The 72,089-nt window shown below is 41.1% G+C and overlaps 1 protein-coding gene across 1 annotated transcript; it reads left to right on the top strand.

Annotated features, from left to right (window-relative positions):
- The first annotated feature begins 19,744 nt into the window (after positions 1-19,744).
- LOC147607950 (uncharacterized) lies at positions 19,745-48,222 on the top strand. The gene is made up of 8 exons (XM_086789716.1): positions 19,745-19,940; positions 45,496-45,557; positions 45,665-45,777; positions 46,348-46,450; positions 46,567-46,794; positions 47,023-47,241; positions 47,347-47,607; positions 47,708-48,222. Exons 1-8 carry the CDS (start codon positions 19,835-19,837, stop codon positions 48,005-48,007), a joined length of 1,392 nt encoding a protein of 463 aa, XP_086645842.1. The 5' UTR covers positions 19,745-19,834; the 3' UTR covers positions 48,008-48,222.
- Positions 48,223-72,089: the final 23,867 nt, after the last annotated feature.

The following is a 72,089-nucleotide window of genomic DNA, read 5'->3' as shown; positions in this document are numbered from 1 at the left end:
ACAGATCAAGAGAGAATTATGGGGAATAGTCACTGCTCTAAAATGTGAAAAAGAATATCTTATTGGGGCATCTGTACTTGTGGAAACTGATTGCTTGCCACTTCTTGGGATGATAGCAAGTTGTACCACTCCAGATATTGCTATGCTTAGGTGGATTGCTTATATCAAGTCACTAAATCCTGAGTTTGAGCATATTGCGGGAAAAGATAATCCAGTTGCAGATATGCTATCAAGAGCCAGGTATGAAGATGAGAAAGAAATGATTAGTGACATTGATGATGTGGGTACAAAATTCTATACTACAGCATATGCAAAAGGGGATCATATTTGCCTATCAAATGCACTTGAGTCTTTTATTGAGGAAATATATGAAGGAGATTGGTTGCTTATTGGTCAATATTTGAGTACTCTAACAAGGCAAGAAAATTGGTCTGACTCAGAATTTAAGAGGATCCGCAGAAAAGCATATGGTTACTTTCTAAAGGATGGGTATCTCTGGAAGCATCCTAAGCAGAGGAATGCTATGCCACAGAGAGTCATATGTGATAAAGAGACTCAAGGAAAGCTTGTGAAAGAATTCCATGAGAGTCTCTGGGCTGGACATAGAAGCGTATGGGCCACCTTTACCAAAATAAAGGAAAAATATTGGTGGAGAGGAATGTACAAGGATATTTCTCAATATGTGGAAACATGCATAGTATGCCAAATGTACTCAAATGTGCGGCATCGTGATGGCTTGCAACCAACCTACCCACCTGCCATGTACTACAAATGGGTAGTGGATGTAGTTACAATGCCTTTGGGAATTTGTCAGATGCGGGATATAGCACTTGCAAGAGAAGATTTGACAAATCAGGTAGAAGGGCGTGCTCTTAGAACAAAGAGTACGGAAACAGTATGCAAATTTCTCTTGGAAGATGTGATCTGCCGATATGGTTGTGTTGGGAAAATAACAGCTGATAGGGGTGAGCTAGATGTTGAAGAAGCAAGGGAATTCTTCTCTAGAATTGGTATCAAACTGTCTCTAACATGTGCTTACAATCCTGAGGGCAATGGGAAAAGTGAGCGAGGACATCCTCCAATCATTAAAGCTCTGGCTAAGGCATGCAGAGAAAGGATGAGAGAGTGGCCAAAGCTGCTACCATATGCCTTGTGGGCTGACCGTACAACTCATAGCTCAGTGACAGGATACATGCCTGCAGAATTAATGTATGGTCAGAAGCCAGTGATGCCAGTTGAAGAAGTAATTCTAACTTGGAATGTATTGCCCTGGGTGGAAGGATTGAGCAGAGATGACCTCCTTGCATTGCGAATAAGACAGTTGGAGAGGAGGCCTGAAGATGTAGAGCTTGCTAAAGCTCGCTTGAAAGATGCAAGGCTGAAAAATAAAGAAAGATTTGATAGTAGACACAGACTCCGGCCAAAACCTATTGAAGAAGGTGATTGGGTTCTAATGTATGATAGTAGCCTTGACAACCAATGCACTGTTCAAAGAAAACTTGCAAAAAGATGGTTTGGCCCTTACATTGTCAAGCATGTGCATGGAAATGCCACGTATACTCTGTGTGAGCTTGATGGAACAGAAGTAAAGAATCTTGTGGCTGGCAAAAGAATCAAGATATTTAAAAGAAGGCATGATAGTGATCCTTTTGATTCACAAGAGATTCAGGATGAGAGGCTTGACAGTGGTAGTATGGATATGGTTGAAGAGGAAGAGGATGATCTTCCTGGAACTGCAAAAGATGAAGATGACATCCAGCTATATGTGGACCTTGATGATGATTTGGCACATACCAGAGGATGTGCAGGTTTAGAGGGGGTGGATGTCGTGCCATGGCACGTCTATGATGTGAAACCGTGCATGTGAGGCCATCAAATACAAATCCAGATGCATGAGTTAAGTGCCATGACGAGTCATTATATGATGCCATGTACATATGTTCATATTGTATATGAGGTTCAATAAGACAAGCTGAGGCTGAGTCAGATTTAGGAGTTTTTTGTATATGAGTATGGAGGATGATGTTTTTGCTGTTACTCAGAGCCCATGGGCAAGTTAGAAGCATCCAGTTATATATGATGGCATGAGGGCATACCAATGCACAAAGGAATGCATTTATGAAGGCATGGAGAAATACTTGAATGAGCAATTGGAGATTCTATAAATCACATGGGCCGATATGATGATTTATAAACTATGAAGGTGTCAAGAGAAATGGAGATTTAATGAACATCACAGTGCCGAAGAGTTCATTGAATGTTGGGGAAATGTGGAGATAGAAAACTGCACTTGGACTTCATGGATCATCATGTAGAGGTACATGTATCTTATGTATATCTAATGTGGAGATAGAAAACATGGGGCTTGTAAGCATGTTTTCATAGGTGTGAGAATGCTTTGGGAATCTTGTGTTTGTGCCAAAGCAGAGAATTCAAAGTGGGACTAGCGCTAAGGTTATGCCTTGCAACCTTAATGCTAAGGTTAGAAACAAAGCATACGTGACTAGCAACATACGTGGAAAAAGAAAATACATTTCTTTTATTTGGGAGTTTTCTAGATAGCATGGAGGAAAATGCGAGCGCAGCCATTTTTCATTGGAAACTCCCGCATGTATAGCTGAAAAAGATGGTAAGGGGCGCCGAGTTCTGCGCGGGAAAAAGAAAAAAGAACCGGAGGCAGACGGCGGCGAACCAGTATGAGGAAAAAATCTGCAGAGTTGAGGAACAGCGTCAAAATCTACCAGAGCTTTTAATCTCTTGAATACATAAACTGCTTGTGCTTTGTAGGTGTTAGAATTAGAGAGTAATTCTAGTACTACATAATGATATAATTATGGCAAAAACCATTTTCAAAAATCAAAACTGAGGCGGTGCTGCTCCCGCGTTTCTTCTTCGAATAATCAACGTTGAAGCGACTTTCGAGACAAGCATAAATAAAAGAAAAACAATGTGTAAATCCACCCATTCAGATAAGCTTTTTTTTTTACTTTATTGGACTTGGGAAAAGGGTAAGACCCATAAATCCTTAAAGGATTTGAAATTGAGAAAAGCTTGGTGAACAAGCTAATGGTTGTTTTTTTTTAGAACTTGAAGTTTTGTGGAAAAAGGTATCCTCTTAGCACATTTAAATCACGGGAAATTGGTCTATCTTCTGCTTGATTGAATTCCGGAAGCCATGAGCATGTTATGCCATCTTTTGCTTGTGAGATGTTAGAATATTAAGGCACGTTTTCAGGTGAAAAAGAGCATCATGATATAATGGTTTTGATGACACTGGATGTAAAGGATGTAACTGGTCACATGTATATTGGGAAAATTTGAAGGCCTTGTTATGCCTACATGTACTCCTTGGGAAATTTTGTGCGTGAGTTTCCTTGCTAGATTTGACATTCACTCTCACAGCTAGAAGTCTCGTACTTTCCTGGCTGTACCGCACACTTCACGACAACGTCCAAAAATTCGTGTTGTAATACCAGAGATTGTACTGCAATGTGCAATGGAGGGGTCAATTTGTGTAGTCACTTTTTAGCAGCAAGTGACTTAAGCATCTTGTTATAGATGGTCGTATATGGTACTCCCACTCGGGGGAGGTACGCCATTGGGTACGGAGTTACTCACAGACTAGTATGGAGCTACTAGTGTGATGATAGTGGGTACGTAGTTACTCACTACTAATACATAGCTGCTAATAAAATTAAGATCCTCGAGTGAAAGATACTCTAGATCAACATTTTAAATTACCGAACCACAATCCATGAGTATCGAGGTACTCATAAATATGTTAACGTTGCTCAAATCGAGGGACCGATTTGTTCGATGGTCTGGAATAAGCAAGGAGAGTGGAGTAACTTAAAAGTTACACATCACTAGTCCTAGTGAGTTGTCGAGGTCATCTGTAGTTTGATGATCCCCTCTACCTATCAGATAACATTCAATTTTGCAAGCCCTGGCATTTAATCCGTAGTGATTATGAGTTTGGTGTGAGATATGGTTATGAAGTTCTTACAAGAGTACTCGTTTATTTGCTTGTCATTGGTTATAGCTTGATAAATTGCCACCTGTGATGGGTAGGTAGCTTTGCTGCTATAATGAGGAGGCAGCAAATAATGTTCTCATAGTTATACTTCATACCAACACCAAACAGGGATAGGATGAAATTCCTAAGTTCATCATCACGAAGTACTGTGATGTTTGCATTTATATTGAATGTATGATGTAATGAGACATTGGGCTTGTGTAATTACCATCAATTATCTAGCAACCTATGGCTTCGCAGCAAGCTTAGTCATTATCTGTGGATTGATAATGTGGTTATTAGTAGTTTGGAATTTTTCTTGATAGATGGTACAACCCACCCAAATAATTCATAAGTGTGTAACCGCTTATGAAGGGTAATAATATGCAACAATGAAGCACTTTGTTACAAGTGCGAAACCACTAATCTGTTGCAAAGCAGTTTATCAATAGTACCACCATATGTGCGTAGACACTATACCACATCTTCGTTGCAAGATGTTTAAAAGTTTCTTGGAAGGACTCAAGAATATAACATATGATATTAAACACGGTCTATATTTATTCTTGGACCTATGACACTAGCGCGTAGTCCGCTTGAGAGTAGAGTTTTTGAGGACAAAAACCTTTCTTGAGGGAAAGGAGGGATATCCTCAAATATCACATAAACTCGAATAGTTGTGTGAGTCCAGACAATACTTGAAGGGATGTGTCTGGTAATAGCAACAAAGAGTTGTAAGTGATTGGATGTAACTCCAGACACCCGTAGTGGTGCAAGAATCTTTATCAAACATCTCCACATACTATATGGTCTGCCCGCATATATAGTATGGCATAAGAGATAGGAGGTTTGATTGTTATATTTCAAGGGAAATCTTCAAAAAGTTACATTTACTCTGAGTTAGAGTGGAGTTTAACCATCCGTAGATTAATGGTAGTTAGAAACTCAACAAGATTCTAGAGCATATGCTTGTGCAAAGATGTTACTCTAAGAGAGAAAGTATCTCTCAACTTTGGAACTAATCCTTGTGATGCATGATTAGATTGGCTCTAGTTTATTTCTCCTATGGCCGTAGAGCTTTCAAGGAGAAGTTTTAACAAGTTGGTGATGCAACATGGTAGCGTAGTCTACAAATATCTAGTAGCATAGTCTAAGAACTTGCGCTACTAGAGTGCTCTCCAGTACATTAGCTTCTGTGCTAATGACATGATACAAAATCAAGGCATGAAATTTGCCTTGGGGTTTTGGTTGAAATACCAAATCACGGCTTGCGTGAGTACTACTAGACATTTGCTTACCAATAACTTCCCCAGTTTGTTTTCGAGGACGAAAACTCTTTATCCTGTAATGGCACGTCGGATTGCCCGTAGCGGCGGTCGAGCTCGACCGGACACGTGGGAAAAATATGCTAATTACTCCATTGCCGGACGGGTACTTACTTTACAAGGGTAGAGTATGTGTACCAACTATTGGTGACTTTCGGGCCCAAATTCTTAAAGAAAGTCATGATAGTCCAAGTGCGGGTCATCCTCGGATTCAGAAGACCTATGCACTAGTAAAAAGACAGTTTTATTGGCCTAGTTTGTTTAGGGACGTCCAGACTTATGTGCTGAAATGCAGTAAGTGCCAGGTCAATAAACATGAACGTCTTAAGGTTGGAGGACTACTCCATCCGCTAGAGATTCCTCAAGGGAAATGGGAAAAATTTCCATGGATTTCATTACCGGTTTACCCAAGACGAGTCGAGGGAATGACTCGGTGTGGGTGGTAGTGGACAGGTTAACTAAAATGGCAAAGTTTATTGCCACGAAGAAAACTGTAAAAATGCCAGAGTTGGCAAAACTCTTTATTGAACATCTCTACAAGCTATATGGCCTGCCCGCAGATATAGTGTCGGATAGAGATAGAAAGTTCAACAGTCATTTTTGGAGGGAAGTCTTCAAAAAGTTGGATACTACTCTGAGTATGAGTACGGCAGATCATCCGGAGTCTGATGGTCAAACTCAAAGAGTTAACCAATTTCTAGAGGATATGTTGCATTCTTATGTTAGTAAGAAGCAATCTAATTGGGAAGAGTACTTGCCCTTATTGGAGTTTGCCTATACCAGCTCCAAACACTCAGCGACGACTGGATTTACACCATTCATGTTAATGTATGGATTCCAGCCGAGATCTCCGATGGCTATAGGCCTAGAAAAGGAGAAGATTCAATCGGTCAAGGATTTCCTTGAAGATATGAATGATATGCTCAGAGCCGCACGAGAGAGCATTCGTAGCACTCAGGATCGCGCTAAAACTTATGCGGATAAAGGACAAAGAAAGGTGACCTTTGCAGAAGGTGACTTTGTATTCCTCAAGGTTCCTGCGCAGTCAGAAACCATGAAAACAGGAAAGTGTGATAAACTTTCTCCGAGATATTGTGGTCCTTTTAAAATCCTTAAGAAGATTGGGGACGTAGCATATAAACTTGAGTTACCGGAGAGTTCTCAAGTTCATCCTATCTTCCATGTCAGTAAACTGAAGAAATCAGTTCACGGGTTAGAGAAAGCAGTTTCTCCAGAGATTTGGTGGACTTGATAGAGCCACCAAAGATACCACATGAACCTGAAAAGATTCTACAGTATCGTGACAGACAAACCCGACATAAAGTGTACCAGGAGGTACTTGTTAAATGGACAGATAGGGATGAGGAGGTGGCAACCTGGGAACGCCGTAGTGCAATTTCCAAAAGGTTTCCCCAGTTTGTTTTCGAGGACGAAAGCTCTTCTTAAGGGGGGTAATGTCACGTAGGCTATAATGCCTGTGAGTGATGACCGACGGCGGTAGACCGGATGGCCATGTCCGGGGTTCAGTGGGAGAGGACGCCCATGCGGAGTCATGGGCAGCCAGGTTAGTGTGGACGACAGGCCACACACTATATAGCCTGGGGGATGAGGGGCAATCCTTATTCTTCCTCTATGGCTGGGTGGTGAGCCAGAGGCCGTCCCCTCCTATGGTAACGCCCGTAGTAGCGGCGTTACGGGAATGTAACAGTTTGTCTATGTTTTGTCTTGATGTGAGTAATGATCATAGGTTTAGGGTTTGTCTATGTTTTGTCTTGATGTGAGTAATGATCATAGGTTTAGGGTTTGTTAATGTTTTGTCTTGATGTGTTTATGTTTACTTTCATAGGAGCAACAAGGTTGTGTAAATCAAAGCAGTAAGTTATTGTTTATTTCTTGTTGTTTTGATCTTTCTTTGTTGCTTATAATCTAACATATATATTTATTAATCATGCAGTCTAGCTTTATTAATTTAGATGTCTTCAAGGAGGAGGAATATCAGTAATATTCACACAGTGGAGGTATTTAATAAGATGCCTTCAAGGAGGAGGAATATCAGTAATATTCACACAGTGGAGGTATTTAATAAGAGCGATGATGAAGGTAATTGGATCCTTGATCAGTACATTAAGTTAAATTGGATTTTAATGCGACCAAGTACTCGTGGCAATTTCAAGGTCAAGCTCAAAGCTGTCATAGACCCCAAAAAGAAATGAAAAGGTAGAATCATAGAGTTCAGGAGACACACAAATGGTATGAGTACAATAACAGAGGCTTTAATTCAACATGTTTATATGCACAAAGAGATTCAAGTGCATCATGATAACTTCAGTGAAAGACATAAGCCTAACAGTAAGTTTATATCTCTGTGTTTTGTGTTCTTGTGCTTTGAGTCCATGGTTATTAGATAGAGTTTTAATATAAGCATGTTTGTTGCTTGTAGCTTTATATCCATCCACTCTGCATGAATGGCAGAATGTAGAATGTTTTAGTGGAAAGATAAATGTTTTACATGCAGAGATAGGTGCCTTGATCTATGACAACAAGAGTGCAAGCAAATTGGCATCTCAGAATGTTTACTTTTATGATTCAATGTATGATGTGGACAAACATAGTTTAGAGTATATTCCACTACCACCGTTGTCTAGCCAGGAATGGTATAATCCTAGCTTAGACATGTCAGAAGCATGTAGAGTAAAGATAAAAACTGATGTTCATGCTGCCATGAAACCATCCATAGGCTCTCGAGATGTGCATCTAAGTTGGTTTGTACCATTTGGTTTGTTTGCACATTTATTTGGATCCTGTGAAGTAGTTAAGAAAACTAAGATTACTTATCAATGCAAGTGCCCATCTGAGGATTGGACGACTCAGTTATTACTGGGTGAGTCTTGGCATCTCAATAGAACTCACCGCGATGATATGATTGAGTGCAAAATTAATGTGTCAGATGTTACCTTTAGGTAAGATTGCACTTATGTTGATTGTTGATGGTTTTTATTTATAAGTACTTCATTGCAAGACACTGATTGTTGATTGTTGATTGTTGAATGTTGATTGTTGATTGTTGATTTTATGTTTTTATATTGGTTGTTTTTTGTTTTTTATGACATGTATTTCATTGCAAGACAAGCTTTGTGCATTCTCTTCAAGTATAGGAGGTAGCGACTTTTACAAGGGGAGTGGCTCAGCTTGGACCAAGACATGCGAGATGGCACACATTCAGCACTCATTGATGTGGTTATTCTTTGGGAGGGTCGTGACCATTTTAGCGTTAATGTAGAGAGTCATTGGCCCCTTCGTTTTATGAGGCAAGAAATCCAACTTATGTCCAATAATCCCCCTTGTAATTTCTATTTTAAGTTGGATGGTAGGAAGGTTGGGAATCGAAGTGAACATTGCAAAACATGCAAGCAGTGTGTTGCTCCACACATCCTTGAGATTTTGGAGTCAATGTAATTCTTATTCTTATAAGTGAATATAAGATGTATACTTATCATTTATACTATCTCGAGGCTGTCATCTCGACCTTAGACCCAAACTCCACCTTGCTAGCTGCATTTTACGATGCAATCGACAACTTCACCTACTCTATCCCAAATTCCACCTTGAGTTGGATTCCTTCGGAGTTCCTCTTCAACATGAAGAGTGGATCCAACCACAAGAAGGCGGTGAACAGAGCTCTAGCTCGTGGTCTGACAAGATTTCCACACTACCGCTATCCCAACCTCCTATGAAGAGCACATCCCACTCGATCTCATTGAGCTACTTTTGCTATTTGCATCTTGAACTCTAATATTCAAGAGCCAGAGGATGATGACATCCAGGATCTCTCTCTAGTGGAATACATAGACACAGAGCCAAAGGGAGACCACTCTAGACCCTATCGTTGAGGCCGCAAAGCAGAGAGCTCTCACATGGCGCTTGCATCCATCCAGCCTGATGAAACCCAAAGTCACGACCCACCACTAGCTTCATTGAGTGCCATCACCATCGAAGGGATGGAGTACCTCCTCATGTAGGATGAGTTGGAGCTCTTGGACTTGAGGGAGGAGGAACTATATAGTATACTTCTGCGAGATGCCAGTGATGATTTCTTGGACTTTGATTACCAAGAAGCCCTACCATAGGTTGATGAGGTAAGGCAATATGATGAAAGTAGTGTAGATGATATCTCTACTATCATTGCCGTCCAGAAGCAAATTGAGGATGTAGCTCCTCAATATGAGATCTCAGATGAAGAGTTTGAGCGCTTTGCAGAATGAACTCTTTGGACCTCGACCACAACATGCGACACCTGTGGTCCAACCGGACGATGGCAGACCCATTCCAGGGAGCAGATCTAGAGGCACCCTTGTAGAAGAAGCTTGACGAAGTAGAAAAGGTATCTCCTTTTACCAGTTGCTCCCCAGATTTGATATTTAGGGCCTTTAGGGAATGTAGACTCCACATGTATGATCCTATGTCCATCAGAGAAGGCTGGGAAGTGCACTCTCTGAAGGCTCGCGTGGGAAGCCCTAAATTTATAAAAATCAAGGCTTCCCATACGAGCCTTCTTCTGACAGTGCAGTTCCCAGCCTCTGATGGGCATGGGATCATACATGTGGGGTCTATGTGAGGTCCCTATCCCCACCGCGCAATGAATTCAGGGGTTCTAGCACCAGAAGTAGCACTTCTTGCACGGGTTAGGGTCTTACACTCGGGGCCTCGCCTACGGATATCCAGACAAGAGACTAATCCATCGGTTCTTCCAAAATCGATCCCAGAAAAAACTTCCCTTGTCCGAAAAGCACGGGTGATTCCACCAGGATAACTTTTCTCTAACGTAGTCAAAAGCCTTAACTAACTGAACTTATCTGACCGAACCTGTAAGTCCCAAGTTAGATCAAGGAAAAGATCGCACTTGGATCATAGAGACCAATGCTTTTCTTCTCATTGAGAGGCACAGCCGTTGATTCTTTTCCATAGAACAATTTTTGTCCGGGATTTACTTCGTACCATAACAAAATTGAGTCTCAATTTAAGGATCCTTCAGTCCAACCTAACCCCATCCAGTCCCGTGGGTTAGCCAACTGCCCAACCACTGTAGTGATGGGATCCAATTAAGAATTTGGTTAGGTTTTGTCCCAAGTACCAGGGAAAAGAGTTCCTAGGCCCCCTAGCCAGATATTCATGCATACTTAAAACTAGTCACACCAGTTACACACCCAATATGAAATTGCCTTTTTCTCAGTATCAGCTATCTTTAAAACAATCATTTAATGAAACCATTGTATCACTGATCACAATCCTCAAAATCTCCGGTTGAATCCTTATTTCCAATCATTCCTTCATCGGTGTACCTATGGCATCATTGGCAACACCAGAACGCTCACCACCTGTTTACTCAGGGGCCTTTTCGATAGTTCTTAGCTCATAGTAACCGGTAATATATTCACATATCAATATGGAATCTTCGTTGAAGATCAGCAAGATCAACCAACGGATCCATATAAAAGAGCCATGGACTCATCCGTTGAGGACCAGCAAGGTCAACCAACCAGATCCATGCCGCCCGAATTCAAAAAACAACTCTTACTCCTTGTTCCAATATCTTCCCCGACATACATGTGGGTATCTTCGGCGACCCAGAGCCCGCCGAGCACCGTATGGTCAGCACCCTCTAGGATCCTTCGCACGTCACCTAGCACTTCACTCATAGGCCGCTTCCTTGGTCCCTCATCCACTGTACTGGAAGCTCACCATGGAAGCTCACCAGTTAAATCAAACCGAGGGCTGGTTAAGACCTCGGCCGACCTTGCTACGCGAGACGTCTTCCGTTGACTCTTCGTCAGTAGTTGCAACTTTAACAGATAGGTCTCCACGACCTCATTCACAAGACGGTCAAAATACTTCCCCAGCATTCTTGACATAAAATAGTCATTTAAAAACAGATTTCTCATACAAATACAGTTCCAACAATAATTCCATCTTTTCTCATCACTCCACATCCTTTCACATTAGTCCCCATCTTTTTTCATCTTTCCACAATTTTTTTTCTTCATCGATCCCTATCACATCACATCATTCCCACATCAAATCACATCCAATCGCATCATCCACACATCAATCCACATCATCCATACATCCATCCACATCATCCACACCAATCCACATCATCCATATATCCATCCACATCAATCCACATTATCCACACATCTATCCACATATTTCATACATCCATCCACATCAATCCACATTACCCACACATCAATCCACATCATCCATACATCCATTCACGTCAATCCACATTACCCACACATCAATCCATATCATCCATACATCCATCCACATCATCCACATCAATCCACATTATCCACTCATCCATCCACATCAATCCACATTACCCACACATCCATCCACATCTTCCATACATCCATCCACATCAATCCATACGTCAATCCACATCATCCATACATCCATCCACATCAATCCACATTATCCACACATCAAACCACATCATCCATACATCTATTCACGTCAATCCACGTTACCCACACATCAATCCATATTATCCATACATCCATCCACATCATCCACGTCCATCCACATTATCCACTCATCCATCCACATCAATCCACATTACCCACACATCCATCCACATCAGTCCACATTCATTTCATAAGTATTTCCATTCTCATCTGATCACATCTTTTTCTATCTCATCACTTAACATCTATCCAGTTTACATCGCATCTTATCACATCCATTTCACATTACATCTCATTCATTCACATCCCGATTCACATGCTAACACATTCATTCATGTCCCTTATCATTCATTCACATGCTAACACATTCATTCACTTGCTAACACATTCATTCACGTCACTTATCATTCATTCACATCCCGATTCACATGTTATCACATTCATTCACATCCTATATCGCATGTTATCACATTCATTCACATCCTATATCATTCATTTACATCCTGATTCACATGACATCACATCTCATCTATTCATTCACATTTATCTGATTCGCATCACATATCATCATATCTATTTACCTTTCATTCTCATCACTTCTATTCTCATCACATCCATCCATCCATTCTTTACCATCTACCTGATTCGCATCACGTATCATCACATCTATTTACCTCTCATTCTCATCACTTCTATTCTCATCACATCCATCCATCCATTCTTTCCCATCTATATGATTTGCATCCCATCTCATCACATCTATTTACCTCTCATTCTCATCACATCCATCCATTCATTCATCCCATTCTTTCCCATCTATCTGATTTGCATCCCATCTCATCCCATCTATTTACCTCTCATTCTCATCACTTCTATTCTCATCGCATCCATCCATCCATTCATTCCCATCTATCTGATTCGCATCCCATCTCATCACATCTGTTTACCTCTCATTCTCATCACTTCTATTCTCATCGCATCCATCCATCCATTCATTCCCATCTATCTAATTCGCATCCCATCTCATCACATCTATTTACCTCTCATTCTCATCACATCTATTTACCTCTCATTCTCATCACATCCATCCTCTATTCATTCTCATCTATCTGATTCATATCACATCTCATCACATCCATCCTCTATTCATTCTCATCTATCTAATTCATATCACATCTTATTGCATCTATTTATAGAATGTAAGAGAATTCTTAGAACAACTTCAGTTGGGAAAAAACACTTTTATAAAAATCTGTTTATGCATCTATTTATGCATAAATTCAATTTTAAGGAGAATAACACTTTCGAAATAAAAATAAATCTTTTATGCATCTTTCCATGCATAAATTCAATTTTAATAAGAATAACTCTTTTGAATTCCTCGCTTCACTCATAGGCCACTTCCTTGGTCCCTCATCCACCACACCGGGAAGCTCACCATTTAAATCGAACCAAGGCTGGTCAAGACCTCGGCCGACCTTGCTACGCGAGACATCCTCCGTTGACTCTCCGTCAACTGTTGCAACTTTATCAATTTGGTCTCCACGACCTCATTCACAAGATGGTCAAAATGCTTCCCCAGCATTCTTGACATAAAACAGTCATTTAAAAAAACAGGTCATAAATACAGTTTCTAACGAACTCTCATCTTTCCACATTGTTCCACATCAGTTCTCGTTATTCCACATTCTTCTACATCAATTCACATTGCTTAATCCACATCCAATCATATGTATTCCCATCGTCCTTCATCCATTCTCATCTAGTCACATCATATTACATCTCATCACATCTATCCTCATCACATCTCATCCATTCACATCTACCCATATCCATATCACATCACATCACATCCATTCACATTGCATCTCATCCATTCACATTGCATCTCATCCATTCACATCTATCCCGATTCACATCACATCCCATTCTTTCACATTTATCTCGATTCATATCACATCCATTTCACATCACATAACATCCATTTCACATCACGTCACATCCATTCACATCACATCTCATCCATTCACGTCTATTTACATCACATCACATTCACATCCATTCATATCTATTTACATCACATCACATTCACATCCATTCATATCTATTTACATCACATCACATGTCATCCATTCACATCTCATCGCATCCATTCACATCCATCTCATTCATTACATCCACATCACATCACATACATCCCATCCACATCTCATTCTCATCCATTTACATAACATCACTTCCTTTCATATATTATCACATCTCAATCTCATCTCATCACATTCACATCCATGTCCATTTACATCCCATCCACATCTCTTCACAACCACATCCACATCCATTTACATCACATCACATCCCATCCATATCTCATCACATCCACGTCTATTTGCATCACATCACATCCCATCCACATCTCTTCACATCCACACCCACATCCATTTACATCACATCACATCCCATCCACATCTCTTCACATCCACACCCACATCCATTTACATCACATCACATCCCATCCACATCCCATCCACATCTCTTCACATCCACATCCATTTACATCACATTCACATCTTATCACATCCACTCACATCTTATCACATCCTGTCACATTGCATTCACATCTTGTCACATCGTATTCTCATCTTATTCACGTCGTATTCTCATCTTATTCATGTCGTATTCTCATCTTATTCATGTCGTATTCACATTTAGTAACATTTTCTACTTTCGATACTGATGGGACTTTTTCTAAATTTATGCCAATTACGTGGCCTAGTTAAAGATACTTTTTCTCGATGGATATTTTCATATTCTTTCTCAAATTTCTCAAGTGAAATATATTCAATATTCTTCTTTTTTGAGTAATAGATTCATGGGATTTACAAAAATCAATTCTACCCATATTTTCCAATAATGCTCAAAATTCCACTTTTGATAAATACTCATAATTTGAATTATGCTAAAAATTTCTCTTTGTTCATTTAATTTCTTGGATCTCAAATATCATGGGAATTCCTCTTTTGCATTTAAATGATTGAATTCCAAATGTCATGGGAATTCCTCTTTTATCATAAAATAAATTTATCTAAAATTCCTCTTTTCTTTAATAAAAATATCCATTATTTCAAATATGCCAAGAATTCAACTTTTACCATTTAATAAAGATAAATTTATCTAAAATTTCTCTTTTCTTTAATAAAAATATCCATTATTTCAAATATGCCAAGAATTCAACTTTTACCATTTAAATGATTGAATTCCAAATGTCATGGAAAATCCTCTTTTATCATTTAAATTTTCTTATACATAAAATAAATTTATCTAAAATTTCTCTTTAAATAAAAATATTCATTATTTTAATATACCAAAATTTCTCTTTTTCCATTTAATTACATGGATCTCCATTATCATGGAAATTCCTCTTTTTGCATTAAAAAAAATACCAAAAGTTTATCTTTTATTTAATTTATTATTATGCATAAATACTAAAAATTAGTTTCCCATGAATTTGATGAAAAACATTCTTTTAGCATAGGATGTCCAATCCTAGAATATGGTAGGAAGTCCTCTTTTCACATTATGCATAAAAATGAGTTATGTATTAATTTCTAATTTTGCCATAGCTTCGTTGCTATTATTGATGATTTTTAACATTTCTAGAAAGGATAAGACTTTGTAATACAATTATGATAGAATACTATCCTTAGATTTAAATCCAATTTATGGGATTAAATCATAAGTTTACCATAATTTTATTAGCATAAAAGCATAAAAAAGCCATTTTCTTAACCTCTAGCTTAACAAGCTTAAAGATTGACTTTGAATTAAGAATTTATCAATGAGAAGCATTCATTTGCTAAAGAATTAGTCATAGGAATGACTATTCTTTTGGGGAGAGAGAGATATACATAAAAAGCATCTTAATTAAGCATAAAAACTAACGTATTTGTGATTAATCATTAGAATTCTTATAGAAAGCTTGATTTGCATTGAAAACAATTAATTTGAAACTTCTCAAGCTTGAGAGGCGTTGAGAAGTGAAATCTTTTGAGAATATTAGTGAAAACCATGAAATTACTTCTTACCTCTCTTGATTTAGCTTGCTTCTTTATCTTAAAAGGAAGCCCCCAACCAATCAATTGGTTTAGTATGTTGAGAAGAAAGCTCTAAGGATTGTTGAAGAGAGAGAGAAGCTCCAATCTCTCCAAAAGTAGAGGATTTTTAAGGAATAATAGAAAATATCATTATTGTCATGTAATACTAGCATGGTATAGTTCACATATTTTTTTACAAAAGACTAAGGATCTATTTATAGGTGAGGGAGGCCACTAACCAAGTCCACCCAAGTTCTAGAATTTTCCAGGTTCAGTTTGACTCAATTTGGACAAGATTTGGATCAGTTTGGCTCCCTTTTTTTATTTGGTTTGATCCAAGAGAGAGGAGAGATAAAAATATCACATTTTTTTAATTAAAAACTCATCCTTATACGTGAATTAGGCACGTACCTCAAGAGTCTCCCCCTCCTTACCAAGGTGTCAAAAATTTATCACATTTCTCCGAAACATCTTATTTTTTTAAGTAATATCTCTTAATTTTTAACTAATAAACCTTGTACTCAGTCAACTCTTCATCTTATGTGAGCATTTACTCATTTTTGGAAATTTTCTTTTATTCTTTGGATTTATCTCATCCCAACACTTGGATTAATCCTATTGGCCCCATAGGAACCTTAATTGGACCGTAATGCAGAAATTTCTAAAAATCTAGACCCTTAGGCTAAGGTCCCTTATATCATTTTTAATTGATTCCGAATGCACATTGGAAAGTTCATTTTGAACTTCTGTTTCAAGGGAAACAAAGACACTAGGAGGATTTTTATATCCAAAGATATCTCAATTTTGAATTATCTCTCTCTAGATATTTTCTCTCTCTAGGCCAAAACAAGGTAAAACAAGATCTTTCTTCTATTTCAGAGAGGAGAATAATTATAAGAACAGAAGGGGAGGTTCTTACACCTTTACACCTCAAAAGCTAGAGGGAGGAATCTTACATTATGTCTCTACACACGATATTGTGGCATATATGTTCACAAAGGCTCTCGCACGAGAGAAGTTCAAAGCTTTGGCCGTATTGTCATTCGGGTATTGATTAGCCACATGATCTTTGTACATGTTCATGTCATCACTACATGGGGGATTGATAGCCATCTATATGGTAGTGACGTGTGGGTGTAGGCTAATAATGGGCTGCCGAGGCTTTTTTTTCCTCTTTAGGAGTTTTTTCCCCTAGAGTGTATGTACACAATCTTATGAGTGTGTGTATGTGATGAGGCGGGTCACTACAGACTTGTGCGAAATCACTCCAACTACGTGTAATGAGAGAGGAATGTCTCGTGTTCACCTCCCAGCTCGTAGAGCAAGAATGAGGAGTCCCCCATCTCGCTGGGCTATATGTAGTGGCTTGCCTGCCCACACTAGCCCATATGCCTGTGGTACTCTGACCCGGGAGTCTCACCCTTGAACCCCAAACCTACTTGTTGCCCTCTCTTCAGCATACATACTTGAAGTTCGGTCGAGCAAACATACACGCTACATGCTATGTGACATTACCTCCCCCTTGAGAAGAGTTTTCATCTACAAAAACAAACTTTGGATAATTATTGGTAAGCGTACTCAAGCGTTCCTATGTGGATGCTTCATCCTCTCTATCCTTCCACTTAATAAATGCCTCTCGATACACGGTATGGCTAGTCTTCCATTCTCTAAATTTGAGAATCTTCTCAAGTTCATGTGGAAGAGACGGTGGTTCAACAAGTTCCACTAAAACATTAGGAGTAACTACGTTCTTCTTATGGTCAACGATTTTTCGGAGTCTATTGATATAAAAAATAGGATGTACTCAAGAGCTCTTCGGCAACCCAAGTTTGTATGCTATGCTACCAATTTTCTTAACGGACTGTAATATCTAGGAGAAAACTTTTGACACTTTCCCGTCTTGAGAGTCTTCGACTTCGTATGGCCTTTCAAGAAAACAAAGTTACCCTCTTCAAATGTCACTTCTCTGCGGCTCTTGTCAGCATACGTTTTTTGCATGACCTTGTGCACTACGAATATTATCTCTTGCTACTTTTAGCATATCTTACATATCTTCAAGGAAATCCTTGACAGACTAAATCTTCTCCTTTTGTAGCCCTACAACCACAGGAGATGTCATGGCTGGAAACCATACATTAATATGAATGGACTAAATCCAGTCATCACTGAATGTTTCAAACTATTATAAGCAAACTTCAAATGTGGTAGGTACAACTCTTAATTGGATTGCTCTTTACTGACATACGCTTGAAGCATGTCCTCTAACACTTGGTTGACTCTCTCAGTCTGAGCCATCAGACTGCGGATAATCAGCCATACTCATACTCAGAGTAGTGTCCAACTTTTTGAAGACTTCCCTGCAAAAGTGAATATTAATTTTTCTATCACTATCCAAAACTATATTTGTAAGCAGGCCACAATTCAATAAAAAACCTAGCTAGCTCAGGAGTTTTCACCTCCTTTTTAGTAGGTATAAATTTGACCATCTTGGTCAATCTGTCAACCACTAAAATCCATGGAAATACTCTCCCATTTGCCTTTAGGAATATCCAATGGATATAGCAAAACTTCAACCTTGAGACGCTCATGTTAATTGACCCGACACTTTTTGTATTTTAGCACAAAGGCCTGGATGTCCTTAAACAAACTTGGCCAATAAAACTATCTTTTAACTAGTGCATAGGTCTTATGTATCCCGAGCTGACCAACACTCGAGCTATCATGACTTTCAATAAGAATCTGGCGCTGAAAGTCACCAATAGTTGGTACACAAACTCTACCCTTGTAGAGTAGGTATTCATTTTTTTGGGGGTGTTGACATTCACTTGTTACACCTATACATGGGTAAACACTTGTGGGGGTAAAGAGAGTCAAAACCTAGGCTAAGAGCACCAACTCTTTGGCTTAAGGATATTCTCACATTTGATAGTGTTGCATAGCATGTGACGTGTGTTGGTGCAAATATCCAAGTCCCTAAATAATCCATTTGGTGTGACTTGTAAGAAATGGTATCAGTGAAACTATATCTTTGGAGATGCAAACCATGCAGCGGACAAGGATGTCATAGCACATAATCTGGTTAACATCCTAATGGGTAAGGTGCTATAAGGGTGACAAGTGGTCATATGAACCCCCTATGTGAGGAACCAACAAGTGACTCGCAAACCATGCTTTGTTATGTTGTGCTACTTGTTGAGATGATGCTAGTGCCTTCCTTGTTGAGATGATGCTAGCGCTATCCTTGAGAGCCTATGTTTGTTGAGGGTGTGGAGGCAATGTTAATATGTTAGTGTGTGAAAGACTACATCGTATGGCTCTCAAAGGGGATCGAACTTTCTCTCCAGTGACTCTGTGTGTATGTGGGCCAAAGGGTCCAGTGCTATGGTATGTCGATGGCATGCGTGATTCCTTTGTCTTTGTGGGGCTTGAGTGGCCTTTGTCATAGGTTAAGACAGTTTAAAGAAGTCTATAACAAAGGCATGAGAAACATCTTGCTATTCTAACTCCTTGTGTGTGAGTTGTCTGAGCACAATGTCTGAGCTTAAGGAGGTACACACCCAGGCATGTTTGATTCTCAGATAACATGTGAGAGAGGACTCAATCCATCTCAAAAAATGCGGATGCTCATGTACATGACTTTTAGCTGGAGCTACCGAGGGCGAGTATGGACAGAGTGGGACATGTTCTGGGCACCTAGATAAATGAGTGCCAAGCACCCAGATGGTTACGGACAATGTGTGATACAATTCATTGCATGTAGTCAATATGGTTAGAAATTATTCACTAAAATTCTTTGGAAAAAAACATTTACAATAAGAAAAAAGGAAAGCAAAATTACTTAAAATTAAGAGAGCGCAAAGGTGCAGAATGACCTAGACGGAACGAGTGAAAGAGAACACATAACGTGCACACAGAGCAAGCTCTGCATTCGTAGCCATGGCGAAGCGCGGCTTGATGGAGCAGGATCTCAGCAAACTGGACGTCACCAAGCTGAACCCTCTCTCCCCCGAGGTCATCTCCCGCCAGGCCACCATCAATATTGGTATCCCTTTTTCTCGTCTTGCTCTGTGCCTCTTGCTTTTGTGTTTTTAGGCTTTAATGAATTCCGAATGATCGATCATTATCGCCTCGTCTTTATCGGTTTTTATGTTTTTCTGTGGCCTGCACATATCATACTAAATGGGATCTGCTACTTTAGGGTTTGAATTTTGACGTCCTTGATTGTGCCCCTCACACTGGGGATAGGGATTCTAGAGTGTGCTCAAGGAGACTAGTCTGGAATAACGGGATCAGGGTTTTCTCACCTAGATTTAAAGCAATCGATTAGTTGGTGATTGACTGTGTCTTTTTACTTCTTTTCAATTAGGGTTATAAGAGATTGTATGCAGGGGCAGGTAGGGTTATCAGAGATTGTATGCAACCTGAACATCACAGACTATATGTTTCTCACTAGGGCACGGGAAAAAAAACGGATTTCTGAGAATGACTTTGTGTTCCGCCTTAAGGTTAATTATGGTTGGTCAATAGGGAACATTCAACAGATATTGGCGATTAGTCAGTGTGCCTTCGCAACGTACATGCACTGAAACAAAAAAGTATCATGAGAGAAAGTTGTGTGGAGCATTCTTGATTATGCCCTAACTAAACTCTGAGTAGAAGGTTAATCAATGCTAATTACAAGCACAATCCAAAAACAGAGTAGAAGAGGAGAGGCTCGTGTTTCAACCTAATCTACCACGTACATTGCTGATGATTATGTATAATGATTACAGTGCTGAAAACTTAGACTTGGACTGCTAACCTCCAGCGTCAATGCTAACATTGCATGAAGAAAAGGTTGACTTGCTATCCCAAGACTCGTGCAACTGTGTACTTCACAGTAGGGTTATGTTACCATTGATCCAACTCTTACCTCTTGTAACATAAGTGCTAACAATGGAAGACTAAGTTGATGATTTACGCTAAGCAAAACACGGATAAATGCTAGCCAAGATGGCGAACACACAATAGATGTATTTTTTTTGCAGTAAGTAGGACAGATATGCAAAAGGTACGTTTGGCTAACTATTACATGACAAGAGACACCATAGTTTGGTGGCAAGATTGGTCCATGGCATACACCATGTTAGGTGTTGCACACTATGAGTGGGACCAATTTGTCATGGATCTCAAAGGACGGTTTTATTGCTACATTATCTTGAGAGACTCGGAAGACGAGTTTCGTGGTTTGCACCAGAGTTTGCAACCTGTCGCTCAATTTGCCAACAAGGTCACTCTCGTGGCTCTACAATTGCGCAAATCTGATGTGGACAAGAAGGGGCAATTCCTTTATGGGCTCAAGTCTCGATACATAGATTCAATGGGATTTGAGGATACTTTTACTCGTGGACTTCAAGTCGGTGCTCTCGCTTACATAGAATGCTAAAATGAAGTCCTAGGTGGAAAGTCCAAGATCATCAGTCTCAAATGTTGAGATATCGAGCTCAACTAGTGGTGTGGACAATCGGTGGCGTGCTTGAGTAATAGCTTCTTCACTTCCATCACTGGCATGGTTGGTGAGATTATCAGTGATATGTCGCCAGTTGTATACAAGCTGTGTGAGAGCAACTTTGGTGTACTAGAGTTATGGTGTAGTTATAGTACTAGCTTACGTAGTGAGGTTCACACTATGGTTGACCTTTGTAATAGTAGGAGAATAGCTTCCGCACTTACGTCACTGGCATGGTTGGTGAGATTATGGGTGATATGTCGCCAGTGGTATACAAGCTGTGTGAGAGCCACTTTGGTGTACTAGAGTTATGACGTAGTTATAGCACCACCAGCTCATGTAGTTGGGTTCACACTATGGACTGACCTTTGTATGTTATAGTTGGAGAGTACTTTCCCGTATATTATGTACTCTTGTCTCTTTAGTTTATGATTGTAGAGAAGAGAAGACAATAGAAGAAAATTCAGCCATCCATCTCTCTCGTGTGCTTGTCTACTCGTGTGTGTGTGTGTGCGCGCGCTTGCAAGGAGCTCAAGCTCTCCCTCTCTCCCACTATCTTCTTATGGTATCATAGTGTCGATTTGTGTGAAGAGCTCAAGAGGCAAGCAAAGGAAGCGGTACTTGGGTAAGGGTAATGCCATCTTTGTCTCTCTTTGATTTTGGAGTAATATTTTTGGATAGTTGTGAGTTACATGCAAACAAGGAAGTCACTGTCTCAGATTGAGGCATTCTCTTGGGTGAAGCAAGAAGACCTTATTGTGCTTAGTTAACTTTGGTAACTTAGTTTGCGCGCGTTCGCGAGTGATTCGGGCGCATTTCGGATTGTGTTTTAGCACTGTAAGTTTTCCGCAAGCACTCTGTGAATGTTACATGCACTATTTGTGGACATGGATAATCTTATCATTAGTCTCAGATTAGGCAACGTTTTAGGAAAGATAGAGAGACAGATTTTGAGTTGATTTTGCAGTCCGGTTGGCTCCCAAAGTGTCCAAGACATACACCCATATATGGGACATCTTTTGGACACAAAATATGACTTTGGATGAAGTTTTGTGGGCTGAAAAGGCAAAATCGATTGGATTACGAATTTTTCTCTTCTCCTTATAAATAGCCAAGCTCTCATTTGTCCATATCATCTAATTTTCCTTTTGGATCAGGTCATAGGTAGTCAGTAGAAGCTCTAAAGTCAATCTTTTGGTTAGTCTGTCATGTGTACAGTGTGTATCTACCATGTGCTATACGCACATAAGACTAGCTTCGAGGTTTGGGGAAGCTTGGAGCTAGGCAGGTTGATTGGCGAGCTGAGTTAGGGATAGACTAATGGGCGGGCATGTTGGCATTATCATCTCCAGATTGGGCATATATGTGCATATTTCATGCTGTATCTGGCCAGATTTATGAGGCCATGCATTCATCTTATTTTAGATATTTTTTTGCTATTTTTGTCTATTTTTTAAACATTATTCTAGTATTTTTTGCATAGTCGGCCAGCCCAGTGTTTTTATACTGGCTGACCAGCTCTTGTCCAACCTATAAATAGGTGGCTTGGGTTAGCATCATTAGCACATCATTATTCAGCTATTGTTGTTGGTTGTATGTACCTACGGGCAGCCCTCGTGCTCTACTTCAGCAGATAACAAGTTTTCTACTTCAGTTCTGTTACACGTGTGTTTCTTTGCAAGATCTATTTGCTGTTTTTTCTGATTTACAGCCATTCTTTCATGGTATCTGAGCCCAGTGTTACAAAGGGACCTGCGCTTTCTACATCTACTGTTGTAGGCAAAGATCCACCGCATCTACATATACAAAGGAGCTGCGTTTTCTGCTGTGGACCTGCATTTTCCATTGAGGAGCTGCGTTTTCCACTGAGGAGTTCCGTTTTTTCTGCTGTGGACCTGCGTTTTCCATTGAGGAGCTGTGTTTTCTGTTGAGGAGCTGCGTTTTCCATAGAGGTGCTGCGTTTTCAGCCTGAGATCTGTGTTTTCAGATCTCAGCCCCATATTTTGGTGCTACAACAAGGTTTTAACCCAAGGGAGTCATTTCTTACCTCTCTTTTTTTGGTTTCCTACCCTCCCATCCCTTCTTCTCCTTCCTTTCTCTTTGCTGCACTCAGCTTTCGAGGAGTTTGCTGATTTTCTGATCAGCTCTGTTGAAGAGGAGCATTTTGTTGCGTTATCGGAGATATGGCTTTTAGTCATAGTCATTCTTCTCACCCGAGGATTCTCTTTTCTTCTCCCCGATCCCAAGCCCCAAATTCACAGGGTTCTTCTTCCAAGCTTCCTGTTTCTCTACCTTATTCCTAGATTCCTATTTCTTTTCCTTCCATATTCCCTGCCACCACCACTTCTCTTGTTTCTTCCCTCCCACAAACCCTTATCCCAACCCCTTTCCATGTGCCATCCTATTCACCCCCTCAAGTGAGTGATTCCATGAAGCTGACTGCTATCAACTACCATACTTGGTCGTTTTATACGCAATTGCTTCTTGAAGGAGCAGGTGTGTGGCCCTCTGTCACCACTCCTCACTTAGTGGATCCCGTGTTTCGTGGAGTTTTGGATGCACGGCCCCGTTTCATCATCATCCATTGTATGACACCATCTATCTAGGCACAATTCATATCTTCTCGGAGTGATGCCAGTCAGATGTGGAATGAGATTCGGAGGAGGTTCGGGAGAGTATCTCCGTGAAGATTGCTAAGTTGGAGGCTGATCTTGAGAAGATTACCATCAGTGACTCCAGATAATATCATTGATAAGATTGGGGAATTCACAAGGATCAAGAGGCAGCTTGAGGAGTATGGAAGCTCGATCAAGGACCCGATCCATAAACCGCTTGGTAAGCTGCCATCATCCTTTGACTCTTTCAAAGATCACATCTATTTCCGTGATTCTCTCCCCCTTTTGAGGAAGTCGTGAGTTATCTCCACGACAAGTGCATGCTTCGCGGAAAAGGCAAGTGAGAGTCTGCTTTTGTTGCCTCTAACAAGGGCAAGGACAAAGGCAAAGGTGAAAAAGGGAACTCCAACAACAAGTAGAAAGTCACCACAAAGTCATCCTCTGATGACGACGATTCTGACAGCAACAAGGGTTCCAGGATGAAGGAATCTTGTGAGTTTTGTGGCCGACTTGGTCATTCTGAGGCCAAATGTTTTGCCAGACAGGCTGCTTCTCGCAAAGCTAAAGCCAAAGCTAAAGCAAAACAGGAGTCCTCCTCCGATGGCTCAGACACTTCACCCACGACAGATGGTTTAGATACTTCGCCAATGACAGAGGAGGGTACGAAGCCTCATGCTAAGATGGCTTTTCTTGCTGTCTATGATCCCCTTGTTCTTTCATCTTCACAAGAGCAGGATGAGTCCATCCTGGTGGTCACAGAGGAGACTTCTAATTCAGAAGTCAGTGCCCTATCCGCAATAGAGGATTATTTATAGGAGTTTCTGATACAGACCTTAGCAGTTCCTATAAGTCCTTTGGATGAGTATCTCCCTTCCATTGTGTTGTTTCATGCTGATGCTATTATTGCAGATTTTCTCTCGTCTCTTTCAGAGGGGTTCTTCTACTGGGCAGGTGGATGATTTTGCCGAGATATCCTCACATATTCTCGGGCTTCCTACTTTGGCAGTTGCTTCTCCTTCTTATGTTTCAGAGGAGGCATCTTCCACTATCTTGGAGCCTGTCCCTACTTTGAACCTGACAACTTCTACTATCACTGATGATCAGTTTGTTCCAATGGTTGTTTCATTTCCTCCTCCTTCAGAGGAGAAGTCTACTTTGGTCCCGATACTTGTTGGAGATGCAAAGGAGGTACCATCTATGGTTCCATCTCTTGAGGGCTTCTCTCTTCAGATTGATCCTATTGTTTCGTCTTCGATATCTTCTCGATCTTCTTGTGGCTTCTTCCGAAGACCTTCTTGGTATTCAGATGTACCATATCTTCGCAAGCTTTGTGCCTTTTATGAGGAGGTTGTTCCTTCAGACTTTTTGGAGGTCTTTCTTCAGCGTGCTGGAGTCGGTCCGCCCATCTAGCGCTGAAGAGGAGGTGTTGGCATTATCATCTCAAGATTGGGCATATATGTGCATATTTCATGCTGTATCTGGCCAGATTTATGAGGCCATGCATTCATCTTATTTTAGATATTTTTCTGCTATTTTTGTCTATTTTTTAGACATTATTCTAGTATTTTTTGCATAGTCGGCGAGCCCAGTGTTTTTATACTGGCCGACCAGCTCTTGTCCAACCTATAAATAGGCGGCTTGGGTTAGCATCATTAGCACATCATTATTCAGCTATTGCTGTTGGTTGTATGCACCTACGGGCAGCCCTCGTGTTCTACTTCAACAGATAACAAGTTTTCTACTTCAGTTCTTTTGCACATGTGTTTCTTTGCAAGATCTATTTGCTATTTTTTTTCTGATTTACAGCCATTCTTTTAGGGCACCCAAGTATGGACGGGCGGGCGTCCAAGTGTGGACACCCGATGACCGGCCAAGAGCCTATAAAAGGGTGGCCAAGGTTAGTCATTAGTTCATAGAGTCACGCGTGTCTTTGGCAGAGCTCTATGGTCAGGAGCCCTGATCTAGTGCAGACGTGCACTTGCTTTATGCAGCCGAGGCCGGCAGCAGTCTCGAGGTCCGCGAGGGTAGCTTTGTGGCGGTATGGGACTTCACGAGGTAGAGATTGGTCTGTACGTCCATCTAGTTAGCTCAGCACGTGGCTCGGTGGGGACAACTAAGACTTGTGGGTTTGCCCACGGCTGTCAAGGTTGGGAGTGAGTCAGGCCTGCAGCCTCTTCACGTTTGTTTGGTTTGTTTGCAAGTTTCGAGTCTTGTACCAGGAGTGTTCTACGAGGAGATCCTATGGGGATTTGACAGTGGTATCACATCAAGCCTCGAGAATGAGCAAGTCGGTAGGAAGAGAAGATGAGGTCTAAGAAAAGATACGAGTTCGAGAAGATTGCTGTTTTTCTATGTATACTGCTGTTTTTTTTTAAATTCAGCATGTTGCTTTTGCATCGTAGGAACCCGTGATGAAGGTTGTGGTTTTGTATGGGTTGTTTGCTTTGCAAGAAGAAGGGCCTAGGTGTTTTCAACTCTATGAAGAGTTTAAGAGAAAAAAGAAAAAGCCAGTCGGTTGTGTTTTTGTAAGAGAGAGAGAGAGAGAGAGAGAGAGAGAGAGAGAGAGAGGTCGCCGGCTGTAGCTGTGTAGCGCTTGTATGGTTGCTGTGCAACCCACTTGTATGAAGAGGCCAACAGCATGAACGCTGCACTAGTCAGGCGGGTAATACACGCTGACAAGCAGTGCACGTGTGCAGGCTGGTACACACAGGTAGGTAGGCGGTGTGCGCATACGGGCAAGAATAATCGGACATGCGGCACTCCAATCGGTGCACGTAGGCGGGTGGTACACGCTCGCAGTCGGGCCCGTACGCGCAGGCAGGCAAACGTGGTGACGAGCGCTTTTCGTTTTTTTTAGCTCTCATTTTTTTTAATGCACGTTGCTTTTCGTTTCTTTAGAACCTGTAGCGTGGAGTTTAAAACAAATCGAAGAGCGTTAAAAAAAAAGAAAAAAAAGAAAACAGTGGCTTTTAGTAGATTATATGTGGCTTTTATGTTTTTATTTTTTATTTTTTATTTTTTAGTGTGGCTTTTACAAGCCTTATATGTGGCTATTATAAAAGCGATCTAGCATTAAAAAAAAAAACCACAAAAGCCATACAAAAAATCTAAGTGCTTTTAGGGGGACTTATAAAATACCCCTAAAGTGGGCTTCTTGCCACACATCTCTCAAGCTCTCAAGTTCTCTAGCACTCTTCTTTGTGCAAGATATATTTTTTTTCTCATCTTGCCCTCTTCAAGATGTCGACCCAAGAATCCGAGTTGGAGCCCATTCTCGAACGTGAAGACCTGCTGGCTACGGAAGCCACCGATGGTGATCTTTTTGACGATTTTATTTCAAAATCATATTTCCAAGAGTTTAAAGTTGCTCTTGAAGCTTCTTCCTCAGAATGTCAAGCACAAATCGCCGCGCAGATGCAGGCTTTATAGAACTCCATCTCTTTGTTGACTACTATCCTATCTACTCTTTCGGGTATGCATACTTTGGCATCTGCATTAGGCCCCAATATTAGTTTGGAACAGTTTGGGGGCGAGCAAAAGTAGCGTACCAAGGAGATGGTGGACACTTGGTTACATAAGTGGCAGGTCCATTTTCAGTTTCATCCATATGATGATGGCAAAAAAATCCAATTAGCAGCAAGTTCTCTCAGGCAAAGCTTTGCCTTGGTGGAAAGAACTCAACCCTAAACCATCGACTTGGGCACAATTCGAAGTGTTTGTTGCCCGGTTTGCTACTTTGACCATGATCTCGCAGAACCTCACTTATGAGGTCTATCTCTAGAAATTTAGAGACTTGCAGATGAAAGCTACGAAGATGGATTCCACCACTCTTTTGGGTTTCTTCGTAGCCGGTTTACTCGATTCGTACCGTTTACAGGTTAAAAACAACAAATGCAAAACTTTGGACGAGGCCATTCATTCCGCTCGTATCTATGATGATACAATGGTCTCTTCCAAGTCTAAACCCGTTACCGAGCAAGGGAACAAGTACAAAAGGAAGTTCTCCGCACCGATGGCTAGCACGACAGAAGGAAAGTCTTCAGACCAACCTTCAAAGAATTAAACTTCGACCCCAGCGAAGAAAAAACGTCTCCTTAAGGCTTTGAAGCTCAAGAAGGAGGGACGTTGCTTCATCTGCGAAGAAAAAGGACATATGCGTAACGAGTGCCCGAAGCAAAAAGGTGCAAAGACCAACGCAGGACCCAAGCCAAAGGCAGCTAACCAGTTGTCTTTGATAGGTACGTCAGTTACTGTACTTTCTTGCCCTAGTTCATGTTCTGATTGTCTGTTCAACTCTAAAGTTTTTGGCTTGCATGATCTTCTCCGAGTTTATGGAGAAGTGAATGGCCATAGAATCCACATTCTTCTCGACCCTGGCAGCTCACACAACTTTGTTAATTACAAACTTGTGCAGAAATTGGGTCTTGACGCAACACCAGCTATCATACCTATGAGGTACGCCTACCTGCAGGTCGACAAGTATGGGATCGAAAGGTGGACACTACCGATCCGGATTCAGGACTACGAAGATACTCTGGAATGCTATATCATGCATCTAGAGCATGTAGACTTGTTGTTAGGGATTGAGTGGTTTAAGACTCTTCAAGTCTAGATAGATTGGTCTAGTCATACTTTTTCTTTTGAACATAGAAACACCCAGTATAGTATCTTAGGTGGTTGTATACATCCCTCTCAGAGACCTCTTGTATATACAGCTGATTTTGGTAATATAATGAATTCTTCTTTGTATACTGCTTTCCATTGTGTCTTGATTCCACTTTCTTCATTTCTCATACCTACTATGGGTGTTAATGAATTAAGTGTGTTTGAAAGCAACGAATTAAAGAAGATACTTGATTTCCTAAGGAACTGCCATCAGGCTTACCACCTGAAAGGGTATTTCCTAAGGAACTGCCATTTTAAGATGTATTTCCTAAGGAACTGCCATCAGGCTTACCACCTGAAAGGGTAGTAGATCATCGTATTGACCTAGTCCCTGGTGCTCACCCTGTTAGTATTCCACCTTACAGGATGAGCCAAGTTGAGGAAGATGAGTTGGCCAAACAATTCCAAGATTATTTGAGGATGGGCTAGATCCGTCCAAGTGTCTTATTCATGAGAAAGAAGGACAACACCTGGAGAATGTGTATAGATTACAAGAGATTGAACAAGCTGACAATTAAGAACCGTTATCCACTCCCTAGATCAAATGACCTGATTGACCGGTTAGCCGGAGCGAAATAATTCACAAAGATAGATTTACGTACTGGCTATCACCAGATACGTATTCATGAAAGGCATGTCGAAAGAACCGCCTTTCGGACTAGGTATGGCCATTACGAGTTTCTCGTATTACCTTTTGGGTTAACCAATGCTCCAGCCACTTTCTAGCAAATGATGAACGATCCTTTTCGTGAATATTTGGGGAAATTTGTGGTTGTATTCCTGGATGATATTTTGATATATAGTTGTACTCTTGAGGATCACGTTAGACACCTCACGATTGTCTTAACTATTTTAAGACAGAATCAACTGTATGCTAAATTAAGTAAATGTGAGTTTTTCATGACAGACATCATTTACTTGGGACACAAGATTGTAGGCATATGCTCACTTATGGTAGTGCTATGTGTGAACAGGGCTTAACCAAGGGCATTTTTTCCCATGTGGTTTTTTTCCCTTGGATATCAAGTGTGAAAGAACACTCTACATATAATATTTTGTACTTCTATATTATATGGATGTGACACACATGCAAGGGTTAACTTGCATTTTGTGGCTACCACACTTTTGGCTTGCTCTCTCTCTCTCTCTCTCTCTCCCCGCTAGCCCCTCCGCCTTATATTCGCTTTGCTACTGTTCGCTGCCTGCAACTATTTGCTGCTGTTCGCCGCTCCTGTTCGCTTCGCTACTGTCGCCGCCTTCTATTCGCTTCGCCCCTTGCTCGCCGCCACCTTCTCCCGCTATGCTGGCTCGTCTGCCTCTCCGCTAGCCCCTCCGCCTTCTGTTCGCTTCGCTACTGTTCGCTGCCCTTTTCCCACCCACCCTTACTCAGGTCCCCATGGCAACAACATAACTCTCTCTCTCTCTCTCTCTCTCTCTTCTCCCTGCCTGTGGGAAGGACTACAGAGTAATCTGGAGGAATGGCCCCGAGTCTCCAAGAGAAACTCGAGGCTCTCGAGACGGCAATGAAGGCACTAATCAAGGAGAACAAGAAGACATCTGATTCCAACCTCAATGAGGTGGAGAACAAACTACACCGGCACATCATGGCTCTCGAAGCACGGGTCACGAACCTTGAACAAGAGAACACGGCACTCAAGGAGGAGGTGAGTGCATTGAAAGTGGAACTGGTAGCCATCAAGAATATAGAGAAGGAAGGAGGAGGGGAGATCAATGACTAACACTCTCACGGCCATCAAAGAAGAGATCTCCAAGGAGATCACAAAGGACATGGAGGGAAAACTCGAAGCCAAGCAGTCAGGATGGGTTGAGGTGGTGAAGAAGAACATCCGTAAAGAAGTAAGCGAGGAGACTCAAAGGGAAGAACACCAAATCATTCACACCACCATTGAGGAGGAGAAGATGAGGCATGCCCGCTGCCTCAACATTCGAGTCACAGGTATAGCCGAGACACCTGACTCCACTCCCGAGAAAGATGGACAGCTTCTATGCATGAAGCTCGGCTACAGGGAAGAGCACCCTCTCCCCTTCACCAAAGCATGGAGAGCCGGGAAAGACTCAACACGCAAGCGAGCCCTCATCCTACGGTTTGTAGGAGAGACGGAGAGGGTCACCTTCATGAGGAAGAGGGTCATACTACGAGGTTTAGAGGGAGCTCCTATTTTCTTGGATGATGATCTCACGAGGATGCAGCTTGAGCATAGGAGAGCTTGCATGCCACGAGTCTTACATGCGAGGAGAGAAGGCAAGAAGGCCTTCTATCGAGATGGTCGGGTCATCATTGATGGCTGGCCCATGGATTAGCGGTTTGGGACCTATGGGACACAGACCAGGCCACTGACAAAGATACACATGGTAGTATGGAACTGTAATGGTTCACTATGGATGCAGCTTGGACGACTGGAGCATGTTATGGTGGGGAGAGACATCATACTTCTGAGAGAGACACATCAGAGCCCAGAGAGAGGGCTACCTCGAGTAGAGGGATTCCAGTGGGAGTCAGCATACAGGAGGACCACACGCCAGGGTACCTCGACAGGGTCGGGGGGGAGTAGCAGTTCTATTCAGACGGGAGCTACAGGGGAGACTGAGAGTGGTAGCACAGGATCCAGAGGCCAGATACATGTGGATCAGCTTACAGCTCTCACAAGACAGGGTTATATACATAGCCCTATGTTACTTTCCTCCATCAGGATCCTCCTATGTCATTACAGAGGACATGCCACAGGAGGAGACAGGAGCCTCGCCATACACTTGTCTGTCAGAGGAAATTATGCATTATTCTACACTAGGGGAAGTATTTCTTACGGGCGACTTCAATGCCCACACACAGAGCAGACAGTGTGAGGTGTATGACTATGATGACATGGAGATCCTCCACCTTGTGGATCCAGAGGAGATACGGGCTAGTCGGGCATCAAAGGACATTGGACTAGACAGAGGACATTATGGGGACCACTTACTAGAGTTGGGAGCCATCGTCTCGTTATTTATAATGGGATGCTACAGTGGCCGGGATCAGGAGGGCTGACATGCTTCCCACATGGGGGTCATATACGGACCGAAGGCACGGTGGTAGACTACATTATGGGGTCTTTGGAGGCATCATAGCTTGTCACCTCATTCTCCATTCCACCTTGTCCTATTGGGGCAGATCATACATACTTGGCATTTTCACTAGCCGGATCACCAGTATCACCAGCCCCCCACATATCGACGCCACACACTACCATCTACTTCACACATGATATCGCAGACATATACACTGGCAGAGTAGAGGATGGGCTCCTACTCATGGATCCCCTGGCATCTATGGATACCATTACAGCCCAGCTGGCATCACTCCTACACACGGCTGCATTACAGAGCTTCTCACATCGTGTCCACTCAGGAGAGTCTGCGAGATCTGGGACTATGCCCCAGAACAGATGGTATGATGACGAGTGCAGAGCTCTATATTGGTGTGAAGCAAGGATACCCACTTTCTCCCACGCTATTTGGGTTATACATTGATGAGGTGGTTGACTTCATTACACGGGGAGGCGGAGATGGAGTTGATTTAGTAGGTACCTCAATACATATTATGCTTTATGCTGATGATATTGTATTAGTGTCTGAGTCTCCCGGAGGTCTACAGCAGCATCTACATGCACTCCATGATTTCTGCACACAGAGGGGTCTTACTGTGAACCTTGGGAAAACCAAGGTTATGGTCTTTCATACATCGAGACATGGCAGGAGTCAGCTAACATTCACTCTCGCAGGACGCCAGGTGGAGGTGGTGACATCATACGTGTACCTAGGGGTTACCTTCTCTGCAGCCACACGCTTCACCATGGATTAGCAGCCAGAGCTAGATTGACACAGGGATATGCAGCATTGGCTATGCTAGAGAGATAGTGCCACCAGGCGCATTTTCAGGAGCCCCGGATGAAGGGGTGGCTATTTGACACATTAGTCACACCGGCACTGATGTATGGAGCAGCGGTATGGGCGCGAGGCCTTGCTACCCATTGGTGGACACAGATAGAGAGACCACAGGCCCTCATGATGGCATGCATGATACGCAGCAAACCGTCAGTACCTCATGACATTATCCGAGCAGAGTTTGCTGCGCCTCCTATGATGGTAGAGGCCATATTCCAGACTATATGCCTGCTAGACAGATTTAGAGAGATGCCACAGGACAGATTGTCATACAGAGCTTTTGAGGCATCTAGACAGCTGGTTGAGGCAGGAGACAGAGGATCATGGTATGCACAGGTCACACATTGGTTCTCACAGCATGGCCTAGACATGGATCATCTACCACCATTCCAGTATGACAGGGATGCACCACATATCCGTCCTCTCTCATAGTGAGAGGAACAGAGTAATGAGACAGGACCTATGGCAGCTCTATACACGAGAGACATGGATATCGCCTACATAGCCTCTTCCACCGAAGATGCTATACTACAGAGATCACTTAATGAGTATCACTGATGATGGATTTATAGAGAGGCCTAGATACATGGAGGGTTTTTTACCACACGGCTCCCGAGTGGCTATTGGTCAGCTTAGAGTTTCATCACATCGATTGGAGATCGAGACTGCAGAGCAGCACGGTTCCCCCAAGAGGAGAGGGTATGCAGATTGTGCAGAGAGGTGGAGAGTGAGGAGCATTATGTATGCAGGTGCAGAGCATATACAGCCATCAGAGAGAGAGATCCCATTTTATTCAGAGAGCCACATTCCCTATGCCAGATCTTTGAGGCAGCAGACCAGCGCATACTGGGGAGATTCATTCTAGACATACAGCGTCACAGAGACATCATTACAGGCTCAGACAGCTCCAAAGGTGGGACGACAGACATAGATTACTACATTTTTTCAGAGATCCATCCCACTCCCAGCCCCTACACGACAGGGAATTATCTCCAGAGAGCAGTGTGAGTCCCACCAGAGCTGGGGGTTGCCTGTGGAGTTCTGTCCCTAAAATCTGCAACAAACTGTGAGTTTCCATCCGACAACTGTGAAATTCTGTCGCTTGCACAGTTCTGTCCGTCGCCTGCGAAATTTCGTCGACGGAGCCAGTCCGCCCATCGTTGTGGTATTTTTGTTGCCTGCTTGCTTCCGTCCGCCCGTTTCGGCCGCCCATAGCCGGCGGCACTAGTGGGGAGAGCACCACCGTCGCTCAGCCCACGGGCGACACCTCTCGTTTTATACGCCTCAGCCGGCCACGATACTTCACGGCCAGTTCCGACCGCCCGTCGCCGCCTCAGCCTATTCGGCGCTCGCGTTTTCCGTCCGGTGCTCTTCGACACAGCCTGCTCCTGTCCACGCTGGCCTGCCGTGCTCTTTGCCGTCGACTGTCTGCAGCGGCCAGACTTCAACGTCCAGAGTTGTACCTTCGTTCCCGGCTGCAGCTGGCGGCTGTGCCTTGCGTACACAGCTTGTCCACTACTCGCGCCGCCCACCACCTTCAACAGATCATTTCCCCTGCTCTGCCCAGCCCTCGACGGTTTCGTTTGTGCTTCCGGTGTTCGTGTGGTCTGCATCTCGTGCCGTGTGGGCTCTGGGCTTCAGTCCCTGGATCCAACCATCTGCTTATCCCTGTGCCCTCTCTTCCCGCCCTTACAACGCCCACACACTTGCTAGTCTCCTGCTTCCTTCCGTTTCCCTCCCCCCGCCAGTCTTACACAGAGAGTTAATCTTGGGGATCTTGCAAATTGAAGGCTTCATCAAATTCCATCCATTGGGTAAGAGTCAAAGCCAATCATTACAAAAATTTGGGGCTTTTCATTATGTTTGGGGTTTTCTGAAATCAGGGCATTCTATGTGACATTCATTGTCAATTGGAGATTTTGTCAGAGGTATTTGTGAGAATCAAAGCCATTCAGTCAAACATTTTGGGGTTTTTCTCATTTTTTGCGAAAATTGAAAGCCAATTAGGTGATTAATTTTAGGGCTTTTGCCATTGTTTGCATAATCAGCCATTTTTGTCCAAATTTGGGGGTTTCTCAAATTGAGGTCAAAATCAGCAAATTGAGCCTCTTTCAGTTGCAGAAATTTGGGGCTTTTGTGAAAATTGGCCAATTAACTGCACATTGAAGCGATTGGAGTGCATAAAAGTTGGGGCTTTTCAGATTGGAGCATGTAATTGGGCATTACAGCTGTGATTTGTCGCATATGTATACACATTGTGTGTAATTGGATAATTTGGTGCAGGTTTACACTTGCTTCAGTTTGCAGACAAACATTTGCACAGGACATTTGGTTGCCTGGCAGTGCACATTGGTGCTTGGTTTGCTTGCAGGTATATTTTGTTGACATGGTTTATGTATGGTTTTCAACCTCGATCACCTGTTATAGTGGGATTTTCAAGACTTCAGCACGATGCAACACGTAATTTTTTGCAAGATATGCAAGAAATGCTACAAGTTGCGAAGGAGTGCTCAAGACAGAGACAGATTTTATTCTAATAGACATCGTCTACCCAGAGAGTTCTCTGAAGGAACAATGGTATATTTGCGAGTTCTGAAGATTTCGAGACTTTACGGACAGGTCGGTCTTCGAAATTATCCACTAGATACCGTGAACCATTTCGTATTACACGACGGATTGGTTTAGTTGCATATGAACTGGATTTGCCTTCTCATGTGAAAGTTCATCTCGTATTTCATGTCAGTAGACTTAAGGAAGTACTGGGTGGAACATACCAGTTAGTTACTCCTCAAGAAATCATAGATATCGAGGACATGACATTTGTTCCACACGAATCTCAAAAGATTCTTGGATTTCGTGAAAGACGATTACGTAATACTCTTATCACGGAATACAAGATCAAGTGGAAGGATCGTGCCGAGGAGGACGCTACATGGGAGACATTGACTACCCTTTAGAGGGATTACCCTGGCTTTTTAGTGAGCTCAGGAGTGAGCTCTTAGAGGAAGGGGAGTATGTCATGTGCACAGTGTGTATCTACCGTGTGCTATATGCACACAAGACTAGCTTCGAGGTTTGGGGAAGCTTGGAGCTAGGCAGGCTGATTGGCGAGCTGAGTTAGGGATAGACTAACGGGCGGGCGGGCGGGCACCCAAGTATGGACGGGCGGGCGCCCAAGTGTGAACACCTGATGATCGGCCAAGAGCTTATAAAAGGGTGGCCAAGGTTAGTCATTAGTTCATAGAGTCTCGCGTGTCTTTGTCAGAGCTCTATGGTCAGGAGCCTGGATCTAGTGCAGACGTGCATCTGCTTTATGCAGCCGAGGTCGGCAGCAGTCTCGAGGCCCGCGAGGGTAGCTTCGTGGCGGTATGGGACGTCACGAGGTAGAGATTGGTCGGTATGTCCATCTAGTTAGCTCAGCACGTGGCTCGGTGGAGACAACCAAGACTTGTGGGCTTGACCATGGCTGTCAAGGTTGGGAGGTGAGTCAGGCCTGCACCCCCTTCACGTTTGTTTGGTTTGTTTGCAAGTTTCGAGTCTTGTACCAAGAGCGTTCTACGAGGAGATCCTATGGGGATTTGACAAGGTCAAAGGCCTTGGAAGTTGTACATGTTAGAGTATGCACAGGCGGAAGCATAGACAAGGAAAGAGAGAGAGAGAGAGCAAAGGAGAGAGAGAGAGCTTGTTGACAAGATCACCTTTTATTATAGCATGACGCTTATTACAATGGCAATAGCCAACAAGAGAAGTGTTGCACTGTGCTTGGATTGGATGCTACAAGTGAATGTGAGGAGCTGTCTTTTATAGTGAAGCAGGGAACTGGCCGACTGTCCCTAGGAGCTTATCGACTACTCCACGACCTACTAAACAAGGAGAAAACAGATAAATCCTAATAAATAGCAAAAAACCCACGGTGTGTCTAATAGCTCATCATCTTATTCATGGAGTTCATTGAACACTTGTGTGGGAATTCGGAGCCAAGCAAAGTTCTTTGCTATTCGTGGTGGCATTGTGCTTTGAGGAAATAGGTTGGTGGATTCTCTCTCCGAGGTGATTCCGATATTTGCAGTACCGGAGGATCCATGGTTGCATCTTCATCAGCTTATCTTCTTTAGACTCTTGCACATTATGAGCTGCAGAGGGGGTGTTAGAATATTGTGCATCTCAGTGTATTGGTCCATTATCCCCCAACAGTGGACTATGAACACATCACGTCCCAAAATCTCGAACAATGAACTCGGAACAGATCCTGTTCATAGTCTCTGCTACACCAAAGATGACCTTGTCTTGCTAGATTTTTAATGCTTGGAACTACGACTTACGGTTCCCATGCTCCAAAAAATGGAGTTGCTTACAGCTCCCTATCCCGCCCACAAGTCTCCTATGGCTAGAAGCACATGGGGGAAACATCATGTACACTAGAGAAGAACACCATCTTGGTCCTCCCGAGTTGAAAGCGCCCTAGGAGCCCTAGATGAGTTACTAGAAGTATTTGTATCAATGTCTTGTGTTGTGTCTTTGTTCTTCTTTTGAGATGAAGACTTGCCCTTGGTTTGGTTCTTCTTCTGGGACAAACAATCCTTAGACAGATGCACGGTCATTGCGAAACATGTTTTGTTGTTGTTGAAACGTGAAATGCGTTTTGCTATTGGAACGTTTCAATCATGGACCTTTTGTCAACATTTCAGGGTAGCTGAAAAGTCGAGAAGGAAGAAATAAAAACGTTCAATATTGAACATTATTGCAATTTGTGCTTGCGGCTCCACCAATTATGAGGCATGTTATTTTTTTTGTTTATGTAACATGTATACATTATGACTCAGAATGAGGAAATTACTCAGAATTGTCCATGGATACAATCAACAATGCATCGTAGTTTTAAACTTTGCTATTGGATTTTGGTACTTTTGTTTTCTTGATTGTAAGTATTAAAGTAAAATTGCAAATAAGTTTGAGGGCCCAAATTTGAAATTTCAGATTTGGGTCCCTAAACTGGAGGAAAAAATTGTACTTTCGTTGTCCAATTGAATGCCCAAATCTGAAATTTCAGATTCGAGCCCCCAAATTGGAGAGGGAAAGTGCCCAAATCTGAATTTTTTCCTAAATTGGAGGGGAAAACTGCACTTTTCCTCTCTAATTGAAGGCCCAAATGTGAAATTTCAGATTTGGGTCCCTAGCCTTGAGATTTTATGTATATAATCGTTTCGTTAGTGGGGATGTCGTAGTATCTAGTTCATACTATACATAATGGAGTTGATAGTTATATAGTCTTGTGGTTTGACTAACATGAGTATAGGAGACCTTACTCTTCTGCCTACTATAGATACCATAGCTCTACTCCGAGCACAAGACCAGCTTCTCATGGAGCGTCTCCAACTCTTGGAGGTAACAACAGAAAAATCCACTCCTCCAATTACCCCTGACTTCGTCACCCTCTTCTTTCAGATGGAATAACAAAGACGAGAGGATGAAGCTAGACGGAGGGAAGAAAAAGCAGACAAATGGGACTATGAGGAAGCCCAACGCAGGATCGACGAAGATTGGCATCAGGCTGAACTCACCGCTCGGGAGCACCAATGAGAGCTCGAGATCGAGAGCGCATGTTGCTCGAACACCAAAGGGAAAGGAGGCCATACATATGAAGTATTAACACCTATCTTTTGTTTTCCCACCCACAGGTGCCACCAGTCAGAACCTGCAACATCGACTACCGTCATCCGAACTCAATCGAACTTTAGTAAGTATGATGCTAAGTGTGATCATTTAGTTGTTAAGCAATTTATTTATCAATTTAACGCTCATTTTCCTTTGGCTGATGAGTTCTATGGACTCAAACATAACGGGTCACCAGTGCTTCAGTTCGGTAAGGTTATCACTTTAGTACAAGAGTTAGGGTTATCTGAGTAGGCCAAGATGGATCAATTCATTTGTGGATTAGATCCTAACATTCGGCTCACAGTTCGTAACTTTGAATCCAGCACATATGATCGGGCTTTGACTTTGACTCAAAATGAAGATGAACGGAGGCAATCCTAAGCAACCTCAGTCTAGTGCCAAACCCTAGCAGCAGTAATCTACTTCGCAGCCGGGGAAAGGTAATGCATTTGCTAAAGATGCTAAGAAGGATGACAGTTCTAGCTCTAGTTCAGGGGGTAAGAAGGATAAGGAATCCAAGCCTAAGAAAACCCCTAAGGAAAAGGCTAAAGCATGCATCATTGGAGGCTATCTCCCCTCAAAGGAGCAAAGGAAGTACCAGTCAGAGAACATATGTTTTTTTTGTCATACCATCGGGCAAGGATTGCTAGGAATGGCAAATGAAGCAAGCCTCCAAAACACCTTCTCCACAGTCGCCACATCATCTCCCGCTCCTCCAGTTCCATCTCAAATGTAGTTCAGCTTTTACCTTCTATGCATCCTATGCCATCCGTGGTATTTGATGCTAAGCAGGAGGGTGAGAGCGATGGTGCACAGAAAAGCCTCATCCGAGCTTATTGCTCTGCCAAGGGCCGCCAGTTTGTAGTCCTATTTGACATGGGCAGTTCTGAGGACGCCATCTCTCCCCGGTTGGCTACCAAAATGAGCTGTACATTAGTGCCATATCATTTGGATGTGGACGGGTTCACACCTGGTCTCCGCACCCACATATCTCAAAAGGCACAGCAGTTTGTCTTTGTAATTCAAAAGGTCTCATTTCAATGAGATTTTATTGTCTCGCCTCTTTTGGGGTGTGATGTGATCTTAGGAATCTAGTGGTTTCATCACTATGAGTCTATTCTTGATTGGGGGAAGGACACTTTTACCATTGATTTCTCATCTCCAGGTCCAACGAGCTATCCGCAAGGGAGCGCAAGGAGCATTGCTTTATGTTCGTGCTCAGACAGCCTCTAGCTCTTCGATAGTGGCTATCTCATCTTCATCCCCAGTCCCACAGTTAGCAGACCTTCTATCTAGACATCAAGACATTATGCTTAGGGACGATCTCCCGCTTAGTCTCCCCCCATCCCGTCCTGAGGACCATCATATCGATTTGGTCCTTGGATCAGAACCTCCTGGTAGGTTTCCCTACCGTCTTTCCACGACTTTAGAGAGCGAGCTAGAAAAACAGTTATTTGAGCTCCTTCGAGTCAGATTCGTTTGGCCATCTTTCTCACCATTTGTTGCACCCATCCTATTTGTCCAAAAGAAGGACAAGTTTGCACGCCTTTGTGTAGACTACAAGGCATTAATTAAACTCACCATTAAGAATAAGCTTTCTATGCCAAGGATTGAGTACATTTTAGAGCGTTTAGACGGTGCAAATTTTTTCACTAAGATCAACCTCAAGAGCGGTTACCATTAGGTCTGCATTTTTGAAGCTGACATTCCAAAAACAGCTTTCTGGATAGAGCGTGGTCACTACGAGTTCGTAGTCATGCCCTTTGGGCTTACCAATGCACACGCAACCTTCAATAAAATGATGTCTAGGATTTTCGCAGTTCTCATTGGTAAGTGTCTTTTCATATTTCTTGATGACATACTTATATTCTCAAGCCACTACGGAGTAGCATGAGAAAGATGTGGAAAAAGTCTTGTAACTTGTGCGAGATAATGGACTCTATATAAACGCCAAAAAGTCTATCTTCGGCATTACAGGGGTTCAATACTTGGGCTATATCATCGGTTCCGCTAGGATTCGATTGGACCCCTCAAAGGTTCAAGAGATCTTGGATTAGGACATCCCTTAGACCGCCCAAGAGATCCGTTCTTTCGTAGGTATTTGCCAAGCCTATAGCACTCATGTTCACCAGTTTTCCAACCTTGCGGCACCTCTCACCGACTTGCTTAAGGGGGTGAAGACTAGTAGACAAAAAAGTCACAGTTATAAGCAAGGCAGACATGCCTGTTTTGAAGTTAGCATCTTGGGATGAACCTTTCGAGGTTATTATCGATGCCAGCAATGTAGCCATAGGTGCGGTTCTTCAGTAGGACAATAGACCAATGGCCTACTACAGTAGAAAGTTGGATGTCGTCGAAAAGAATTATTCGGTTTATAACAAAGAGCTTTTGGATGTGATCATAGCGCTCAAACATTGGAAGCCCTTCCTCTAGGGATAGGTTTTCACAATCAAAATAGACTACCAAGTGGCTTCAAACCATGCCAAGTGCCTAGTGGAGTGATCGGCAAGCCAGATGGAGTCAAATCCTCCAACAATTTGGAGGAATGATCAAGTACATTCTTGGTAAGCATAAGCTAGTCGCAGATACTCTTAGTCGAAAGGCCAGCATCCAGACCATGTAGGAGTCTCCCATTCTCGAAATCACTGAGAAAGACTTAAATAGCATGAAAGATCATTATGTCGATTTCCCTGAGTTTGGTACTTAATACAATTTGGCCCTCACCTCTGAGCTTGGCCATTACTCAGTGCAGAACGGTTGGTTGTTCTATAAGAACCGTCTCTGTGTCATTCGGGAAAATCATGCAGCTCTTCTCCATGATGTCCATGACTTCTTAGTTGGAGGACATAAGAGGTATCAACAGTACTCTCGAGAAATTGGAATGGTTCTTTTATTAGCCAGAAATGAGACGTGATGTTTATTCACATATTCTAGCTTGTAAGATTTGTCAAAAAGTTAAGGTTCCACATACGAAAAAGACTGGGTTACTTCAGCCTATGCCTATCTCCGAGGGACCTTTCATCGACATCTCTATGTGTTGGGGTAAAGGCATTATGCCCACCCTTATAGTGTGTACAAGCCCATAAGTTATAGTACATAGTACACTTAGTACTTTTAATGTACTAAGTGCACAATGTGTACTAGTGCAATATACATGTGTGATAGGGGAGTCACACACTCACACTTGGTGAGTTGACTTATCCCCACAACTCTCTCTCTCTCTCTCTCTCCCTTGTTCTCTCTGTGTATGTCTCCCACATGAATCTCTAACCCTAATTATCTCTCCCATTCAACTGGTATCAGAGCCAGCCTGCAGCTCTCTACATGTGCAGTTTACTTCTTCCAACATGATGGTGGAACCAGGCGCCTACAACAGTGTGTGTGTTTGTTGAGATATCAGGTCGACTAGGGGTTGACAATCAGAGCTACGCGTAGCAAACCACAAGGCAGCAGTCGCAGGCAGGTGGGTGGAAAGAGGAGGTGGCGGGCGTTGATCACACGCAGGCGTGTAATCGCTGGGCGAGCACGTGGCAAACAGGAGTCGGGCGCCGTGCTGGAGCTTTCGCGCACAACTGGAAACTCGTCACCGGCGATAGCGAAACTCGTCACTGGCGCTCAGCCCATCGCGCATAGTGCTGGCCAAGGTGTAACAAAAGGCCTCCGTCTACTGTGCGGTTTCATCCACGTCTGCATCCAGCCCAAGCCCGACTAGCGATTCAAGAAAGTCTTCTACGCCTGCACCTGCCCAACTACAAAGGTTTGCTGCAAGAGCCACAGGAAGCAGCACAAATACAGCTTCAGCACGAGTCTGTGCAGCAGCATCAGCAAACCCCCCTTTTCCTGCAACAAAAGAAAATCAGAAAATTACCTGAGGTATTTGCTTCAATTTTTTGGAATTTGCATGTCCAATTTGCAATTGAGCAGGTACAATCATCAATTGAGCAGGTCAGGTGCCGAATTGCTCAATTTTTGAGCAAAATTGGCAAAATTGGGTGACATTGGTCACAATCAGGATCAATTTGCAGGAAATTGGATGTCGAAATTTGGGGCTTTTGATGTATCATGTAATTGTGCAATTAAGCAGTCATACATGCTGTATGATGTGAGAAATCGCACATTCGGGCAAAATTGCAGCAAATTGCAGTGCAAATCAAGGGGCTTTTGTGCCGATTGGATTGATTTGCATGCAGGCACTCGCATTTGATGCTTTGGGCAACGTGTTGATGCCTGTGAAGCACTCAATGTGCCTGTAAATCAAAGGGCTTTTATGTACTGGATGTATATGTGGCCAGGGGGAAGCACTGTGAAGACTCTGGATGCCTTCATGTGCGTCAATGTACCATGTATGATCAGCAATCGATCTTAAATCAAGGGGCTTTTCAAGATCGTATGCTTGTTGAGCTTGGCAAAGCAGCGGGCAAGACTTTTATGCCTTGAATCCTCAGAAATCAGCTTGCAGTCAAGGGGCTTTTGCCCAATTTCTGTTCGGGACTGTTGTATGCAGTGTTCGAGACTGTAAAAATCTGATTTTCACTCATTTGGACAGCCAAGAGAGCATTTATTGCTACTGTACCTGCTGGTACAGATTTGGTACAGCTTTGTACAAGTTTTGGCATGGCTGCACATTGATTTGAGTGACCAAAAGGCTCAATTTCAGCTGCTGTACTTGCCGGTACAGGTTTGGTACATCACAGGTGAGCACTTAGTACTGCTGTACAGTACTTTGGAAAGGGAACAGAGCACATTTAAGGTGCTGTCCTAAATCTGCAGCAACTAAATTTTGGTGATTTCATCACATACAGTGGGAGAAAAGTTGCATTCTTGCTTCCGCAGTGGGAGATAAAGCTTGGGAGAACAACTGTGAGCACTTTCTTTTGGTGTAGTGTTTGCACATTTTGCAGGGAGTCAGGCATTGACAGGTTGCATATTGCTATGGCAACCACAGGTGAGAGCTCTTCATTGCTTCACATCAAGAAGCTTGAAAGCTCATATAACTATGATATTTGGCAAATCCAGTGCTATAATGTGTTGCTCTAGAAGAAGCAGCACAAGCCTATCAAAGAAAGGGGTGTAATGCCCGCTTCTCTTACTGCTGAAGAGTGGGAAGATATGGATGAGCTAGCAAGATCTACTATCATGTTGTCTGTGTCAGACTCTTTACTTTTCAGCATTCGTGAAGAGAAGACAGCTTGGGGAATGTGGCAGAGATTGCAGGACTTGTATGCCCAGCAAAGTGCCTCAAGCAAAGTGTATTGGTTGAAGAAACTCATAGGTCTTCAGATGAAGGAAGGGGCGTCTATGACAGCCCATCTAAATGAGTTTAATGGTATTGTCAGCCAAGTTATAAATCAAAAGTTGGCAATGGACGATGAGTTCAAAGCCACTTTTCTCTTATGCACTTTGCCAGAGAGTTGGGACACATTCAGGACAGCCACTAGCAATTCGAATGCTATGCTGTTATATGCAGATGTTGAGGCTGCTCTTCTTCAAGAAGAGATGAACAGGAAAAACAACTCTGTTGGAAAGTCCAATGCAATGAATGCACGTGGGAGATCCCAGCAAAGGGGTAAAAGCCAAGAACGGGGAAGGAGCAAGTCTCGCTCCAAAAAGGATTTGGAATGCCATTATTGTGGCAAGAAGGGACACATCAAAAAGCAATGCTACAAATGGAAAAATGATCAAAAGGAAAAGGGAAAAGGCAAAGACAAAGACAAAGATGAAGCCAAAGATGTAAAGCCAAAGGGCAAAAGTGGAGTCAAGATTGAAGAAGTCAATGTGTCACATGCAGGTGATAGTGAGGATGAGGTCCTATTCACGTCTTCACTTGATGTCCATTCACTCTTACAGGTGGTCATGGTATGCACTCATGGATCATTGATTCAGGTGCCTCCTTTCATGTCACAGGTTGCAGAGACTTGTTTGTCAGGTATACTGCTGGCAATGAAGGAGTAGTTTATTTGGGTGATAACCATGCATGCAAGATTCTTGGCAGAGGTGATGTGAGGCTTGTGTTTTCAGATGGCTCACAGCTTATGCTCCATGATGTCAGGCACATGCCTGAGATCAAGAAGAACCTGCTTTCTACTGGACAGCTTGATGATGCTGATTATGTTACCACATTTGGTCGTGGAAAGTGGAAGTATATTTTTGTGCCATTGGATTATAACACTAAGCTTTCTGTAGACACAAGTGAGCTTGATTCCACTATGTACAAGTGCATAGCAAGTAGCTTAATCTACATGACCTTTACTAGGCGAGAATTGAGCTATGCTGTTGGATTGTGAGTCAATTTATGCAAGCCCCCAAGAAGCCATCCTTGGATGTGGTTAGACGGATTCTTTGATCTATAAAGTCCACTGTTGACTCGGGACTTTTCTATGAGGTTGGTAAAGATACAGCTATATGGGTATACAGGTGTGTTGATTGGGTTGGTAGTGTCTCAGATAGGCGATCTACCAGTGGCTTTATGTTTTCGTTTGAAAGTGTTGCTATGAGTTGGAGGAGCAAGAAACAACTGACAATTTGCCTTGTCCAGTATAGAGACAGAGTACAGGGGGCGTTGTTATGGCAGCTTGTGAGGTAGCTTAGTTTGAGAAGCTACGTAGTGATATGGGTGAGCCCATGGATAGGGTCGTTTTGTGAGGGAGAAGGTTCTTGATATGTAAAGGCAAATGCGGTCTGTATGGTAGTGCAACGTGTGAACAGGACATAACCAAGGGTACTTTTTCCCATGTGGTTTGGACCTTGGTTCATGATACACACAGTGCATTTGCAAGATTTGGTGTGACATTATCCACAAGCTCATGGCCAATTGGGCCAGGATTCAGGGATCTTTGAGGGCTACAACGAGAAAACGTGCCCAATGCATGAGAGAATGGGATGATGGCATTCTCTCTCTCTCTCTCTCTCTCTCATATGGGGCCTTGCTGGCTGCACAAGGCACCTAATTGGTTGAGATTTCCCCCTTGCTTGGTTTGAAATCTCCATTGTATTTTTTTTTTCATTCTTACTAGGAGTCTCGTTTTGGGAAAAAAAACGAGACTCCTAAGGCACCCGATTGGTCCCCTTGCTTGGTGTAAAATCTCCATTGTAAAATTATTTCATACTTAATAGAAGTCTCTTTTCCGGGAAAAAAAAGATCCGAAGATTTTTGGTTGGAGTTACTGCTTGTGTCTGTGGGCAATGTGTCTCCAAAGTAATAAATTGGGGCCTAATTTCATGGTGAACAGGTACCATCGGGCATGTCGCCCATGGAAAATCGACTGTGGTGAAGGCCATTTCTGGAGTACAGGTACTCTATCTGTGTTAGTCTCTCCCCTTGGGGCTGCCTCAGTAGAAATTAGAGGCTCCCCTCCTTGATCATCAGAATCTAATTCCATTTATTTTCTTTTGCAACAGACGGTCAGATTCAAAAACGAGCTTGAGCGCAACATCACTATCAAGCTTGGCTATGCAAATGCCAAGATATATGTGTGTGAAGATGAGAGATGTCCAAGGCCTGCATGCTACAAGTAAGAACATGCTATTTTCTGATTCTACCCAGATATTGATAAGATTTGAGAGTATGATTTATGGGCTTTGCAGAGAGATCCCACCTGCCTGTCCCATCGTGGGCAGGAGATCTTGCCTGTCCAATTCGTTCTCGTTGTTGGATAAATTGGATATTATCTAGCTGAACCATAGGCTCATGCATCTATTTTAGGATCTTTTTGACAGAAAATAGAAACCACTCGTGCTCGTTGTTGGATAAATTGGATATTATCTAGTTGAACCATAAACTCGTGCATCTATTTTAGGATCTTTTTGACAAAAAATAGAAACTACTCTATTTCTAGCTTGATGTAACTCCTGTAAGGAGGACTTTCACGTTTTTGATAAAAATAGAAAGTTGTTTTCTCTTGTGTATACATGCAGCTCTTCGAGATGTAGCTCCTTCAAGATTTTCATGTGTAGTGCAGGGTTAGCTTAGGATTTTCTTTTCTTTTTTGTCCACACTCAGTCCACCCATAATGCACTACTAAGTCTGCTGCTATGCACCTATTTAAAGCTGTAAAATCTCAAGGTACCTGGTTTGCAAGCAGGGCTTATGGAAGCGGCAAGGAAGATAGCCCACTTTGTGATGTACCTGGATTTGAGAATGCGCGCATGAAACTCTTACGACATGTATCCTTTGTGGACTGCCCGGTCAGTTGCAGCTTCCACTGGTTGATTGGTGTAGTTTGTGTTCTTAATCATAATTGTGTAGTTCTGAATTTTCAATGCTAGAACTTGGGATCTCAGACATGGCCCCTGACCTGCAGGGCCATGATATTCTCATGGCAACAATGTTAAACGGTGCTGCTATCATGGATGGAGCTCTCCTCTTGATTGCAGGAAATGAGAGCTGCCCGCAGCCTCAGACTTCAGAGCATCTTGCTGCAGTTGAGATCATGCGGTTGAAACACATCATAATTCTGCAGAACAAGATTGATCTCATCCAAGAGAGTGTGGCTCTCAACCAGCACGAATCGATTCAGAAGTTTATACAGGTACTCTTTGCACCCTCTACACTTTAGAAAACATTTATCTTGAATGGGTGCTGCGTGTCTACAGTGTCTGTGAGGTTTTCTGACATTGTTCTTTTTGGTGGGCGATTACCTCCATGTAATGCTGATTACAGAAATTGCCCAGACTATGGGACCGCCAGTGACGGGTGTGGACACCGGTGCAACCAGCCTAAATTCTAATAGCGTCATCTCTTTTGTGTTTCTTTCCAGGGCACCATTGCGGATGGAGCTCCTGTGGTTCCAATCTCAGCACAGCTGAAGTACAACATAGATGTTGTATGTGAATACATAGTAAACAAGATCCCTATCCCAGAGCGCAACTTCATAGATCCACCAAACATGATAATTATCCGCTCTTTTGATGTCAATAAACCTGGTGCTGAAGTGGATGAGATTAAAGGAGGGGTGGCTGGTGGAAGCATTCTAAAGGTGTGTTTTACTTGATATCCTGCTTTGATGCAGTGCTTCTGTGAAAGATACTTGGAAGTGAAAGTCACCCAGCGCTAAAGCCATGCTTGCCATATTTTGCTACAGGGTGTCCTGAGGGTGGGGCAAAAAATTGAAGTCCGGCCTGGAATTGTGGTGAAAGATGAAAGTGGAAATATCAAGTGTACTCCTATCTTTTCTAGGATAATTTCACTGTATGCAGAGCAAAATGAACTGCAGTTTGCAGTTCCAGGTGGGCTGATTGGTGTGGGCACTACTGTTGACCCGACTCTGACCAGGGCAGACAGGCTTGTTGGCCAAGTTTTGGGAGAGGTAGGGGTGCTCCCGGACGTGTTTGTTGAGCTCGAGGTTTGTTCCGAAACTTACTGGGTGTAAATTACAGCCTGTAGTATCTATGGCAGATTAGGTTAAATTTTAACGCTATGTTGTTGGACTAAACGTTTTGCAGGTGAACTTTTTCCTGCTGCGTCGTCTCCTGGGAATGAAAACCAAAGGTGCAGAGAAGCAAGGGAAGGTTACGAAACTAACCAAGGGGGAAGTGCTGATGCTTAACATTGGCTCCATGTCCACGGGCGCCCGTGTTCTGGCAGTGAAAAACGATCTTGCTAAGCTTCAACTCACGTCTCCGGTTTGTACCAGTAAAGGGGAGAAGGTTGCTCTGAGTAGAAGGGTGGAAAAACATTGGCGTCTCATTGGGTGGGGTCAGATTCAGGCGGGAGCGATGCTGGAGTTGCCCCCAGTGGCATAGAAAGAACACAGGGAGTAAAGAGAGGAGAGTTCAAAAGTTAAGGGAAAAGCAGAGGTTTTTTTAAAAGAAGAAAAGAGTTTTTGCAGCAGAGAGGGAGCTATGTGGTCTGGTAGGGAGTTGCTAGGTACAATTTTTGTGAGATGGAGAAGAAAACAAGGCAGGATTGGTTTATCCCTCTATTTATTTTCTAGTTTAAAAATTCTACGGTTGATCATATGTGCTATGCTTTGTGTTCATAATGTCATCGGCAGGCAGTACACACAATATCACCAATATCTTGTGCTGTGTAGGTAGTGTGATGAGGCTCTCCTTAGGTAGGCACCAAGGCCAGGCTCCCAAAGAGGTGAATGGCATTGACAGATTTGGCAATTTTTCAGTGGCTGCAATCTTGTACAGAAGTGGACGGGATGTTGTATGGTTATGAGCCCTACGTATATCATGTCACAATTTGCAAATGTTTTGTTACAATGCTTCAAGGAGATCCACTATAACTTGCGGAAGCTTCGGGGACGAATTCGTAACTTCAATGCTTAGAATTGAGCAATCCTTTACGACGAACATAACGCAAAAAACTGAAGTAGACATGCAGGAGAGAGAGAGAGAGAGAGAGAGAGAGAGAGAGAGAGAGAGACAGTATTGGGTCCGAAATACCCTCTGTAGGGCCCCCACCATGAATGGGGTATTTGCTTTATTAGAATGATGCAAATCAGAAAATAAAGACTAAAACTTGACCTTCTTGGCTGAGGTAAAACCCCTTCCCTGGACCTCAGCTTTCACCCTTGCGTTAGCTTCTCCCTTGGCTGTCCGGGCCCTTGAGAGATGCTTTAGCACTTTGTGAATGATGAGATGCTCTATATATACCCTTCCCTAGCTCTGATTGAAGATGACCCGACCAGTAGCATAAAATGCTCACGACTAGCAAATTAGCCATAAATGCCTTTTAAATGTTTTCACACAATGCAAGTGGGCTGGCCACTCTGCGCATGGACTGTTGGGCTGCTGGGCAGCCTGTGTGGGCTGTCCCACACCGGCCGATAGCCCCTCTAGGTCTTGGGGCCTAGTCGGTTGGCTGTCTATAGGCCATAGGGCTGGCCGACAGCCCCTTCTAGCCCAGCTCATGACTTGTGGGCACAGCGGGGGCCCTTGGCCCCTTGGGGGTGGTTCTACACCTACCCCAGGCCCACACTAATAATCTATGGGCTGGCACATGCAAACTTACATGCTTACACAAAGATACGGCATCCAGTAGCAAACCAGATACACAACATCTGACATCATTCCAGAGGGAGACTCACAGCACAGACTAGCACTGCTTCATGTGCAGTACAATGCACACGTGACCTTGGATGCATAGAGTGGAACCCTAGTTGGCTCGTCTTGGACTGGGCTCACATGGGACCAATTTTCACCCCAGGTCTTGTACCTTCTTGTTCAAAAGTCCACATGGCATCCAAGTGCGGGATGCACGCAACATCCCTTTTGCTTGATAGACATTGCATAGCCTCCAAATAGTATGTCAATAAAGTTGGATAGTAGTCGAAGAACTCTTTGTCAAGCTATATCGCACTCTTTGTCAAGCTATATCGCTTCGTGGGCCCTCAGTCTTGAGACTTCGAGGAACGAAACTTCGTGCCTTCGGTTGGAGCCATGCTTAAAACGGTGCAAAAGGATTTGTGTTGGAACCATCAATTCAACTATATTTGGTTCTGCTTCGTCTTTCACTTTTGAAGGGATTAGACTTGCATATGGTTTTAGCCAGCTGACGTGGAACACATCATGTATAGTCCAGCTCGGAGGTAGCTTCAACTTCATTGAACCTCGTTAATCTTTCTCTGGATGGGAAAAGAATCGAAGCTCTTGAATTATAGCTTTGGGCATCGCTTGTCCACCTGTTTCAATCTTTGTTTCATGGTCCGAAGATAAACACAATCTCCTTCTGAGAACTTTTTATCCCTTTGGTCTTTGTTGGCCTGTCAAGTATAGGCCTCCTATGCTTTAGTTAACGTGTCTCTCACTGACTCCAAAATCTCTTTTTATCCCTTTGGTCTTTGTTGGCCTATCAAGTATAGGCCTCCTATGCTTTAGTTAACGTGTCTCTCACTGACTCCAAAATCTCTTGGAGTAAGGCTGTTATTCTAGTCGCTCCAGATATTGAAGACGAGGTTCTGGTCAATAGCGACTCGAATGGTCTTCCAATTGTTGCTTCATATGGAGTCCTGCGAATAGCTGAAGAAAAGGAATCATTCAAAACAGCTTGGACTTGAGGCAAATATGATTTCCACTTACCTTGCTGATCGTGGATATAACACTTTAGCACATCAAAGGTAACTGGTTGTAGATTTCTGTTTGGCCAAGAGAACCCCAGAATCAGTCGGATCTAAAGTCGGATTTGAATTATAAATAAAGGGATTTAACAAGAATTTACGTATTGATAGGATCATGTATCGGGGTCGTCGTTGGTAGGAATGTTAATCCCCAACTCGATGAGGAAGAGCTCGACTTGGATGTTTGTAAAACTTTTCATAGATCGCAGCCTGGACCTTTCAAGGGTAAAGACGAAAACTTGGGCGAGGCTGTGGAGAAGTGGATCGAAGCAATGGAAGAATACTTCGATGTCACCGAGTACAACGAGAAAAGGAAAATGGCTCTTGCAAGGCTGAAGATAGTAGAAACAACCAAAGTGGTATGGAGAAACCACTGCGAGACAAACCGTCTAGATCGGAACACCCAGACATGGAATGATCTTAAAATTTACCTAAGAGATTTTGTCCTCCTGGCTTTTTGGAAACCAAGATGAATGAATTCTTAGAGTTAACCCAGGGGAGCAGAACTATTGAAGTGTATCCGCTTCTCCTCAAGTACTCGCCACCGTTGGATGCAGAACAGCTGATGGCCAGGTTCATTCGGGGACTGAATGAACCTTTGAATATCTAGTGAAGAATGCCAAAGTCAGTTTCCATGGCTGAAGCAGTGCGGATGGCCGCCAAGGCCTTTGATGTCAAGCTCTCGTCGAAGCCAGCACAATCATCTTTCAAAAGATTTCTAGCTCTAGAAGGTGATTCCAACCTTCCACCGCCGAAGAGACAACAAGGTCAAGCTAAAAATATGGAAAGTTCCAGAGTGGAAGAAAGGTCTTTTTCCCGGAACTCAATCCCCTAGAATTTAACTTCACAAGTTCTACCCTTGAACAAGAAAAGTTTCAGAATGGAAGAAAGGTCCTTTTCTCGGAACTCAATTTCCTAGAATTTAACTTCCAAGTTCCACCCTTAAACAAGGAAGTGAAATGCTATAACTGTCAAGGATTTGGACATCGCAATATGGATTGTCCAACTTCTTTTGGATCAAGGTTTTTAGGACGGGGAAATCAAGGATCAAGATTCCAGACTCCAGCTCCTTGCTTCTAGAGCAATTAGGTTTCTTTCCATCAAAATCAGGGAAATCCCAGAGGTAGACCCTCTAACCAACCCTCACTTTCAATCCAAAGTAATGCAAGACCTCTGCCTCAGAATAGGGGAAGTCAAAGAGAGATGTTCCCAAATCGGCCGTCCACTTCCAAGGCAATAACGCTGGAAGTGATTGAAGAAGAAGAAGAAAGAGATTATACTCTACTTGCGAGATGAGGACATCTCGCGTTTTTTAAGTGGGGTAGGATGTAAGATTCCTCTCTCCAGCTTTTGAGGTGTAAAGGTGTAAGAACCTTCCTTTCTGTTCTTGTAATTATTCTCCTCTCTGAAACAGAAGAAAGATCTTGTTTTACCTTGTTTTAGCCTAGAGAGAATATCTAGAGAGAAATTTTTAAAATTGAGATATCTTTGGATATAAAAATTCTCCTAGTGTCTAAAATGGTTTTCCCTGAAACAGAAGTTTAAAATGAACTTTCTTATGTGTATTAGGAATCAATTAAAAATGATATAAGAGACCTTAGCCTAAGAGGTCTAGATGTTTAGAAATTTTTGGATTATAGTCCAATTAAGATTTTTATGGGCAAATAGCAATAATCCAAGTATTGGGATGAGATAAATCCAAAGAATAAAAGAAAATGTCTAAAAATGAGTAAATACTCACATAAGATGAAGAGTTGACTGAGTACAAGGTTTATTAGTTTAAAATTAAGAGATTACTAAAAAATAAGATATTTTGAAGTAATGTGATGAATTTTTGACACCTTGGTAAAGGAGGGAGAGTCTTGAGGTAGGTGTCTAATTCACACATGTGGATGAGTTTTTAATTTTAAAAATATTTTTCTCTCCTCTCTACTGGATCAAACCAAATAAAAAAGGGAGCCAAATGGATCTAAATCTTGTCCAAATTGAGTCAGACTGAACTTGGAAAATTCTAGAACCGAGTTAGACTTAGTTAGTGGCCTCCCTCACTTATAAATAGATCTTTAGTCTTGTGTAAAAAAATATGTGAACTATACCATGTCAGTATTACATGAAAATAATGATATTTTTTATTATTCTTTAAAAGTCATCTACTTTTGAAGAGATTGGATCTTCTCTCTCTCTTCAACAATCCTTGGATCTTTCTTCTCCATATACTAAACCAATTGATTGGTTGGGGGCTTCCTTCTAAGATAAAGAAGCAAGCTAAATCAAGAGGTAAGAACTAATTTCATGGTTTTCATTAATATTCTCCAAAGATTTCACTTCTCAACTCCTCTCAAGCTTGAGAAGTTTTAAATTAATTATTTTCAATGCAAATCAAGCTTTTCTTTAGTAAATGAATGCTTCTCATTTTGATAAATTCTTAATTCAAAGTCAAATCTCTAAGCTTGTTAAGCTAGAGGTTAAGAAAATAGCTTTTTTATGCTTTTATGTTAATAAAATTATGATAAACTTATGATTTAATTTCATAAATTGGATTTAAGTCTAAGGATAGTATTCTATGATAATTATATTACAGTCTTATTCTTTCCAGAAATATTAAAAATTATCAGTAATAGCAGCGAAGCTACGGTAAAATTTTTAGAAATTAATACATAACTCATTTTTATGTATAATGTGAAAAGAGGACTTCTTACCATATTCTAGGATCGGACATCCTATGTTAAAAGAATGATTTTCATCAAATTCATGAGAAACTAATTTTTAGCATTTATGCATAACAATTAATTAAAGAAAAGAGAAAATTTTGATATTTTTTATTTTTATGCAAAAAGAGAAATTTCCATGATAATGGAGATCCATGTAATTAAATGGATAAAGAGAAATTTTTGTATATTAAAATAATAAATATTTTTATTTAAAAAAAATATATAAATTTATTTTATGTATGAGAAAATTTAAATGATAAAAGAGGAATTCTTATGACATTTGGAATTCAATTATTCAAATGGTAAAAGTGAAATTCTTGGCATATTTGAAATAATGGATATTTTTATTAAAGAGAAGAGAAATTTTAGATAAATTTATTTTATGATAAAAGAGAAATTTTTATGACATTTAAAATTCAATCATTTAAATGCAAAAGAGGAGTTTTTATGATATTTGAGATCCAAGAAATTAAATAGAAAAAGAAAATTTTTAGCATAATTCAAATTATGAGTATTTATCAAAAGTGAAATTTTGAGCATTTTTGAGAAATATGGGTAGAATTGATTTTTTGTAAATCTCATGAATCTTTTACTCAAAAGAAGAATATTGAATATATTTCACTTTGAGAAATTTAAGAAAGAATATGAAAATATCCATCGAGAAAAAATACCTTTAACTAGGCTAAGCAATTGTCAGAAATTTAAAAAAAGTCTCATCGGTATCGAAAGTCAAAAATTTTACTAAATATGAATACGATGTAAATACGACGTGAATAAGATGAAAATACGATATGATAAGATGTGAATGCAGTGTGATAGGATGTGAGTGGATGTGATAAGATGTGAGTGGATGTGATAAAATGTGAATGTGATGTAAATGGATGTGGATGTGAAGAGATGTGGATGCGGTGATGTGATGTAAATGGTTGTGGATGTGGAGATATGGATGGGATGTGATGTGATGTAAATGGATATGGATTTGGATGTGAAGAGATGTGGATGGGATGTGAAGAGATGTAAATGGATGTAGATGTGATGAGATGTGGATAGGATGTGATGTGATGTAAATGGATGTGGATGTGGATGTGAAGAGATGTGGATGGGATGTAAATGGATGTGGATGTGAATGTGATGAGATGAGATTGAGATGTGATGATATGTGAAAGGAAGTGATGTGATGTAAATGAATGAGAATGAGATGTGGACGTGAATGCAATGTGGATGGGATGTATGTGATGTGATGTGGAAGTAATGAATGAGATGGATATGAATGGATGCGATGAGATGTGAATGGATGACATGAGATGTGATGTAAATAGATGTGAATGGATGTGAATGTGATGTGATGTAAATAGACGTGAATGGATGTGAATGGATGACATGTGATGTGATGTAAATAGATGTGAATGGATGTGAATGTGATGTGATGTAAATAGATGTGAATGGATGAGATGTGATGTGAATGGATGTGACGTGATATGAAATGGATGTAATGTGAATCAAGATTGATGTGAAAGAATGGGATGTGATGTGAATCAGGATAGATGTGAATGGATGAGATGCAATGTGAATGGATGTGATGTGATGTGATATGGATATGGGTAGATGTGAATGGATGAGATGTGATGAGGATAGATGTGACGTGGATGTGAATGGATGAGATGTGATGAGGATGAGATGTAATATGATGTGACTAGATGAGAATGGATAAAGGACGATGGGAATACATATGAGATGTGGATGGGGTGTGATGTGATGTAAATGGATGTGGATGTGAAGAGATGTGGATGGGATGTGATATAATGTAAATGGATGTGGATGTGATGAGATGTGGATGAGATGTGATATGATGTAAATGGATGTGGATGTGAAGAGATGTGGATGGGATGCGATGTGATGTAAATGGATGTAGATGTGGATAGGATGTGATGTGATGTGGATGGGATGTAAATGGATGTGGATGTGAATGCGATGAGATGAGATTGAGACGTGATGATATGTGAAAGGAAGTGATGTGATGTAAATGGATGAGAATGAGATGTGGACTGATGTAATGTGGATGGGATGTATGTGATGTGATGTGGATGTAATGAATGAGATGGATGTGAATGGATGCGATGAGATGTGAATGGATGACATGTGATGTGATGTAAATAGATGTGAATGGATATAAATATGATGTGATGTAAATAGACGTGAATGGATATAAATGTGATGTGATGTAAATAGACGTGAATGGATGAAATGTGATGTGAATGGATGTGACATGATGTGAATGGATGTGATGTGAATCGGGATAGATGTGAAAGAATGAGATGTGATGTGAATCAGGATAGATGTGAATGGATGAGATGCAATGTGAATGGATGTGATATGGATATGAGTAGATGTGAATGGATGAGATGTAATATGATGTGACTAGATGAGAATGGATGAAGGATGATAGTAATACATATGATTGGATGTGGATTAAGCAATGTGAATTGATGTAGAAAAATGTGGAATAACAAGAAATGACGTGGAACAATGTGGAAAGATGAGAGTTCATTAGAAACTGTATTTATGACCTGTCATTAGGAGATTTTTGGACTCAACTTTGGGCCCTCGATGAAGAAGTGCCAACTAAGCTTAGAGAGAGAGAATCCAAAAAGCCTAAAAAATAAGGTGAAATTGATTTTGTCGTATTTTCTCTTGGCATTTTCTTGAGATATAGAAGATATATTTCTATTCTTAAATGTACATAAAAATGATAGAATATTGTCAGTTCTCGAAGTCTTCAATCTGTTCGTGTACTATATGTACTATGTGAACAATGAATTGGTCACTTCTCCAAGTTTAATGACTTATATCTCAAAATCTCTATGTACACGTCGAAATAGAATATTTCTTGAAATTTGAACCAAGGTTCATCCAAAAATAGTTCGAGTTCCCTCCCTGCGAGAAATTGCACCTCAAATTTCGAAGGTTTTTGACTTTCCTCTCTACAAGAAACTTTACCTCAAATTTCGAAGTTATTACATATCAAAGTTTGCAGGTATTAGTACCTTTAAAATCAAGGTTTTTCTTGCAAATTAGTTGGACTCTTTACTTCTTTTATTGTTTTGGTACCTTTCTCTTTCCATTCAGATTTTTCTACTAATCATCAAGAGCAAGGAGGAACACAGAGAGAATCAAGAGGATGGCAGAGGGATCAAGAGCAAGGAGGAATACAGAGAAAAGAGACATTTACAACCTGCACATTGATCTTGAACATGAATATGAACCTCTAAGTAAGAGAAATAAACCTAATACTTTGTGTACTGCTTCTAAAGAAATGTTGAGGATGCAAGGGAAGAAAAACATAGATTTATGGATTGATGGGAGGTTATATCCAAAAGACCCTTTTAGAAACTCCATCCCCCAATTAGGAATACGACATCCCTGCTTAACTTTGTTGGAGATGGCTATAATGGGCTCCTATGATATACACATCATTTGGAAGCAACAAGCAATGTTCTTAAATTAGAAAGAGATTTGTTTGAGAAGGAGAACATTCATTTGAAGAAAACCATGGAGCATTGTGTGTAGAAGTTATTAAGTAGCAATAAGGAAACCATTTCAGGGCTTGAAAAATAAATGTCTGAATTGAGACATAAGAAGACCTCATTAGGTCTCCGTAAACGACAAAAAAACCAAGGGATATTGAGCAAATGAAGCTAGGATGTGGTGGCATCAACAAGAGAATACATGTAATCAAGTAAGCTCCTTTCTATTAACTGGTTTATTGTTTCTATTGTAATATTTTATGAATAGCAATCATTATTGCATATGTTCATGTATATCAATTTTTACATTTCAATATGATATAAGATCATTATTGCACCCTAATAAAGAATCAACGACAAAACCTTTTGGCGCACATTTAAGTCTTATTTTAGATCGCCAGTATGTAGAAGCATTGATGAATGGGAAAAAATATAAGGTCTCAGAAGAGCAAATAGATGACTTTTTCCAAGATAATCAACTCAATCCACAGGACATCCAGGAAATACTTGATGAGGCTGGTATATCACACAGAGGGTACTCAGCCATTTATAAGACTTTGCAGGAAAAGATGAAGGATTCTAGTATGAAAGGATCATTATTGCCAAATCCTTCTTTGGTAAAAAAAATGCATAAACAAGTAAACGAAGGGGTACTGCAAGCACTAGGAAGCCCATTTCATATTGAAGACACCTATGCTGCACAAACAGGAGATGTGGTCTACAATAGATACAATAATATTTTCTACGACTTGGAGGCCTTACAATCATATGCTGTTCAATTGTTTGAAGTTACTCTTGAAGAATGTGATGGTGTCCTCAAATTTGTGCTAAAGCTTGATGAGTGTCAAATTGTGAAGGACAGAAAGTTAGAAAGGGTTACCATCACACTGATGAACATGGCACTTGATACATCTATTCTAAAAGATGATCCTAGATGGTTTAGTGTTCAATCTGAAAACAATATATTGTCGTTGGGATCGTTTGAGGTAAAATTTATTAGACTCGGATATGTTTGTGAAAAAAGAATTACATATAAGAAAACACTAATGGGTATTGCATTCCTATGTTTCTTATGTATTGCAGGTAGAATCAGAGAATTTTGATGTTCTACATTCTCTTGAAGCATATTATATACCATCATACCCCTTGGTTTGCAAAGAAGTATGGTAGTTTATCAATATGGTCAACCCAGGGAATGGAGAAAACACATAATCAAGCACGCTTTGGGTGTTTCAATCATACAAGACATGGTGGAGGAGCAAAAAAAGCTAACAGTTTAGAGGAATTACATCAGTGGACATATAGGAAGCTTGTACACAAAGCCAAAAAGAAGCAACAGTTTAAAGCATCCCAAATTAATCAAGCAGTAAAACTTGTGAATAAAGAAAGAAAACAAGATATATGGAGGAGATCTAATGCAAGTATTCATGCAGAATGGCGAGTAACAAAAAAAAGAAATGGGAAGATTTGGATATCCATAGATCCATGATTAACATTTCAAATTCAGAAATGATCATATGCAAAGTGTCATGACATTACACGAGAGAGAAGATTATTAGAAGAGATAGGAATATACTACTACTCCTTAACCTGCTCTTCACTCTAACATCCTCGGGTGCATAAGCCTTGTCCTTTTTGAAGATGGCTCTGCAACATCCTGTAAAACTGGCAAACTGGAGGAACCCTCGGTTTTGTGAATCTCAGAAGCTCTCTTTTGCCATAATCACTTAGCATATTGGGATCCTTAATCCCACACGCCAATCCATAAGCAGTATAGGCTAAGTAATATTTACTCCTTAGTGCATAGACTCCAGGGCCCTGCCCAAAGATTCGCAATGCTAACTGCTTCTCCAAAAGCATGACTTTGTCTGCATTCCACTTGACGGGATATGCCCGAAGGTATCTGGATAATGTCTTGATTGCAAACAAAGGAAATTTTGCATTGTCTTTCGAGAATTTCTTGTGGAATATAATGAATTGTGGAAACTTCAATCGATTTATGTACTCTCCCCGTGCTGAGTCCATTCTGAGTCCTCTCACGCATTTACCTGCTCCGCGATCGAGAAACTCATCCTCAAACACAACCAGCTGCAAAACAATATTGTCGATGAGCCAACACAACAAATAGAATAAGTTACTCAGTACGATAAAAAGTAATTAACAAGTAAATACACCTTTTGATTTTTGTCATTAACAAGTAAATCATTTGTCCATATATTGATTGTTGAGTTAGTGTCTTGGACTGTCGATATAAGGACGCCCCTTTCCTTCCCATGTGTGAAATATTAAGTCTTTGCTAAATAGCCTGAAATTCTCCTTCATGAGTGGGGGAAGGTTGGATTCATAGCTTTTTGCATCCTTGTACATCATGGATAATGTGTCAACAGCAGAATGGAACTCACTGTCCTTGACATTTGAATCCAATAAGAGATACTTATCCAAATTTGGATCCAAAAAATCTTCATCTTCCTCAAGATTCTGTGCAATGATGGCCAGACAGTAGTCTTTCCTTATGTCAAAGCGCTTCCTCTATCATAGAGGGCTGCTTGTCACCTGTAACCACTAAGGTGTCTTCTCTTCTGATGAGCGCATTAATATCCAACTGCTCACTTAAGTCCCTCTCTGCAGCCAAGTTTATCTCCTCTACAATCTCTTGAACTTCATCTTCTGCTCTTGGAGGTTCCTTTGGCTCCTCCTCAATTTTTTCATTTGCAACTTCTTCATCCTCAAGCAGCACATGCAAGTAGCAGATAAATCCATAGTGGTAAGCAACGAGACGACACTTGCGATTATGAATGGGACAGTTATTGTGTCTTCTTCTTATCATCTAGCACCTTTAAAACATCCTTGTTCAACTTTTGTCTCAGGGTTGTTGAAGGCACGATATCATTCACGTGCACGTACTGGGGAATGATCTCAAAATTTACCCAAGGAAGAGATTCTGTCCTATCGGTTTTATGGAAACCAAGATGAATGAATTCTTAGAGTTAACCTAGGGGAGCAAAACTATTGAAGTGTATCACCAAGCGTTTGCTCTTCTCCTCAAGTACTCACCACACCAGTGGATGAAGAACAGCTGTGATGGTGGCTAGGTTCATTCGGGGACTGAACGAACCTTTGAATATCCTAGTGAGGAATGCCAAGCCAGTTTTCATGGCCGAAGCAGTGCAGATGGCAAAGGATTTTGCGAAGGCCTTTGATGTCAAGGTTCCGCGCCGAAGCCAGTACCATCATCTTTCAAAAGATTTCTAGCTCTCCAAAAGGTGATTTTAATCTTGCACCGCCTAACAGACAACAAGGTCAAGCTCAAAATATGGAAAGTTCCAGACTGGAAGAAAGGTCCTTTTCTCGGAACTTAATCCCCTAGAATTATAACTAAAAATGATGTGGAACAATGTGGAAAGATGAGAGCTCGTTAGAAACTGTATTTATGACCTGTTTTTAAATGATTGTTTTATGTCAAGAATGATGGGGAAGCATTTTGACCATCTTGTGAATGAGGTCGTGTGGTGGAGACCAAATTGATAAAGTTGCAACAGTTGACGGAGAGTCAACAGAGGACGTCTCGCGCGTAGCAAGGTCGGTCTAGGTCTTGACCAGCCTCAGTTCGATTTAAATGGTGAGCTTCCGGTACGATGGATGAGGGACCAAGGAAGCCGCCTATGAGAGTGAAGTGCTAGGTGACCTGCGAAGGATGCTAGAGGGTGCTGACTATACGGTGCTCGGGCTCTGGGTCGCTGAAGATACTCACGCGTGCGTCGAGGAAGAAAATGGAACAAGGTGTTAGAGTTGTTTTCTAAACTCGGGTATGGATCTAGTTGATTGTGCTTGCAAGTCCTCAACGGATGAGTCCATGGCTTTTTTATATGGATCTGTTGGTTGATCTTGCTGATCTTCAACGGAGAGTCCATGGCTTTTTTATATGGATATGTTGGTTAAACTTGCTGATCTTCAATGGAGAGTCCATATGGATTTTCTTATGTGATTATATTATCGGGTACTATGAGCTAGGAACTATTGAAAAGACCCCTTATTAGTGAACAGGTGGTGAGCGTTCTGGTTTGCTAATGATGCCATCATAGGTACACCGATGAAAGAATGATTGAAAATTAGAATTCAACCTGGATATTTTGGAGGATTATGTTCAGTGATACTATGGTTTCATTAAAAGATTGTTTTAAAGACAACTGAATTTGTGCAAAAGATTATTTTAAAGACAACTGAATCTGTTTTTATTGGGTGTGTAAGTGGTGTGACTATCTTGAACTTTGCTTGAAGCGCTGGCTAGGGGACCTGAGAACTCTTTTTCCTGGTACCCGGGACAAAACATAATGGATCCTATCACTACAGTGGTTGGGCGGTTGGCTAACCCATGGGACTGGATGGGGTTAGGTTGGACTGATGGATCCCTAAAATGAGACTCAATTCTGTTATGTTACGAGAGATGAAGTAAATCCCGGATAGTCCTTGTTCTATGGAAAAGAATCAACGGCTGTGCCTCTTGACAAGGAAAAAAGCGTTGGTCTCTATGATCCAAGTGCAAGTCTCTTCCTTGATCTGACCATGTGACTTACTGGTTCGATCGGATCAATTTGGTTAGTTAAGGCTCTTGACTACGTTAGAATAAAAATATCCTGGAGGAATCGCTCGTGCTTTCTGGGGGTGAGGAAAGTTTTTCGAGATTTGGTTTTGGAATAAACCAAGGGATTAGTCTCTTGTTCGGATATCCATAGGCGAGGCCTCGAGTGAGAGGCTCTACCCTGCGCAAGAAGTACTACTTCCACTGTAGCAACCCCGAATTCGTTGCGCGGAGGGGGCAGGGATCTTTCAGTTGGTATTAGAGCAAATTGGCCAAAGTGGAAGAACCGAAAAGCTAAAAATGTTAAAAATTTATGAAGTACCAGTAATAGATTGTAATTGTGATGAAATTCATACAAATTGATATTCAGAATGAAGATTCATAAATTGGACATTGGGTCTTCAGATGGAAGTACCACAATTGTATGGAATCCCTGACTTGCTTGAGGCTTAGATATGATGGTATTTACCTTATAACTCCAAGGATTGTATTACCCGTAGTAGTGGATATATCTGCAGCTCTTTAATGACAATATGTACGAGTAAATCTAAGACCTTGAAGTTATAAGCAAAAATGCTATTCGGAGGATTAATTCGAATGCTGGTTGAGAAGTGATGAATTCAAATGCTGGTTGATATGATTTTAGGATTCTGGTTGAGAAGTGATGAGCTGATTTGGATTCTGATTGAAAGGTGATGATTCCTGAATTCTAGTTGAAGGAAGATAAGTTGAACAAAGCCACAATGAGGATCAATGGAACGAATCCCAGTGATGATGTTAGTAACTCGAATGACGATTATGACATCAGTAAATTAGTATGAGATTAGTGGATTGTGTTGAAATATTGCTGCTGTTAACCTTTGACCCAGTGGATCTAATTAGGTTTGAAAAATTGAGAACCTGCATAACTGAAATTCTAGTGGAGGAATGTTCAGATGAAATTTTCGGTCTGATGGACCATTATTATGTTAAGGGTATGAATGATATGTTCTGAATGAATTGTTCTCCTAATAATGAGTTCTGTATATTCTTCTTGTAGAAGGGATCTTTATCCTAGGATCCTGTATGGGTTGACCAGACTATAAAGAATCCCAGAATCAGTTGGATCATAAGTCGGATTTGAATTATAAATAAAGGGACTTAACAAGAATTTTCGTATTGATAGGATCATGGATCGGGGTCGTCGTGGTAGGAATGTTAACCCCCAACTTGATGAGAAAGAGCTCGACTTGGATGTTCGTAAAACTCTTCATAGATCACAGCCTAGACCTTTCAAGGTTGAAGGGGAAAACTTGGGCGAGGCTATGGAGAAGTGGATCGAAGCAATGGAAGAATACGAATAGCTAAATTTTTTGCTCTTGCTTGCGTTTTCAGATGGCTCGTGTAAGGCATACAGCTAGACCCATTGACAATGCAGGTCCCTCATCTAGTGGGAAGAAGATGGGCACTCTGAATGCCTCAAGATCGAGGAAATCAAGCAGTCCTTCCCGATTATCCAAAATACAGCCTAGACTAAGGCGTTTCGCAGAGCATTCATCAGCGCTGCGAGAAATCATAAAATTTATGAAGCACCCGACTGCTGCTATTCCAAGATTACCTTTCCAGAGGCTTGCCAGGAGAATTTGTGAGCAAAATGGAATTTTGTTTAGGTGGAAGGCATCGGCCCTGTTTTGCTTTTTTTGCAGGAGGCCTCAGAGGATTGGATGATTGAATTTTTTTTGGATAGTTACGTTCTTGCTGCCCATGCACACAGGGTCACAGTGATGAACAAAGATTTTTTCAGCCTAGTAGCCCTTCGTTTTAGATATGATAAGTTACTTAGACCAGTTACATTTACTGATGCACGAATGGTGCAAATTTTGGATGTCCGTCCTATTCAAAAAGTGAGAATTGAAGAGGTGACCGAGGGAGGTCCAGATCATGAACATCAGACTCGGGTAAATTTTTTGACAAGCACTCAAAGGGAACATCAAGTGGCAATGCTTGCATTGCAAACAAAAAGAGAAAATGTTCACGCACTCCACACTATGATTCGGGAGGCGCTTCAATTTTTGTTGCCGGAGTTCTATGTACCCTATAATATTAGAGGGCAAAGATGTTATTTCCCGATTCATGCTGAGGAGATAAACATTTTGTTTGATCCTAAAACTGAAGTCAACGTCAAAGTGCTGCTCAGATGTGTTTTAATATATTCTCTTTTCTTTGTCCTCCCACAATTTTTCATTCTTGGCTCTTAAAGTTTATACCTAACTCTTAATATGTTTCCTTGTGAAGTTTTGTTATTTCGCAATTGCCCGAGGATGTACAGCATCAAGTGTTCCAGATTGATTCGCTAGTCTCAACACTGTTGCTACTAGAGTTAGTTCCATACCTCGATGTGCTAAACTGGTTTCGGGAGGTCCAACTGGACGATTCTCGAGTATGTTTTTTGGCATATCATGAAAAGTGAGTTTGTCTCTCTATCTCTCTTGCATGATGTTTATACGAATCACCATACACGAGTTATATAGTGCTTCCTTTGGCTTGAAACTAATAGAAATCTATTTGGATGTGATGCAGTTCCCATTGGAGTCTTGTACTAGTCGATGTGCAAGACAATGTTATTTACCTTGCAAATTCAACATCTGGTGTCCATGGCAATGTTTTGCTGTAAGTTAAAATCATTATGATACATATTATTGTTTGAGTTAGAAGTCCGGATTGATCAGGATAATGATTGGTCTTTGTTTGCAGTGGTGTCAGGAAACTAATGGCAGCTTATGAGAGCCTGAGCATGGACATCGACACCCTAGATCGAGCGACCATTCGAAGGGTTAGTGTGCCCAAACAAGAAGATGGTTACAGCTTTGGGTGGAGGGTTGCACTTAATGCATTGTTGGTGCTACGGAGTATTTTTCAGCTCCCTTCAGAGGATGTAAGCATTTTTCAGCTCCCATACGCATGCATACTCTTGTTTATCTTCTTGTATATTGTCATGTTGATCTTATTTATGCCTTGATGAATTGTGATGGCAGTTTCCATCCATGTCTCGCTACGTGGACCTAGACGTCCAAACGTTTAGGGAGGAAACGATTGCGAAATTGATCGAGGTCATAGAAGTAATGCTCCAGACGGCCCAGTGGACTTCATCCCGCCCAATCCACGAGGGTGGATAGGCCCCCCTGAGCCTCTTACATGGGCTCCATACTTGGGAGAAGAGCCATGGCTCCATCCTGAAGCCGAGTCCTATGGGTTCCAGTAATAAATAGTTTTTTCCTTCTTCCAACAAATGTACGTTTGTAAATATGCAGCTACACATGTACATTTATATTTTTTTGCACATATTTAGTGTTATTGGAGAGAGAACATCAATTGTAAATGCACTTTTAATTCAAAAATCAGAGGATCAAATTTGCTACTGTGTTCCTTCATTGCTTGTTTTCTTACTTTAAGCCTTTTTTGTGTACATAAAAATTCAATTGGAAAATTTTTGCCTTCAATACATTGTTTTAAACAATAAAGCATTACAAAAGCAATGTTCTGAATAGATAAGTTTATTGCATATGGAAAATACATTGTCACCGTATACATGGTCACAGCATATATCTTCTAGTGTCTCCAATTCATGTGGGGCTGCAACATCTTTACAAATGATCTGATGCTCTCTTCTTTTACTTAGCTTCCGACCATCGAGCTTGAAGCAAACTTGATCTGGAGGATTCTGAATATCTACTTCTAATTCCTTCCTAACATATTCGAGAGTCCAATTCTCTTCCACTTTTCAATGTCAATGATGGGTGACCCTGTCGAATCATAACTATATCTATCAAGCAAGAGTGGCTGCCATCTCTTGTATCTTGGTCCATGCTTTTCCAATTGTTGTTGATCCATCGCCACCTTCTATAAGTAAATGACATGCACAGATGTTACATGGCAATATAGTATCTGATTCCAAAATATCATTAGGATAATTTCTCGAGTATAATCAAATAAGCGTTGTAACTGTTTCACAAAAATACATTTGAATGTTATAACACTCATCGAAATGCAATGTCAGAGGTGTTCAATCGACATTCGATCAAATCATCTCCCTTTGATGATTTCACTCTCTAACCTTTGTCAAACAAATGATCAAGCCAGGCTTCATCTATATCTTTGCACACAAAAGTTGTTCTAGTTTTTCTCAATTGTTTACAATCAGAAAATAAATCAACAAAGCATGCAATTGGAACAAACAAACTTAAGTGGACATTTCTTGCACCAATGCTAGGCTTCATAGCACATTTAATATCATTAAACATTTTGGTCCAGTATGACTCTATCACTTCTGTATCAAGCAATGGACACTCAGGACTATCAAGTGCAGGCAACGGAATACGTTCCAACTTTCCATGTCGACTCGATTGAGTGGGCAAGGTAAAAAATGAGTCATAGAAATATGTTCTACTTCTTGCGAGATCACTTGGTGCACGACCTTCATATTGAAGTTCCCCCACCTCACCATGTACGACATTCAAGAATCCCGTCAAGCATTGTGCAGGCTCCCACTCCTGAAGATTGGTGGATGGGTACAAATCTGTGCAAGGCAAAAAAATGTACATCAATCACCTTATTTGCAACATTGAAATACAAAACACAAGCACTTACAACGTGGTCTGTGTCTTGGAAGTCCTTCCAATGGTCCCACGTTGATCTCTTTTTGCATGAATACATGCTGGATCAACACTTCTTTGACAGTTTTCCCTCCTAGTGCCATCTTAAAGTCAAGGATCCTTCCTTTCCAATGTTTGGCCAAGTCTTCAGATGCCTTTCCCTTCACTCGGTAGTGGCCACGTTTTCCTGGCTGCATAGTGACCCAAGAGTACTTCTTGTATACTTGGGGAATCCATTCGTTGTTCTTGTCTTTTATGTTATACAACACAACAGATGAGATACTGCTCCTTGCTCGTTTCAGTCCACTTTCGGGTGCCATGAGAGATTAACAGACGTATGAGAAAGAAGAAGTAGCAGAAAGTGGATGACTGAGCTAACCACTTTTGTGGATCAAGGAGGGAAGAAGAAATGAGGGACGGTGTGTTCTTTTGGGCGCCAAAGATGTTTCGAGATTCAAAAGTGGAACCAAGTTGAGGGAATAACCAGGAGAATGTGTATCTATCTATTCCAAGCATTCAAGCTTCATTAGTTCTAGGGGTGGTGGAAAGAATTTTTTAGTGCTCCACGTATAACACAGGAATGTGGAAAACATTCTTTTATTGTGTTAGGTGCTGACAAAAAAACGGTTTAAAATATTTTAGGACAAGGTGATGGTTTTTTTAAATATTTCATGAAGATAAGATTTTCTCCACGTTTTAGGTGGGTTTGTACAGAGGTCCCACCATCGGTGAATATCGTTCATAGATTTCACGTCACTCAATCTATGTGTCTAATAGCCCTCTTTTGAGTCCAGAATTTTCCTAATGAAAAATCCTCTACTTTTGGATAGACTCGAGCTTCTCTCTCTCTTCAATAATCCTTGGAGCTTTCTTCTCAATATACTAAACCAATTGATTCGTTGGGGCCTTCCTTCTAAGATAAAGAAGCAAGCCAAATCATGAGGTAAGAAGTAATTTCATGGTTTTCATTAATATTCTCAAAAGATTTCACTTCTCAACCCCTCTCAAGTTTGAGAAGTTTCAATTTAATTGTTTTCAATGCAAATCAAGCTTTCTATAAGAATTCTAATGATTAATCACAAAAAAGTTAGTTTTTATGCTTAATTAGGATGCTTTTTATGTATATCTCTCTCTCCCCAAAAGAATAGTCATTCCTATGACTAATTCTTTAGCAAATGAATACTTCTGATTGATAAATTCTTAAGTCAAAGTCAATCTCTAAGCTTGTTAAGCTAGAGGTTAAGAAAATAGCTTTTTTATGCTTTTACGCTAAATAAAATTATGGTAAACTTATGATTTAATTCCATAAATTGGATTTAAGTCTAAGGATAGTATTCTATCATAATTGTATTACAAAGTCTTATTCTTTCTAGAAATATTAAAAATTATCAGTAAAAGCAGAGCGAAGCTATGGTAAAATTTTTAGAAATTAATACATAACTCATTTTTATGCATAATGTGAAAAGAGGACTTCCTACCATATTCTAAGATTGGACATCCTATGCTAAAAGAATGATTTTCATCAAATTCATGGGGGAAACTAATTTTTAGTATTTATGCATAATAATAAATTAAAGAAAAGATGAATTTTTGGTTTTTTTATTTTTATGCAAAAAGAGGAATTCCCATGATAATGGAGATCCATGTAATTAAATGGAAAAGGAGAAATTTTGGTATATTAAAATAATGAATATTTTTATTGAAAGAGGAATTTTAGATAAATTTATTTTATGTATGAGAAAATTTAAATGATAAAAGAGAAATTCCCATGACATTTGAAATTCAATCATTTAAATGGTAAAAGTGGAATTCTTGGCATATTTGAAATAATGGATATTTTTATTAAAGAAAAGAGAAATTTTAGATAAATTTATTTTATGATAAAAGAGGAATTCCCATGACATTTGGAATTCAATCATTTAAATGCAAAAAGAGGAATTCCCATGATATTTGAGATCCAAGAAATTAAATGGAAAAAGAGAAATTTTTAGCATAATTCAAATTATGAGTATTTATTAATAGTGGAATTTTGAGCATTATTGGAAAATATAGGTAGAATTGATTTTTGTAAATCCCATGAATCTTTTACTCAGAAAGAAGAATATTGGATATATTTCACTTGAGAAATTTGAGAAATAATATGAAAATATCCATCGAGAAAAAGTGCCTTTAACTAGGCCAAGCAATTGGCAAAAATTTAGAAAAAGTCCCATCGGTATTGAACGTAGAAAATGTTACTAAATGTGAATACGACGTGAATATGATGTGATAAGATGTGAATGCAAATGTGATAGGATGTAATAAGATATAAGTGCCTTTAACTAGGCCAAGCAATTGGCAGAAATTTAGAAAAAGTCCCATCGGTATCGAACATAGAAAATGTTACTAAATGTGAATACGATGTGATAAGACGTGAATGCAAATGTGATAGGATGTGATAAGATATTACTAAATGTGAATACGATAAGAATACGATGTGATAAGATGTGAATGCAATGTGATAGGATGTGATAAAAAATGAGTGGATGTGATAAGATGTGAATGTGATGTAAATGGATGTGGATGTGAAGAGATGTGGATGGGATGTGATGTGATGTAAATGGATGTGGATGTGAAGAGATGTGGATGGGATGTGATGATGTGATGTAAATGGTTGTGGATGTGATGAGATGTGGATAGGATGTGATGTGATGTAAATGGATGTGGATGTGGATGTGAAGAGATGTGGATAGGACGTGATGTGATGTAAATGGACGTGGATGTGATGAGATGTGGATGGGATGTGATGTGATGTAAAAGGATGTGGATGTGGATGTGAAGAGATGTGGATGGGATGTAAATGTATGTGGATGTGAATGTGATGGGATGAGATTGAGATGTGATGATATGTGAAAGGAAGTGATGTGATGTAAATGGATGAGAATGAGATGTGGACGTGATGTAATGTGGATGGGATGTATGTGATGTGATGTGGATGTAATGAATGAGATGGATGTGAATGCGGATGTAATGAATGAGATGGATGTGAATGGATGCGATGAGATGTGAATGGATGTGATGTGGATGTAATGAATGAGATGGATGTGAATGGATGACATGTGATGTGATGTAAATAGATGTGAATGGATGTGAATGGATGACATGTGATGTAAATAGATGTGAATGGATGTGAATGTGATGTGAATGTAAATAGATGTGAATGGATGTGAATGTGATGTGATGTAAATAGATGTGAATGGATGAGATGTGATGTCAATGGATATGACGTGATGTGAAATGGATGTGATGTGATGTGAATTGAGATAGATGTGAAAGAATGGGATGTGAATCGGGATAGATGTGAAAGAATGAGATGTGATGTGAATCGAGATAGATGTGAATGGATGTGATGCAATGTGAATGGATGTGATGTGATATGGATATGGGTAGATGTGAATGGATGAGATGTGATGAGATGTAATATGATGTGACTAGATAAGAATGGATGAAATTTGTAATATGATGTGACTAGATGAGAATGGATGAAGGATGATGGGAATAAATATGATTGGATGTGGATTAAGCAATGTGAGTTCATGTAGAATGTGGAATAACAAGAAATGATGTGGAAAGATGAGAGTTCATTAGAAATTGTATTTATGACCTGTTTTTAAATGACTATTTTATGTCAAGAATGATGGGGAAGCATTTTGACCATCTTGTGAATAAGGTCGTGGAGACCAAATTGATAAAGTTGCAACAGTTGACGGAGAGTCAACGGAGGATGTCTCGCGTAGTAGCAAGGTCATCGGCCGAGGTCTTGACCAGCCTCGGTTCGATTTAAATGGTGAGCTTCCGGTACGGTGGATGAGGGACCAAGGAAGCGGCCTATGGGTGAAGCGCTAGTAGGTGACCTTTTCGAAGGATGCTAGAGGGTGCTGACCATACGGTGCTTGGGCTCTGGGTTGCCAAAGATACCCACGCATGCGTCGAGGAAGAAAATGGAACAAGGTATTAGAGTTCTTTTCTGAATTCAAGCATGGATTTGGTTGATTGTGCTTGCAAGTCCTCAACGGATGAGTCCATGGCTTTTTTATATGGATCTGTTGGTTGATCTTTTGGTTGATCTTGCTGATCTTCAACAGAGAGTCCATCTGGATTTTCTTATGTGATTATACTTCCAGGTACTATGAGCTAGGAACTATTGAAAAGGCCCCTGAGTGAACATGTGGTGAGCGTTCTGGTTGCCAATGATGCCATAGGTACAGCGATGAAAGAATGATTGGAAATTAGAATTCAACCTGGATATTTTGGAGGATTATGATTAGTGATACTATGGTTTCATTAAAAGATTGTTTTAAAGACAACTGAATATGTGCAAAAGGCAATTTCATATTGGGTGTGTAAGTGGTGTGACTATCTTGAACTTTGCTTCAAGCAGGGCCTGGGAACTCTTTTTCCTGGTACCTGGGACAAAACATAACCAAATTCCTAAATGGATCTTATCACTACAGTGGTTGGGCGGTTGGCTAACCCATGGGATGGGGTTAGGCTGGACTGATGGATCCCTAAAATGAGACTCAATTCTGTTATGTTACGATAGATGAAGTAAATCCTAAAAAGTCCTTGTTCTATGGAAAAGAATCAACGTCTGTGCCTCTTGACGAGGAAAAAAGATATGGTCTATGATCCAAGTGCAAGTCTCTTCCTTAATGACTATGTGACTTCCTGGTTCGGTCGGATTAGTTTGGTTAGTTAAGGCTCTTGACTACGTTAGAATAAAAGTATCCTGGAGGAATTGCTCGTGCTTTCTGGGTGAGGGAAGTTTTTTCGGGTTCGGTTTTGGAATAAACCAAGGACTAAGTCTCTTGTCTGGATATCCGTAGGCGAGGCCTCGAGTGAGAGGCTCTACCCTGCGCAAGAAGTACTACTTCCACTGTAGCACCTCCAAATTCATTGCGTGGAGGGGGCAGGAATCTTTCAGCTGGTATCAAAGCAAATTGGCTAAAGTGGAACATCCGAAAAGCCAGAAATGTCAAAAATTTATGTACGAGTAAAAGATTGTAATTGTGTGATGAAATTCATACAAATTGATATTTAGAATGAAGATTCATAAATTGGAAATTGGGTCTTCAGATGAAGGTATCGCAATTGTATGGAATCCCTGACTTGCTTGAGGCCTAGATATGATGGTATTTACCTTATAACTCTAAGGACCGTTGACTACCCGTATATACCGTGGGTATATCTGCAGCTCTTTACTGACAATATATACAAGTAAATCTAAGACCTTGAAGTTATATATACGAGTAAATCTAAGACCTTGAAGTTATAAGCAAAAATGCTATCCGGAGGATGAATTCGAATGCTGGTTGATATGATTTTAGAATTTTGGTTGAGAATTGATGAGTTGATTTGGTATCTGATTGAAAGGTGATGATTCCTGAATTCTGGTTGAAGGAAGATAAGTTGAACAAAGCCACAATGAGGATGAATGGGACGAATCCCAGTGATGATGTTAGTAACTGGAATGACGATTATGACTTCAGCAAATCACTATGAGATTAGCGGATTGTGCTGACAGATTGCTGCTGTTAACCTTTGACCCAGTGGATCTAATTAAGGGATGACAAATTGAGAACCTCTATACGTGAAATTCTCGTGGAGGAATGTTCGGATGAAATTTTCGGTCTGATAACCATTATTATGTTAAGGGTATGAATCATATGTTCTGAATGAATTGTTCTTTGATAATGAGTTCTGTATATTCTTCTTGTAGAAGGGATCTTTATCCTTGGATTCTGCATGGGTTGACCGGACTATAAAGAACCCCAGAATCAGTTGGATCTAAAGTCGAATCTAATCAGGTTCCTTTTCGTCAAAATCAGGGAAATCCTAGAGGTAGACCCTCTAACCAACCCTCAGTTTCAATCCAAAGTAATGCAAGAACTCCGCCTCAGAATAGGGGAAGTCAAACAGAGATGTTCCCAAATTGGACGTCATCTTCCAAGGCAGTAACGCTGGAAGTGATTGAAGAAGAAGAAGATGAAAGAGATTATACTCCACTTGCGAGATGAGGATATCTCACGTTTTTTAAGTGGGGTAGGATGTAAGATTCCTCCCTCCAGCTTTTGAGGTGTAAATGTGTAAGAACCTCCCCTTCTGTTCTGGTAATTATTCTTCTATCTGAAATAGAAGAAAGATCTTGTTTTACCCTCGTTTGGCTTAGAGAGAGAAAATATCTAGAGAGAGGTAATTCATCACAAAAAAGTTAGTTTTTTTGCTTAATTAGGATGCTTTTTATGTATATCTCTCTCTCCCCAAATGAATAGTT

The sequence above is a fragment of the Cibotium barometz genome, chromosome 54 (assembly GCF_041138505.1).
Source record: "Cibotium barometz isolate CiBa-2024 chromosome 54, ASM4113850v1, whole genome shotgun sequence".
Taxonomy (NCBI): domain Eukaryota; kingdom Viridiplantae; phylum Streptophyta; class Polypodiopsida; order Cyatheales; family Cibotiaceae; genus Cibotium; species Cibotium barometz.
The sequence above is the reverse complement of the archived record's forward strand: the minus strand, read 5'-3'. Positions and strand labels throughout refer to the sequence as shown.

Excerpts from the sequence above, each read along its gene's own strand:
- LOC147607950 (XM_086789716.1), top strand. The coding sequence starts at position 19,835 with ATGGCGAAGCGCGGCTTGATGGAGCAGGATCTCAGCAAACTGGACGTC. Across the intron at positions 19,941-45,495 it reads CCAGGCCACCATCAATATTG|GTACCATCGGGCATGTCGCC; the intron begins GTATCCCTTTTT and ends CATGGTGAACAG. Across the intron at positions 47,242-47,346 it reads CTGGTGGAAGCATTCTAAAG|GGTGTCCTGAGGGTGGGGCA; the intron begins GTGTGTTTTACT and ends ATTTTGCTACAG.